We start from the raw sequence: 71,750 nt of genomic DNA on the forward strand, positions 1-71,750 counted from the left end.
GTGGGTTATAATCTTCCTGGAGAATCCACTTTAAAGGAAGAAAAAGTTTGTATTGGTTAAAAATTAGTGGAGAAATATACCCAATTATTTCTAGGATTTTAATTTTAATGTTTACTTTCATTTAAATCTATCACAGTTTTTCTCATTATAAAACATAATACACATCAGGAAGTTTCAACTAAAAACACCCAGAATTTCAGGTCATAAGTAAATGCAAAAATGAAAGATTTTTTAAAAACCCATAGGCCCACCCTGCAGTTATAACTACTACCTACAATTCAGAACATTTCAGCTGTTTTCCTTTGCAAATGAAATTGTGTAAATATTTATTTTTAATTTAAAACATAGAATCTTACTTCACACTCAATGCCAATGTGTTTTTACCACTTAAATATTATCTGGGAAAAATTTTACATCTGTTCAAATGAATTTGCCTCATAAATTTGTATGACCATATATATATATATATCTTGAGGAATTTATATAACACTTTTGTATAAATTCCTACAAGTGGAATCTCTCTCTCTCTCTCTCTCTCTCTCTCTCTCTCTCTCTCTCTATATATATATATATACATGCATTTTTCAAGTTTTAATGGGTTTTTCCCAATTGCCCATGCTAGAAACTGTTGTACCACTTTATCCTCTTACTGACAATGTTAAAAAGTATATTTGACAGCCAATATTCTCATTACTAGTGGTTTTAAGAATTTTTTCAATTTTTCCAAATTGAATGAGGGAATATTTTCTTTTTTGTTTTAATATATTAAAAAAAATTGTTTCTGAGGTTGAACATTTTGAAAAATGTTTTTTGGTTATTTTTATCTCTTACACTTTACCCATTTTTCTATTCATCTTTCCTTGCTGACTTCTCAGAATACCATGTATATTTAAGGTCACTAATCCTATATTATATGTATTGCAAAAATTGTTTCTGGCTTGCTTTTGGCTGTGTGCTTGCTCATCTAATAGATGGAATTTATAGCTACCCTTAGAGATTACATTTGGTTTTCTTCAAAGATATTTATTAGTATGTTTATCTACTTCTGTCTGTACTCCTGGTTAGTTTCATCCTTAATTCTTTCAGTCCTGGAATGGAGGCTCTTCTGAAAACCTATGACAGACAAGTCCCCAGCAGTGACCTGAGAACTGTTGCTTGCACCATCCAGCACTATAAATTTCCTGAGCCCACAGACGTGCCCTCACTCCCACATGTCTCATATGGAAGTCTGATGTCTGAGTTCACATCTCTGTCTTCTTAGGAAACCTAGTCTTGCACGGAAGAGAAACAAGCTCATACATGATTGGAAGGAATTGAAAATGATCAGGGCCACCCGGGTGAGCCAAGTACAGCAGGGAGGCCGTCAGGGGGAGGACGGGGGAACACATGTTATACACGCATCAGAGCACCTAAACCACACAGCCTGCCTGGCACCTACCTAGTCCTGGTCAGAGACAGTTCTGTTCCTTCTGCTCTTCTGTTTGTCTCTGCCGGAGGCAGCACTAAGTGATCTGAGCTGTTAGTAAAACACAGCTCCTTGAGTTCAAGATAATCATATCTCCCTCTGTAGTCTCTTTCAGAGAGCATGGCTATACTCACTGATTCTCTATTACCAAATAACTTTTAAATTATTCCATCAAGTTAAACACAATGTTATTGCTTCATTGAAATTACAGGTTTTACTAAAGAAAAAAAATGATATGTGGGTGATTGAGTCTAAGAACTAGATTTCCCTTTAGATGTTTTTGCCTCCTCTTAGTACAACCTTTTGTACTAAGAAACTTACCTTCAGTAAGTTTCTTTCTGGGTCCTTCAGAGTGTTTTTGTAACTTGGCTCCTAGATATTTCATGGTTTTTCTTTTTGAGCCACATTCTTCTTTCATTACATTTTATAACTGCTACTGTCTGCATAAGAAAAGCTCTGGATCTGGGATAATAATGCATCACTAGCCCACAAGTTGAACTCTTATTCATTTAGATTTTTTGTGGTTACTTCTCAGTGGTTTTGCAGTTCTAAAATTATAGGTCTCTAAGAATTATCATTAACCTCCTGGGTTCTGAAGTGTAGGATTCTTCCTTTCTGCTCTCAATGAAAGACATTGACTCACAATGCCTGGAACTGTCAGAGATCCTCAAAGCCAACTTCCTTACTTCACAGAAGAAGAAATTGTGGCCAAACAAGGTCAAAATCATGTCTAGGGGTTATCCTCTGGTAAATGTCTTTTATGCTGCAAACTCTTTCTCAGTTATGACAATGCAAACATTAACTTGTTTTTATCCATTTCCCCTGTTTTCCTGTTTCTTTTATCCCTTCTTTCTCCTGTCAAAGATCAACTTCCTCAATCTCCAAAAATGAAACAAGGTTTTTCAAAAACAGTTTCTAAAGACAGTTGCTGTTTTTTAAATAGATGCTTCCACCTTTTTTTCTTTATGTGTAATTTCTTCTGTAAAAACCATTGATTTTTATTCCAGGGCTTGATGAAGAATTTCAACTCATGCATGAAACACAAGTTGTAGTTTCAGCCAAGATGTCCTTGGGTGGTCAGAAATGACTGTGTCCAGTGAAGAAATGGAGGGAGTTTTAATGACAACACCAACACCCAGTGCTTCTGCCACCCTGGGATTAAGTCTACCACTCTTGCAGGGTCAAAATGGAGATGATTGAGTTCATGTCAAGATTTCTGTTTGAAAAGTTAGAGCGAGATAAACATCCACATTGGGTCTAGTAATGTGGGCTAATTCTGATTATGGGCCCTGAGTGAAATCTCTGGAGGATGTATGGGCTGTGAGAGAAATTGTTCAAGGCAAGGATGGTTGCTACTTCAAAGGAGAGAAAATAGAAATGGACGGAAGAAGGGAGGGAGAGAGAGCAGTCACAAGAATCTCATAAAATTCTTCTTCAGTTTTGGGGCCATAAAAGGCCCCAGTCTGCTCCCCACGTGCTCCTCCAGCAGAGCAGGCCAGGGAGAATGTGGCCCTGGATTAGCACCTCTTTTCTCTGTCGGGTGCTGGCAGCTCTGTTCCCACCCGGCTCTGCTCTGAGGAGCTTGCTGGCTCCACTCTGACAGGACAGGTCTCACTCTGAACTCTCGTTCTCTCCCTAGAGAAACAGAATGACGTCCTTGAGTCATGAACGAGTTGGGAGTCCTGTTACGTGTCGACCTTGTTTCACCTACAAGACTCCGAGGTCTTGAAAACCCAAGACTGAGTCTCCTCAGCGTTGAGCTGAGGTGTGAACCAGACGAAGAAAAACTCGAGCATGGAAACAGGAAGCACCTTTGACAAAACCATAGGAACGTGGGATTCTTCTTCTTCTTCGTCTGTGCCCAGCCTTCTCCCATCAGAGCCTGGGCTCCCACGCCTTCTGCACTGAACCTCGAGGGGCCTCACTCATCGCTCCTGACTCAGGGGCTCAGGAACCCGGGCCCCCGGCCTGCCCGCTTCTGCACACACTCCAGTCTCGGGGTCCTGCTTCCAGTGAGAATAAGAATGGGCCCTTCAAGCCCCCGACGCCTCAGGTCGGTCTGGGGGAGGCACCATCTCACGTGCGCACGGGTGGCTTTGGGTCTTGGGCCGCCATGAGCGTCGGTTGTGCCCGGAAGTGTGTTGGGTGCTGGGCAGCACCTCACCGGCTTCGCGCAGAGCGCCCCAGGACCCTCTCCCTGCGGAGCGCCCGGGACCCTCCCTGCGGCCTCCCGGGGACGACCTCGAGCGGCCGTTCCCTCCGCGGGGAGCAGGACCACACCGAGGTCAGGAGGACTAAGCCTCGGGTGGACGCAGAGTCGGGCCCGCCACCGCACATGTCCGGTCCCGCAGCCCCTTTCCTCCCTCAGAAGCAGCCTCAGACACCTCTGGGATGTCTTGTGGAAAGATGACGCTGGACGGAGGCTTCGGACCCCAGGCTCTGGTCCCGGCTCTGCCTCCGACTACAGGTCACATCCCTTTGTGGCGCCTCCATGCCCTCATCAGCAAGATGCCAGAGCTGGGTGAGCTGAGGCATGATTCTGAGGCGCGTGGCTCCAGGTGCTTCCGAGAGGCATTGGGGCCTGATGCAGAGCAGGGATCACGGGAGGATGGCCGCTTGCCTGGTCCTTGGGCTCCCGCCTGGGGTCCCCCGAGCCGAGACCCGGTCCATCCGGGCCCTCAGCTTCGCTTACCCACCTCCTCTCCCTGCTGTGGGCAGCGAGGCCTGAGGAGCCTCTCCTTCGTCCTCCAGGGCCTGTTCCTGGAGGTGCCCTGACGGCCCGCTGTGTTCCCATCACCGGGCGTTAGTGAACCAGAGAAATCACTAAATGGGCATCTGAGGAGGCGCAGTGCCTCCTGGCAGGGACACAAGGGCCAGCGCCTGGCGCTCAGGGACTCTGTACCCAGGCCTGGCTCATCGGCAGAGACTGGAGGGGACGCGAGGCTGCAAAACGCGGGGGGCTAGTCACTGCCCCTGCCTCAGCAAGCTCAGGGAGCCAGTCACCGCCGATCCCCGAGAGCTGAGCTGCTGGGCAAGTGGAGGGTGTCAGAGGGTCCAAGCGCTGCTCCAGCACCAGGAACACTGAGGACGGGAGGAGATAGAAGGAGGAGAACAGCCCTCTGTGACACCGTGTCATGGCCTTAGGGCTCAGATGGTCAGATTCCCCTGCAGAAGGGAGGAAATCAAGAGGAAATAGGGCGGCATGCCAGCAAGAAAAAGAGAGAAAACCTGTCTGGGGAGACAACGCAGTAAATCATACCTAGATGTGCACTTTAACCATTGCATCAGCAGGGAAGTAGGGGGCAGGGGCGGGGAAGCAAGGAACTCAGCTGAGAAGAGGCAGGAGTCTTGGGGTCTTCAGTACCTTAGTCTGTGGAGGGTGCTTCATCAGGTGCATTTGAAATAGGGAGACAAAAAAATGGTTTAGGTTGAAAATGACAAAAATACTTTGGCAATAATATTAAAAAGTGTCCATAAAAGGAAATAGAACAACATTGCTTAATTTCACCTTTTAATCTTCTTTTATTTTCTGATTTCTCTTCTGATTATTATTCAGAAATCTAGACATTTCCTCCATGAAAGAGTGTCATTAATGAGTCTTAGGATTAACTGAGAAAACACCAGTTTTAAAGTCAGGAAACCGGGGCTGTGGCTCCAGAGATGCCACTTGCCTCTGGACCCCTGGGAAGTACCCTCTCTTTCCTGGAGTACCCTTACTTTTCTCATCTGGAAAATGCTATGATCACTTAGGTCCCTCCAACTCGGAGATGCTACAGCATCGGAGCCCAGGGCTCCCACCTGCTGACACTAGGCTCCAATGAATGGTTTCTTAGCAAAAAGATACTTCCTGCACTACGTTAAAGCCAAATCATCTGCCTCTGGGGAAAATATGTTTGTCCCTCCTGCTTAATAAAAGGAAGTAAGTTATTTAGAATGTAGGCTTATCCACCTGCTTCATGTTACACGAGTATAGTAATCTAACATCCTTGAAGTTTCTGGGCAAAGCACTCAAGTGAGAGAAACTACACAAAGATAGGAAACAGTCAGATGGGTCCCTTCGGGCATCACCTGGTTCTCTGTTTCTAGCACTCTGCTGGCCCTCATTCCAGGCACAGGGCAGCTTGGCTCAGCACCATTCTTCCTGAGACCCATTTCCTCTGCTCCCACGATTTCCGGTTCCTAGGCAGAATCGTGTACAAAATGAACAAAATGTGCTCCCAGAATGCAGGGGCTTTCAGCTGGATCAAACAGATCCACACTGTAACAGTTCATCACTATTCACTGCAGTGAGGAGGAGGGGTCTTAAAGGAAGGAATGGCTGTTCCTGTACCTATGGTGTGGGGGTGAGAGCAGAGGGAGAGGTTGAGAAAACTTTGCTGTGAGGTCAGTTTTTGATTTATGGTCTAAGGGATGAGTCAGTATTTATGAGGCAGACACACACACAGTGGTGAAGCCAGTCCTGGAAAAAGGAAGATCATAGGCAAAGATAGAAAGGAGTAGATTTCAATGTGAATTTGGGAAGTCATGTGTCCTTTGGCTAAAGAAAAAGGAAACACTGTAGGATATGTAGACTCAGGTTTGGATATTTGAATTTGTTTTATAAGCAAAGAGAAGAAACTGAAGGACTTTAAATGAGAAAATAACACTGTCAAGTTTGTAATCTGGAAATAACTCAGTAGCTATATATAGACTGGACTCAGGAAGTGAAGGTAAAGGACTGTTATAAACCCACCATATATAAAACAGCTAGCTAGTGGGAAGCTGCTGTATAGCACAGGAAGCTCAGCCTCAGGAAGGAGAAGAGATGTGCTGACTTGACCATCACATGAGGGACCACACTGGTAGGAAGCAGTCTGCTTAGGAGGCAGCAGTTGTGAATCTGGTTATGAGAATGGGGATGGTCCATTTGTGTTATTCTCATTGGTTACCCATTGAAAGAAGGTATTCATAGTAACAATCATGCATCATAGGGAGAAATACCTGTAGCCTGAAACCCAATTCTGTTTACCCCCTACAAAACCTTTTTAAAGTGGATTGTACAGGGACAGCCCTGGTGGTCCATTGTTTAAGACTCTGAGCTCCCAATGCTGGACAACAGGCTCAATCCCGGGTCAGGGAACTAGATCCCACATGCTACAACTAAGAGTTCACGTGTCACAACTAAAGATTGTGCATGCAACAGCTAAGAGCCAGCACAAATTAAAAAACAAACAAAAAAGAATCAGTATAAAGCAAGCAGTTAAATACAATAAATAAAGAAAAATAGCACAGGAATATTTCACCTGGACAAAGAGCAGTCATCATCAAACAGAAACCACTCAGAATCTCTCAAAGATGCTGAAAGAAAAAGGAGGTGGTGTGGACCGGGAAAGGGGGGCAGGGAGAAGAGACAGGAAGGTGTGCAGGGAGCTTGGAGAGAATCACACGCCACACGTGGGCACAGACGTAGACACACCCGGGCCCACAACTGGGGAAATTCACTTCTGGTTGCTTTGATTTTCTTTGAAAACCTGGCATGACGTCTCGCAGCTGAGAGTGGGCGTGGGGAGCTGACAGGAGCTTTGGAGGAGAAGATGCCACGTGAAGCAGTCGTGGGGAATGAAGGCAAGGGGAGGGGAAGGAGGCATCCAAGCAGGGCCAGTGGGGAGACAGGACCCGCTGTGCATCAGGCGTCCTGAAAACAGGCTGAATCCGGGGGCGTGGGAGGGGGCTTAGCAGCATCAGGTCAAGGATTCTAGGTTCTTCATCTACAAAGGGTTGAGACAATAAGACAGGAGGTGGAAGTTGAGAGCAGTTGCTTAAAATTGAGATTACAGAGGGTTCGCAGGTCCTGGCTGAGAGGGTTTTGTTTGTGTGTTTTCCCTTCTTGACACCAACTGTGTGTCCAGGGCTTCAGCTCAGTTCTGATACTAACCACCCCAGAAGGAGGGCCAGCCTCACAGGTATGATCCCAGTTCCACAAGACTGTCCCCACTTCAGATGCCAACTCTTGGGTCCCCAGCTCCCCCACACTTCTGCCCGACTTGGCTGCAAACTCAGGAATCCCAGTGCCTCCCCCTTCAGGTTGTATGATTTGCTAGACTGACTCACAGAACTCCAGAAAACGCCAGAGGAAGGGCCAGGCCACGGCCCCCTCCCCAGGCTCCTTTGTTTTAGAAACCTTGGTTGATTTCTGTAACTGGCCATTTGGGTCACTTGTTTGTTGGTTTCTCTTCCTACACTTTAAATTCTCCCTCGTTTGTTTTAAATTCACCAATAGTGCAACCTTGAATGGAGAAGGCACTGGCAACCCACTCTAGTATACTCGCCTGGAAAATCCCAGGGACGGGGGAGCCTGGTGGGCTGCCTTCTATGGGGTCACACAGAGTTGGACATGATTGATGCAACTTAGCAGCAGCAGCAGCAGCAGCATCCTTGAAAACCGAGACCCCCAACCCTATACCTGAACAAAAGAAAAGCCTAGGCACCCCATGGATTCTCTCCCTACCTGACACCATGGTAGGGAGAGTGTGCTGTTAAGTTTTAGGTCTCCTAAGCAAAAAGCCTCTATTTTTTTCTTTTTTCAGAGCTTCCTGAGTGCATCAGACCCACAGGGGGCAGTCTGACCACAACACTGGTGATTCACAGGCTGAGAATAGCAGAAAATAGTGCAGGACACCCTGGGCTCCCTTTGCCACCCCAGTGATGCCTCCAGCTCCCTTTTGCAGAGGCCACATGCATAATCTGAGCCCAGTAAATGACCAAGCCCTCCTCGGTTCTCAGTGTTGGCTCCAGAGTCACTGAGGAAACAGACTTCATGCAGTACCTGTCAGGAGCCAAACACAGACAAGTTCCTGGTCCCTTCCCCCTCCCAGAGTTCACTGTTGTTGTTCTTGTTATTGTTCAGTTGCTTTCCCAGTCATGTCTAACTCTGTGACCCCACGGGATTGTAGCACTCCAGGTTCCTCTGTCCTTCACGATCTCCTGGAGTTTGCTCAAATTCATGTCCATGAGACTGTGATGCCATCCAACCATCTCATCCTCTGCCACCTTCTTCTCATGCCCTCAGTCTTTCCAAGCATCACGGTCTTTTCCAATGTCTTGGCTCTTTGCATCAGGTGGGCAAAGCATCAGAGCTTCAGTATTAGGCTTCCAATGAATATTCTGGTTTGATTTCCCTTAGGATTGACTGGTTGGATCTCCTTGTAGTCTAAGGGACTAATGCCCAACATTCAGTGAAGATGAGGGTAAATGTTATTTAAAGGTAAACTACAATGAAAAACCATGTGAGTTGAGAACTACTGGCATTAAACTATGGGAACTTATCAGAACTACTGGAATACAAAGCCAGAGGTCCTTGCACTGCTGAGAATGTGTCCTGACCCCACCACCCAGATTCCCCAGAGTTCTGCAGGCGGGATGAGCAGGAGAGGGTCAGAGAGGAGGAGGGGAGGGGGCCAAGGTCACTTGGGGCTAGATGGGGCCGTCCCATAGTTTGACAGGGATGCGGGTTCCAGCTGGACACTCAGGATCTGTGCTCCTCAGTCTATGCAAGCTCTGCTTCAATTGAAAATTGGCAAAGACAAAATGCAGGGTTTGTAATAAAATGATCTCTTTAGGTATCATTTTAAAATGGGTAAATGGGCCGGACAGGAAGGACAGAGGACCACCCCCAGGTGTCCTCTCACCTCTAAGGGACCACAAATGCTGTCCGTCTCAAAGCTCCTATTGGCTGGAAACCCACACTGTGAGGGAAAGGGAGACAAGAAGAGAAGAGAAGAGCAAACCTGAGAACCTCCCTGTGGTGCTTCATCTCACGTACAGACGTGGCTGGGCCTCGCTGCCTGGATATTTGGCCAAACGTCATTCCGGGTGTTCCTGTGAGGATGTTTGGAAATGAGACCTACATTTAAATCAGTGGACTTTGGTAAAGCAGGTTATTATTACCCCTGTGTGACATGGGTGGGCCTCATCCAATCAGTTGAAGGCCTGAACAAAGACTGACTTCCCCCCAAAGGGAAGGAATTCTGCCAGCAGCCAGCTTCAGGTTTGAACTCCAGCATCAGCTCCTCCCTGAGTCCTGCTGGTCTACCGAACTGGCACTGGATCTGTTTGTTTGTTTGTTTGGGGACTTGCCAAAACATTTGTTTGTTTTGAGACTTACTTTCATAATGGTGTGAGATGATTCCTTAAAGAAATGGGTTGTTTCTGTGGAGAACCCTGACTGACTCACAACCAAATGTGGACAAGTGAAGAGGAAAAAATGGGAGGCACCCCCAGAAAGCCCCTCAGGGATGGGCTGTGGGTGTCTACACTCTGAAGTAACTTTTCCTGGGTTGCAGAACCTTTGAGAACACACTTGAGGAAACAGACACAAGACAGTCTTGGAAAATTTCAGTTTCTTCACCAAAACTTGGCCACAGACTTCAGCTGAGGTTGTGTTAGCATGATGTGGACAACGTGTTTTTGCAACCCTGCAATAACTGACACAGAGACACAGCTGGTGGGAGAAATGAACAGAAGCTAAGAAACACAGAGCAAGAAGGGTGGCCCCAAATGCCAGAGCCGGGAAGCCGGGAGTGAGGGTTGGGAGTGGGCAGAGGACTGGGGAGCCGGGGAGGCTCAGGAGGCAGCCACTCCCGGGGAGCACAGGGCTCAGGGAAGAGCTTCTGCAGAGACCCTGGGTGATGATGGCGGGTCTCTGGGAAGCCCGGCCAACCGGCGGCCACTTGGTTTCCATTGCTTCCTTCCTCCCATGGTCCATCAGAAGAGACCTCCACCCCCGAGCCCCTCTGAGCAGAGTGGACAGAGCTCCCGTTTCTAAGGTCTTACCTCCAGCCTGAAGATGCTGGGTAAAATAAATGAGGTGGTACAGGTAGCTCACTGGAACCACCGTCTACACAAGCTTGGAGCTGGGTTACCTCTCCTTTAGCAGTTTTCCCTCCACAAGATGAGACAGGCTGAGGATATAGAAAGAGGGTGAGAAAGAGGAGGGGAGGGAAAGGGAGGGAAGCAAAAGGAGCCAGAGTGATGGAAACCTGCTCATAGAACCTGCATCACTGCCCCTGAAACATGCAGGAAAATTACAGGAAAGCTCAAAGGGGCTGGGATCTTCAGCAGCAACTAAAGCAAGGGGCATCATTCAGGAACATGTAGCTCCAGGAGAGAACAGGAATCTTGCCGAGGTGAGGGGAGTTGTTTACCTGAGTATATTCAGGGTTACAATATTATCTACATTTGACATATGGGGGGACAACTTTTATTTTTGTATTACAAGCTTCAAGAAAGATTGGACCAACTCCTAGCTGATGAAAATATGTAGCAAGTTGAATGAATTCTTGGCAAGCATCCCCAGGAATCTTTGGGTGGAAAAGGGGAGGACTGTAAGTGTGGGGCTTTCTTGTTTATCAAAAGGAATGGAATCTAAGAAAGAGTACAAATGAACTAATTTAGAAAACGGAAAGAGTCACAGATGTGGAAGATAGCCTTATGGTTACCAGGCTGTTGTGGGGGTGAGGGAGGGAAGGTCTAGGAGATTGGGACTAACATATACACACTACACACTACATATACAAACTACACACTACATGCACAAGCTACCCACTACATATACATACTACATATACACACTGCACACTACATATACAAACTGCATACTACATATGCAAGCTACACAGTACGTATACATACTACACACTACATATACATACTACATATACACACTGCACAGTACATATACAAACTGCATACTACATATACAAGCTACACAGTACGTATACATACTACACACTACATATACAAGCTACATATACACACTGCACACTACGTATACACACTACTTTATGGAAAATAGATAACGAATAAGAACCTGCTGCGCTGCACAGGGAACTCTATAGGCCAACTCTCCTCAGTACTCTATGATGGCCTATAGAGGAAGGAATCTAAAAGAGAGTGGATATACGTATATGTATAACCGATTCACTTTGCTGTACTCCTGAGGCTAACACAACATTATAAATCAAGTATACCCCAAAAATAATTTAAAAACTAAAAACGTAAAAAAAAAAAAAAAAAAAGAACATTGTAAAATGAAGGGGGGCAGGCAGGAGTTTTCTTAGGAGAAAGGCTAACTCCGGGAGGTGGAGTGTTTCTGTCCGACCACTAGAGGGCGGCAGCTCGCCCCACCCTGCGCCTGGACTCCAGGCCTGGCAGCTCCTGGGCTTGTGCAAGTGGTCCTTCTAGGCACCCTGCCAGGGATCCCAGGTTGTTTTTGCTTTTGTTTTCTTAACCACTACACTCTTTTAAAAGAGAAAGTCGTTTCAGAGAAAACAAATAAATCTAAACCCCAGAAAGAAACCCAAGTTGGTCAAAATATGCACACGGAGCTGGCAACTCTCACCCCATCTCCCTTGTGGCCAGAACTGGGGTTCTGCCCATCACCTCCCCTCCCCTCCACCCCCCCCCCCCCGACACACACACAACCACATCCTTCAGAGCAACGCTTCCCAAATGTTTCCTGGTGAAAACTTTTATTATGTTTGTGTACGCCAGCCTGTGCATTTTTAAAAGATGTACAAATTATTAGACCTATTTTTTATTAGATTCAACAAACATAACATTTCATTTCAATAAACATAGTCGGAACAAACCACACAGAATAAAAAGGGAAATGAACTGCATGCATTGTCCACTGGAAGTGCGCTTACAGGCACTGAACACAGACAAACGCTGTTCTGTTTGGTCTTTCTGTCCTTCCTTAATAACAGAAATTACATGCGTAACATGATTACCCCATAGGAGAGGCCTGTGACCATGCTGAGAGGACACGTCTCCTGAAGTTAGTTTGCCATTCGCTTGTTACCACCAAACCAGGGTGGTGACGCTGCCACCTGCAGGCAGTACTGTGTATAACATCTAAACTATTTCTGCGCTTTGCTTCAGTGACTCTTAATGAGGCAAAACAGTCTCACCTGGATAGCCACAGAAAGGAAAGAAGGAATGTTAAAAACAAACTCTTCAACTAACTCAGAATCTGTTCTTATCTTTTATTCAAAATGAAGGAAATGAGTCTATGTTTTTAGATTTTGTCTTCATCCCTTCCTCAGTTCCAACAAGCAATGGTTGCATGCAGATTATTCTTCCATGAAAGAAACAGACTCTGGGTCTGCACTTCGTACATATGGACTTTCTTTGAAGGAACTTAGGATGTGAGCATTCTACCTCCGTCAGAAGCTGTTTATTGATCCCTGTTTGCTGCTGGGCAGGTAACTTGTGGCACATGCCGTCAGGGTCTGCAGATCTCTGTCCTGCAAGTGTGTAACTTTCCTCTCTGCCCTTTGGTCTCATGACTTTATCACCTGAAAGTGTTAAGGTCGTTGAGAACATTGCCTGAACCAGGAAGAAGCAGTTCTGGCTGGTCAATGGGCAGTTGTAAAATACTGTGACTAAAATTGCTTTTTAACTCAGAGAAAAGTGAAGTGTCGCTGATTAAACGTTTCCAACAGCACTTTTCCTGTGATTCACATGCAGTGACAGCTGTTCATGATCTTTGAGATTCTCAAACTGTAAAAATCATCATCTCAAATTTACCACACTGGTCTTGATGAGGCTGCATCTCTAGTAAAATAATGCAGATTTTCCTGAAGGGAGAGGGGACCCCACCTCCTTTCAGAGAGGAGGAAGGAGTGGGTCCTTCTGCCACTTCGGACAGGCCAGCGTCACCTCTCAGGGAGCTGAAGGGGAGAGTGCAACTCTTGGCCATTGAGGACAGAGGAATCGTTCATTTAACGTAAGAAAAATGCCATTATTAACTCTGGAAAGTGATGTCAGGCTGACTTGTTTCTCTGATCTGAGGACCATACACATAAGCACACATACATGATTCCAGAGCACAAGGCAGGTTTCTTCACTAAATAACCTGTCTTGAGAGTTTCTAGGCTTCTGCTCTTTTTACCTTCTTTAAAAAGAAAATTTCAAACTATGTCATCATTTTGCTTTTCCACCTGCCTGCAAAAAATCCGTAAGATGTGTTTTCTGGATTTGGCTTCTGTTGTTGTTGTTGTTGTTGTTGTTGTTGTTTTTTGGGTAAACAAAGTTTTCTAAATCACTTAGTTTATTTGAGCTTGATGTGGCCTTTTAAGCCATCAGCAAACCTGAGGTCTGCTGGCAAGTCCTTCACCTGAAGACGGAGAAGTAGCAGAGCTGTTTCTGAAACCGTGTTCCTGCTCCTGAGACACTTTCGTTCAGTGACCAACTCTCAGGCGCACCACGGGAGCTCAGAAAACACTGGCTGAATTGTACCAGAAAGAGTCAAGGGATAACAGTCTGGACAATTTTATTTCTACCTCTTGTAAAATGTGTGGTGCATGTCTGTGTGGTGTGTGTGTGCGTGTGCATGTGCAGGCATGTGTGTGCACCTGTGTGTAACTCCCCGGGGGAGCGCATGCCTCACTGGGAACTAGTAACCAGAGGACTCTTGCCCCCAGGTGCACACAGAGCTGCTGCCTCATCCTGTGCAGGCCTCAGGCTCCCTCCTCAGACACTTTCCCCCACCCGCCCTCTGAACTACCCCCTTCATCCTTTCTGCTGCCTCCTTTTCCTCATGAGCTGATTCATTCATACAAACACTCACACACGTGTGTGTACTGTTTGTATTTCTTGTCCATCTCCCCCTCATCCACTGAAGTAAAAGTTCTAGCATCAAGGACCCAGCAGTCCTTGAATTGTCTGAGTCGAATCAGAGAGACAGAGTCAGCACCTGTCCAAACAGCAGGCCCTGCAGGGGTGTCCCCGGCTGGGCTGTAACCCACGACCCCAGCCTCAGCTCCTTTGCAAGCCTGGACTTGGGGGTGTGAGAGGCCTCATTCATGGGAGTCTGAGAAGGTCCCCCATCTTCCTAGAGTCACAGTCTCCAGAGTTCCAGCCCCAAGTCTCACACTAGCTCTCTAAGGTGGCAAGCTGACCTAGGCCCACGTGTGAAGGGACAGGGTGATGGTGCCCTTGGAGAGACCAGCACGTCTACCATGGCCGACCCCAGAGCAAGAGGGTCCCAGACACACAGCAGACAAGCAGTCACCCTGTGGGAGGAACGGAGCACCCCATAAGGGACCGGTGATATTTAGATCCAAGTGCACTGGGAAACTGAAACCTCCAACAACTCAAAATGGTGTTGGCTATTTAAGAGCAATTTAGGGCACATTTATTCTTAACAGAAAGCTTCTTGTGCCTGCCCTGGAGTGCCTCCCCCTGGGATTGCTTGTGAAACTGGTGATGACTCAGAACTTCGGAGCAGAGCAGGGCATCCCCGGCCCGTATCTCGCTCGATCCTGCGCAGACCCTGTTTCTCCCGCTCACCGCCCACGGGTGTCAGAGGGCAGGGCTGGATCACCGCACGGCCCCGCCCGGGACTAGAGGCTCTGCAGTTGTTGCCTGATGAGTAACCCGAGCGTGGGCCGCTCTCCTGCCAATTATCTTTGATAAGATCAAGCCCACAGCATACCAGTTTTTCCCACTGATTTCACAATAAATACTCATTCCTGGAACCCAGGCCCACAGCAGGTGTTTTGGTCATAGCAACAACAGGAGCAGGATGATAAGCAGTAGGGCAGAAAGGTCTGACCATCTCTCACCTAGGTTCTCAGCCTCGGCACCGCGGGACCTTTGGGAGGACAGTCCTTGGTCCAGAGGGCTGTTTCCTGTGCCGGATGATACTCAGATACTTAGCCATCCTCTCACCCTCCATGTACCAGATGCCATGGCCACCTCACCTTGGTTAGGAAAAACACCAGGAATTTCCCCAGACATTTCTGAACATCCCCCTGGTCAGGAATGGGGTGGTGGCAGGGGGATGCCAGGTCCAACCAGCCCATCGAGCTTTTCTGGAAACACAAGCTCTGAGGGGGGAGAGGAAACATCAGGGCTGCCTGGAGGAAAACCTCAGTGGACTCAGAATGCCGTGGTGCATCCACCCCAAGGGCGAGGCTTCAGAAGGCAGTTTTGGGTGCTCCCAATTATAATCCCAGGCCTCCAACTGATACCATCATCAGTTTGCCCACAAAAATGCAGCTCTGGCTTAAATTTAACCTTTACAAGGCTGTTTGTTTCATCTTGTGAGTTTTTTTCTGGACCCTGGGGGGTGGACAGATCTCCAGGGGCTTGAGAAAATTCCAAGACCCACTCCCTTTCTTAGTCAACGTGCTTCTTGACTTGCTGATGACAACTGGTGTGTTTGCGAGCAGGCACGTAGTCCAGGCAGACCAGACATCAGTCGGAGGCCTGCTCTCCTGCTTCTGAAGCCCGAACAAGACTCTGTTTTCATTTCCCTAAAACAGCAGTGATTCCGTTTTAAATGCTTGTGTGTGGGTGCACTGTGTGTGCTCACTCAGTCGTGTCCAACTCGGTGACCCCATGGACTGTGGCCCGCCAGGCTCCTCTGTCTGTGGGGTTCTCCAGGCGAGAGTACTGGAGTTGGTGGCTATTTCCTCCTCCAGGGGATTGTCCCGACCCAGGGATGGAAATGAGCTCTCCTGGGGCTATATTAGCAGGTGGATTCTTTACCACTGTGCCACCTGGGAAGCCCCATATGCACATGTGTGTATATATTCTTTTTCAGATTCTTTTCCATTATAGGTTATTATAAGATATTGAACATAGTTTTCTGTGCTATACAGAAAGGCCTTGTTTGTCTTATAAACCCATTCTTTTATTATCCTAAATAAATTCCTTTATTTATTTCAAAATGTTTATTGAAATATAGTTGATTGACAGTGTTGTGGTAGTTCCAGGTGAACAGTAAAGTGATTCAATTATATTTACATATGTAATTATATATAATCATTTTCTGGAGAAGGCAATGGCACCCCACTCCAGTACTCTTGCCTGGAAAATCCCATGGATGGAGCAGCCTGGTAGGCTGCAGTCCATGGGGTCGGTAGGAGTCAGACAGGACTGAGCGACTTCACTTTCACTTTTCACTTTCATGCATTGGAGAAGGAAATGGCAACGCACTGCAATGTTCTTGCCTGGAGAATCCCAGGGATGGGGGAGCCCGATGGGCTGCCATCTCTGGGGTCACACAGAGTCGGACACGACTGAAGCAACTTAGCAGCAGCAGCAGCAGCAACAGCAACAGCATAATCATTTTTTACATTCTCATAGCTTATTATATAATATTAAGTATAGTTCCTTGTACTGTACAGTAGGTCCTTGATGGTTATCTATTATATATAGTAGTTTCTATATGCTAATTTCAAACTCTTAATTTATTCTTCCCTCCTTCCTCTTTGGTAACCATAAATTTGTTTTCTATTTTATAAACTCATTCTTAATAAGCAAGAAACCAAGGCCCAGGAAGGGACTTGCTGAGGACTCCTGTTGGGCCCCTGTTGTAGAGGCCTCTTGGTTTTCTAGAATGGCAGTGAGCACACAGCAGCATCTGTCTGGAGAAAATACAAGCAGTTTCCCGTGATGAGAAAGTTCCTGGGTAACAAGCAGGTGGTGCACGAGGAATCTGGACATATATGTTCAAATAACAAGAATTTGGTCGTTTTTCCATCTCTGTCTACGGATGAGCAACACATAATATGAGGGCTGTCAGGACCAGCAAGGTGTTCCTTATGCTCAGGCATAACGTCTGGCACAGGCAGATATTGTGATATTTGTTAAATAAGGAGGGAAAAAAAAAATTTGGCTCAGAGCCAGGGCACTGACTGTGGGCATGTAATGATTTACACAGGACCCAGCACCCAGGGTTAATACCCACCCTGGCCTTCCATGGGCTCGATAAATGGGGAGGCGGGTGTGTGGGGATGGGGTGCTGGGGGGCAGTGCACCCCCTTTTCTCCTGCTAAGACAGCTGCTCCATTACCTTTCTGACACATTCATTGTTGATGCTGTTAAAAAATAAAACCTGCTTTAGTTCTGTGTACTTTGCAAGGAAGCCGGATGGTGACGTCTGCAGGTGGATCCTGGGTGGGGGTGGGGGGTGTGTGGGGGGGCCAGGCGACCCCCCTCCCATCCTGATGCCTGCACAGGGCCCTCACCTGTCCAGTAGCCAAACTGGAGGCCTGGTGAGTCCACAACTTTAGAGCAAATGCTGCCTTCACGCTGCCAGCCCGGCGGGAACTCTGGAGGCCATGAGACCTGCAGGAAGCTCTGCCTTCTGTGCACAGAGCCACGGCGTCACCTGAGTCTTTTTCGTGTTGAAAAGGCAGATTCCAGGGAATTCCTTGGCATCCAGTGGTTAGGACTCGGTGCTTTCATTGCCAAGGCAAGTGTTCCGCCCCTGGTCAGGGAATTATGATCCTTCAAAGCTGTGCAGCACAGCCCAAAATAAAAGACAGATTCTAGAGTTTCACTGCAGGCAATTTTCAAGCAGGAGATTTTCGTGAAGGTGTCCCTGGTGATTCTGATGGGCTGCCTCTTTTGGAAACTGGCCACTAAAAAAACCCCATAGAATTCACCGCCTTCTTTTGCTGGATGGGAACGTGAGGGTGGCAGGTGGCCTGGGACACCTGAAGTCATCTGCACCCAGCGGCACCTGAGCCCTGATTCAGGAGGGAGGTGTGATCAACACCTGATGCAAACAACTCCTGCCTCTGGGAAGCGGCTGGCCACGCAGCCCGTGAGGCAGACGTGCCCTGGAGACCAGCAGACGAGGACAGGACCCAGCCAGCTGCAGCCAAGGTCAGGCACCAGGGAGAGAACAGGAGCAAGTGCAGGGAGTTCCGGGGCATGTGCCACCCCTGACCACCATGTGAGCTCCACTAACCGAATAATCAGGATGCAGACCTGCCGAGGGAACACAGAGGGTCTCTCCCCAGCCTGTCCCTCCAAACCCCTGCCCCTTCTCAGAAGCAAATACTGCTTCCACTCGGTGACTTTCTGTTAGTCTCCAGGCTTTCCCCTGTGTCTCCATATGTGGATGTGCACGCACGTAGATTTTCTTTTTCTTTTACCCCACACAAATGTGCTTAAATCTGAAGTTTCTCCCTGAAAAGACCCTGACCCGAGCTTTCTCAGGCAAAGAGTGTTAATGATATCCACCGTCTCAAAAGCAGTGAGGGATGCAGGCCCTCCTGACGTGGCCCCAAACTATAAACAAGGCCTTGAGTCTGCTTTCAGACACAGCAGAGCGGAGTGGAAATAGCTACCGTGGACCACGTGAAGAGGTAAACTGAGGCGAGCGCAAAATTGCCGAAAAGATGAGTTTATTCAGGAACAGCAGTAATTGCATCAGGGCACACAAACTGTAGAAGCCATAAGTGAGTCAGTCAAAGGTGTGGAGTAGGCTATGTTTATGGCCAGGAAATGTAAAGAAGGGAGAGTCCAGTTAGTCTATTAAATTAAAAATCAGTTTAAAAAAGTACAAAGACCAGGCCTGAAAGTTCCCTGAGCAGACAAAACCAGCCCAGGCAGGCAAACAAAGCTCAGATGAGCCTAACCCAGGTCATTTCTTTTTCTCACCTCTGGAACCATAAGCAAACCTTCCAAGGCTAATATGAGGCAACCTATGACCAAGGCCCTCTCATTTAAGAAAACTGTAATATTATCACTTTTCTGTGAACCAAGCATTTACAGAAATTCTGTTTCTAGTCCTGAAGTTTTATTTTTCTGAGGGCACATGCATAAGATTTTCCATTTTATATCTTCTGGTTCCATTTCAGATTGAAATCCTTTCACAAACGTGGGCTGTGGCATTTAGAGAAGGGCCATCGCTGGGGTGTCAAGAGTTTGGGGAGCTCTCAGGAGTGGAGTCCAGGGAGTTCTGGGGTCCTAGGAGATGGAGAGTTAACCGAGGTGCAGACACGTGTGTTAGTGGGGATGGCTGCTGTAACGAAACACACAGGCTGGGAGCCTGAAGGGCAGAAGCTCCTGTCTCGTGGTTCTGGAAGTGGCCTTCTCATCGTGTGCTCATGTGGCAAAGAGAGCAATGAATCTCTTCCTCTGCTTATAACACTACCCGTTCTACAGGGATGGGGCCTTGTGACTTCTTTCAGCCTTAATTACCTCCTTAAAGGCCCCACCTCCAAACACAGGGCTTCAACATGGGCAACTGGTGGACACCATTCAGTCCATGGCAGCACTCATTTCATTCATTTCCTCCAGCGACTGGTCATCCATACACGACAGCAGACTCTCCTGGGAGGGGAGATGATGGGGGTCTCCATTCGGCCCCTCCCTCAGACCTCACTGATGTCAGGGGAAGCAGCCAGCATGCCAAGAACATGACAGGAAGGAGGCTGTAAAAGGGGCAGCCCAGAAGTACCAGCCACTTTTAGGACAAGGGGAGGTCAGGGAGGACTTCTCAGAGGAGGTGGCTGGCAAACAAGAGAGAGGTTCACCCACAGGAGCCGCCAGCCCCCAGGAGCAGGGCGCCTTCTTCCCTCCTGCGGCACTCAGCACATGGTGGTTATGTCATAAATATCATTGAAATGCAGTTGAGTCCATCTCTCTGCTGCAGAGTGCTCCATGCTCAGTAGTCACGCAGGGCACGTGGGCTGGCCGGGGGCCCGTGAGCTGTCAGTGAAAGTGGCTGTTCTTACTCTCAGGAGCAGCGCACACAGGTGCACTGCCAGTCCCTCCCCTGATCTGTGTAAACACCACACATGCCAGCTGTGCCAACCTGATGGGCTCTGTCTGAATCTCCCGGGTTCACAGATGGGGCAAGTCCAGCCAAGAGGTTGTCCCGGCCGTGGTGCCAGGCCCCGCAGCTCCGCAGAGAAAGTGGGAGCCTGGAGCCCTGCCGCTGATGAGGAAGGGAACCGCAGGCTGGAGGCACACGTCTCTGTCCTCTTCCTTCTCGTCCAGTTGCCTTCCCCCCTCTACTCTCTCAGCACTCCACCTTCAGTCACATTCTGGGCTCCCATTCTGCATCTCAGGAAACCCAAACCAGGACACTCCTTCTGCAGAAATGTTTATGCAACTCACCACCACTTCCCCGAATCACCTCCTCCTCCTGGTTATGCTACCTTGGTCCGGGGCATCACCTTTTACCTAGACAGAGCCAGGAATCGAGCTCACTCTGTCGCCAGTGTCTGCGAGACTTTTCCTTCTTAACATCCCTGAATCCATGTCTCCTTCCTTCCCCCCTTCACGACCTTAGTTAAGACCCTCATTGGTCCACCAACTCCTCCCTTGGCCTCCCAAGTCCAGTCTTGCCTTTCTCCACCCACACTTCCCTGAGACGGTTTCTAAAATGGCAACTGGCTTGTGTATTTCTCCTGATTCAAATCTTCCCAGACCTCCCTATTGCCTAAGGAGGAAACCAAAGCCAAACTCACACACACTTCCTCAGATCCCGGCCTTGTTCCGTGGTCCTCACTTGCTGCCAATCAGAGCGCCTATCCAGTGCCATGGCAACGGCCCGTCTGCTCGTCCATCTCAACTAGACTTTTGCAGGAAACCAACATAAATCTTGGTCCTCAGTGCGCGCCAAGACCCTAAACATCACCTAACACATAACAGGAACCATATATACACACTTGAGTCAGTGAGTGAAAGGATAAATGTTTGAATACGACGAACTCTGTCCCTTCCCCTAAATTTTGCTGTGCACTTAAAACTGCTCCAAAAAATTTGTCGTGACCAAAAAAAAAAAAAAAAAAAAAGTTTAAGTGACCGAAGAAGCTCATAGATTATAAAAGATTTGAGAGATATTTTGATTTAAAAAAAGCAACACCAGCCAAAAACTAGAAGAAAATTCCATCCCTAAAGGTTGGAGGAAAGGCAACAGCCCGGCTTTTGTGAGGGACGAGGGTGAAGTCTGGGGCACCGCGTGGAGAGCGCAGCTCCCCTAGAGGCCTGATGCGTGAGCTGCCAGCTGGGCAGCTGCCTGGCTCAGTGCCCCCCGGGGCCACCTCTCCACTCCCTGAGCCTCTGGCAGCTGGGGTTCGAGCGTGCACTCCTGTCCTGGGAACTCCATCTGAGCGGTTCTGCGGGGACCCAGAGCAGAGCAGCTGGGAGGAGCTGCCTCCAGGCCTGCAAGCCGAGCTCGGGATCCAGCTGTGGCAGCCGAGGGAGACGCGCGTCCACGTGACTCCCCGACAACTCAGGGCTTGCGGTGAAGGGTTATTTATTAGAATCTCTCCCTGGCCTTGGACGCCGCCCTTCACGTCGTTGGTGTGTGCGGTTGTGCAATCCTCCAGCCCTATAAAAGCGGTGACCCTGCCGCCACTGGAGCCTCTGGAGCTTCTGGAGCCCGGCCTCCCCTGAGCCTCCCTCCCCAGGCCTCCGGCCACCGGCGGCCACCATGAGGGTCTTCCACCTGCTGCTGCTGGCCCTCGGCTTGCTTCTCTCCCAGCTGGGCCCAGGTGAGCCGGGACCCTGCAGCGCCCGGGGCTGGAACTCGGGGACATGTCTGAGGTTGACTTTCTCTGCAACCCAAGCCCAAGGCAGCAGGAAGGCCTCTCCGGGCTAAGCTGCCTGTCGGGGGCAGACGGCACGGGGTGGTCCGACCGAGGGGTCCAGGCCATCCTGAGTGCAAGGAGTGCACCTGCCTGCCTAGAGCCTCCCTGGGCTAGTTCTCCCAGGAGCCTGAGGGCAGCTGAGCGGCAGGAGGGCCCTCCTGTCTCTCTCTCATCTTTCCCTCAGGGCTCCCTTCCCTCTGCCCTTGGCGGGGATGTCAGGTGCCAGGCAGCCCCCACACCCCAAGCCCTGTCTCTGTCTTGGGATTCCAGAAAGTATCCTCTGTGAAGGGGACCCCTACTCCATCTGCAAGATGCCCCCTTACCCCCGAGAGGCTCAGCATCCCAGCCAGCCCAGAGGTTGCACCTCATCTCTTGCCAGGGCCCGGGGTGGGCCCTCCCAGGTGTTCTCCTGCAAGCAGGTGCCACCTGCCCTGCCCACAAGACCAGTTCCACCGGAGTCTTTGACTTACCCGTGTGCAGACCCTCAGGGATCCACCTTCCTTGAGAAATCCGCTCACATCCTCCAGGGTGGCCCATTCCGCAGGGGAGCTCTGTGTCAGGCCAGGGGATGCCAGTTCCTCAGGTTCAAAGCAGCAATGCCCCTGGTGTAAGAGAAGGCGAGCCCCTGCCTGCCAGAAGAATCAAGAACACAGTTTATCCCATCCCTGCCACTCACTCCCAGGTCATCTCCAGCCAGTCACCTCTTCTGGCTGTTAGTTTCCTCGTTGGCAGAGTGAGTGGGCTGCGGCAGAGGGCTCTAAGGGCATTAAGCTCTGGAATTCCCTGCAAGCCCTGCTGCGCTTTCCTCCAGGCCAGCACGTCGTTGTGCAGTTGTGCCTCCCTTACTCCAGGGGTTCCTCAGGGCTCCCCTCAGACAGCTGGGTTCCAAAGTATTCCAATGCAGAACTTTAATGTTTCCAGTCGGGACCCTTAAGAGACTCAGAGAAATCCATGCAGTGTCCTGCTGTTATCACACTCATCTCACAGCACGTGTGTTCATGAGCAGCCGTGCAAAGTCTCTTACCGCAGCTCAGTTCACACTCAAAATGTTTGAAAGCCACGATATTAACTTGAAGAGTTGTTTCCAGTCTGTGACATCTAAGTAGGATCTCAAGCATCTCATCCAAAGCCTCAAAAACGAGTGTTCCCAGGGACTCACAGGAGGAACTGAACTTACTAATCACTCCTTCCAGAAATGGCAGCTGATATGATGGAGCGCCCAGCATAAACTGGACTGGCTTAGATACTGCCCTTGGACGACAGGCAAGCCCTGTCGCACAGAAGCAGCAGCAAAGAGGGCCTCAGGATGGGAACCCTCAGGACTGCTCCCCGAGCCCAACTCCTCTTCTAGAAGGGGCGGAGTGAGGTCCTCCCCACCTCTGGGCTGGAGCTGGGGGGCCTGAGCGGTGGGGTCCCTGCAGGTGGAGCACCCCCTCTGAGACCTGAAATGCTCACACCAGGAAAGGGGTTGCAGGGAAGGGCAAGCTCGACACCACGTTTTCTGGGGGATGTCGAAACGTCTGGAGGGGAGGAAGACCCCAGATGTTTTCTGTATCAGAACACACCAGGGTCCCCAACCTGTGTCCCAGGGTTGAGGTGCCCCGTGCTCAGCTGCCAGCTGGGGTGTTTCCCCTCCTTGTGGTTGCGTGTTCGTTGCTGTGTGCTGGTTGTTGCAGCTGCTGCAGCCGCCCCTGCAATACCCGCCCTGCCAGCAGGCTGCCCCAATGCCAGAGGCCTGGGGCTAGTGCAGGGAGGGAGGTGGCACTGCTCAGCCACCCCGAACCCCTACAGGGTCGGTTCACTCCTTTTCTGGAAGAGCCCTCAGACCGGGTCGTTTCACAGGTGGGGAATCGAGGCCCGTGAGGCCCCGGGGAACCAGCGCTTTGTGGTCACTGCAGGAGACCCTAAGACTTGGTGTTCTCTTGATCAGTCTTCCTCCCGGTCAGAGAAAAAGGCCCGTGTCGCCCACTGTTAGCTTACACGGGTGGTCTTTGTGTGAACATGGAATAATGTCACAGTGGCAAGGCCACCCAGGTCCCTGCAGAAGCTGGACAGGAGCCCAGCAGAGGTGCTGAGAAAAGCTGAGGCTGTGTCCTCGCTGTTCAAGGAGTATTGGGCGAAGAGCTGCTGCAGGCAGGCATTGCCCTGGGATGAGGGGACGCGTCAGGGAACAGCCCCGAAATCCATGGCCGCACATTTGAGAAGCAGAGCACAAGCAAACAGGTTACAGAATTCCTTAGCTAGTGACAGTTGTGCTGTGAAATGCTGTTAAGGGCACAATGCTAGGGGAACATGTGACGATGAGAGCTGACGGGGCCTCGAGGAGCCAGGAAGGCTTTGTTGAGGATGCTGAGAAGTGAGGGAATGATGAAAGTCATTTTTGAGCTCATGGAATTTTCAAAATAATATTTCTTTTAACTCTCTCCCAATTAAAAGTCAGGATATGTCACACACAAAAAATCAGATTTTTATCTTCTTTTCTTAAAAAAGTTTTAAAATTTTATTTAACTTTTAATTTTATATTGGAGTATACTTGATTAAAAATGTGTTATGTTCAAGTGCACAGCAACATAATTCAGTTGTATGTATACATGTATCTACTCTTTTTTCAAAATCTTTTCCAGTTCAGGTTGTTACATAATACTGAGCAGAGTTCCCTGTGCTATTCGGTAGGTCCTTTTGGTTGCGTTCTCCGTGGCTTCAGTCAAAGTCTGTCTCTGTGACGCCATGGAGTGTAGCTCGCCAGGCTCCTCTGTCCATGGGATTCTCCAGGCAAGAACACTAGAGTGGGTTGCCATGCCCTCCTCAGGAGATCTTCTTGACCCAGGGGTTGAACCCAAGTTTCCTGTGTCTCCTGTATTGCAGGCAGATCCTTTACGTGCTGAGCCACCAGGGAAGCCCTTTGGTTATCCACATCAAATATAGCAGTGTGTACATGTTATCTTCTCCTAAAGACACAACAGATGTGGCAGACTCCTGTATGGCAGCAGTGAGCTGCGGCTAAAGAGTGGCTTTGCCTCCACACAGGATGCACTCCTCAGGACACCGCAGACCCCACCAGTCCCTACTGCCTCACCTCAGCCCATTTCACAGAGCTGTGTTATCTGCCTGGCCAAGGTGGGAATCTGGATTTTCAGCCCGAACTTAACTAAACCAGTGAAAGTGAAACTGTTCAGAGTCATTTTTGCCCGGGGGTGTTTCTGAAGAGCTCTGGTACCAAAGTTCTTTATCTCTTAGCCCAGAAAAGAATTCAATGACAGGCAAAGTGATAGAAGTGATTTATTAGAATACAATATTTATGAGGTTTAAAAGTGGGCAGGCAATGGGGTGCTGCACCCCAAAAACTTACAGCCTTCTTTTATAAGCAATGGAAAAGTGGGGAGGGGGAGAAGATCTTCTTTGACTTTCTTAAGTGGACATCATGCTTCCAACATTGCTCCTCCTCCAAATTGAGCAGGGGCGTTTTCTCGTCCCTTCCTGGTCAAGCTAGGTTGAACAATTAGTTCTACTATGTGTGCAGAGAGCATGTTCTGGGGGTCATTGACTCACTGAGCTCACTGGGCAGACGTGGGTCTCATGCCACCGTTGTTTTACTGTTTTGAGCCATGCCTCTTGCCTCTGCTGCACGGTTTGGTTGCTAAGCAATGTGCTTGGTTTTGAGGTTAAGCAAACCTGCTCTCTCGAGTGATCACTAACTTACAGGGGTCTCCCATATTTTTCTGCTTTCAGTCCCCTAGTGGGATTAACTATTTCATCACCCATTTTGTCTCTCACTCTGCCTCTATCAAAACGAGAGGGGGCAAGGACAAACCACATGGAAGGAGAGCTGGTGTGAGAGCCCAGGAGGTAGGCGAGCCGCTCAGTCGTGTCCGACTCTTTGTGACCCCACGGACTGTAGCCTGCCAGGCTCCTCCATCCATAGGATTTCCCAGGCAAGAATACTGGAGTAGGGTGCCATTTCCTTCTCCAGGGGATCTTCCCCAACCCAGGGATTGAACCCTGGTCTCCTGCATTGCAGGCAGACTCTTTACCATCTGAGCAACCAGGGGATCCCTTTGAAAGCCCAGACATCCAGATAAATTAAAACAAACAAACAAACACAGAGCTCTCACTCTTACTCTAGTCCTCCCAGCTCTGCTATGGGGAAGAAGAATCATTACCCCCATTTTGTGGCTTAATAACTTGGCTAAAGTCACATGATTGGTAACAGACAGAGCAGCAACTCTGTCAAACCCAGGCCATCAGCTCCAACTCTGCAGGGCTGTCAAGGCACAAAGCATGCCAGGACCTGGGTGAGGTGTCAGGAGAGGAGCCAGGGATGTAGGGAAGCACAGGTCAATCAGGCCTGAGGCAGCAGGAGACCCCATCTGTGTTCAGGTGGGCCCCAGAGGCTTTCAAACCAGAGTCACAGAATCAAACATGGCTTCTTCTTCTTTGTAAGGATCTATTTCTTCATTTTGGCTGTGCTGGGTCTTCGTTGATGTGAGGATCTTCTCTAGCTATGCAGCGGGGGCTGCTCTTTGTTGTGTGTACAGGCTTCTTGTTCTAGTGCCTTCTCTTGGGGCTGAGCATGGGCTTTCCGGAACATGGGCTTCAGTAGTTGCGGATCCCACGCTGTAGAGCACAGGCTCAGTAGTGTGGCACGTGGGGCTCAGTTGCTCTGAGGCATGTGGGATCTTCCTGGACCAGGGATCAAACCCATGTCTCTTGCATTGCAAGGCAGATTCTTAACCACTGGACGGCCAGGGGTGCCCCAGACATGGCTCCTTTAAGTGCTTGGTCTCCTGGGTGTGGAGGCTGGACGGAGGAGAGGCCCTGTAATCCGGAGTAGTTTTTTATATATTCTACATAGCAGCCCTGTCAGCTGTAAGCATGACAAATATCTTCCCTCACTTTGTGCCTTAGTTTTTCACTCTCTGAATTTTCCACATTATTTTAAGGTGGTTAAGTGTGTCATATTTTTTCCTTTAGCATTAGTACTTTGATGCCTTAAGAAATCTTTTTCTAGCCCAAAGGCATGAAGAGTGTTCAGTGTTGTCTTCTGAGGGCTTATTGATTTTCCTTTTACATCTAGGTTGATAATCATCTGGCAGTGATTTTTAATGGGCACGTATGGTGTGACTAAGGGTAAAGGGTTTATTTTTTCCATTATGAATATTTAATAGTTCCAGAACCAAGCATGGAGGAGACCATTTTCCTCCACTGTTATGCTGAGGCACTGTTGTTCAACTTTCAGTATCTGCATGGATCTCCTTGGGCATCTTCTGCTATTCTGTTTGTATATTCGTCTGCCCTGTTCAGTTGGTATGTTTGTATCCTCACCATCTGGTCTAATTACAGTGGCTCTATGCTGCTGCTAAGTCACTTCTGTTGTGTCCGACTCTGCACAACCCCATAGACGGCAGCCCACCAGGCTCCCCCATCCCTGGGATTCTCCAGGCAAGAATACTGGAGTGGGTTGCCATTTCCTTCTCCAATGCATGAAAGTGAAAGGTGAAAGTGAAGTCGTTCAGTCGTGCCCGACTCTTAGTGACCCCATGGACTGCAGCCTAACCAGGCTCCTCTGTCCATGGGATTTTCCAGGCAAGAGTACTGGAGTGGGTTGCCATTGCGCTCTATAATTAGTCTCAAAATCCAGTAAAGCAAGTTCTCCTGCCTTCTTTGCTAGGACTGCCTTAGCTATTCTTGGTCCTTTGAATTGCCACAAAAATTTTAGAATCAGCTCGTGAAGTTTCATTGCAAGAATCTCCTGGGATTTTCATGGTTTTGGGGCTAGCACTGCAGTTTAATTGGGGGAAAATTAACATTTAAAAAATAATTAACCTCCAATGCTTAAGCATAGCATTTCTATTTATTTAGGGCATCTTTAAATTACAAAAAAAAAAAAATACTGTATTCTTTACAGATAGAGATATTGCACATTATATTTTAGATTTGTAACAAGGCATGTTTTATGCTCTTCTATAAGGTGTTTTTATTTCTTTCTTTTTTTCCTGTTGATTGCAGAAGTAAAATTCTTTTTTTTCTTTTTGTATATGATCTCATGGACAGCAAATTTGCTAAGCTTTCCTGTTAATTCCTTTTAGACTGCCTACATATAATCATAATATCTGTAAATAGAGACAGTTTTATTTCTTCCTTTCCAACGCTTCTACCTTTTGTTTCTTTCTTTCTTATCTTATTCCCCTAACTAGTGCCTCAAGTACAATGTGGAATGATAATGACTAGCAGTTACGCTCGTCTGATTGCCATCTCACGGAATGTTTCAGCGCTTGACCATTAAGTGTACAGTGTGCTGTAGGCTTCTGTAAGTACTCTTTATCAGGTTAAGGAAGTTTCCTCCAGTTCCTTATTTGGTAGGAGTTCTTTCTTTCTTTTTTTCAATCATGAATCAATGTTGAATTTTTTCCAATATTTTCCTGCATCTTTAACATAATATAACTATTGACTGATTAGATAATGAGAACATTTAATCTCAATTCCTCTGTCAGTTAGTTAGGAAAAAGTGATACATTTCTTGGAGAATTAAATGCAGCCATAATGGGATGGACATGTACACACTGCTATATATAAAATGGTTTATATAAAATGGTATATATAAGTACTATACCTCCAACAAGGACGTATTGTATAGCACATGGAACTCTGCCCAATGTTACACGCCAGCCTGGATGGGAGGAGCATTTGGGGGATAATGGATACATGTATATGCATCGGTGTGTCCCTTTGCTGTCCGCCTGAAATTATCACAACATTGTTAATCAGCTATACTCCAATATAAAATAAAAAGTTTAAATTAAAAAAAAAGTAACCATAAAAGTGCTGTTTCCCGACAGAAAGAAAGATGACCAGCCTCAGAATCTTGAAAATGATTGAGATCACATAATCTAGTCTCCTTAATTTTAAATTTGAGAACTGGGGTTCAGAATGTTTGAGTGCTTTGCTAAAAATCACACAGACTCATTCTAGATAAGGAACGTAACCAAAGCACTCTGATGAGATATGTTGCTATTCCTTTTTGGCCTTATAATGTGCTGAATCTTCAAAGATAATGCCAAAAAATGAGGGCTCACTAAGGGTGGAGACACCATAACCCACCAGCATTGAGGGGGCTCTTCAGATGCCATGTTTCACGAGCAGCTCCACAGGTCATCTTGGGGTGAAGCTCTTACAAGGGAAACCCCTGTGACGTGCTTTGCAAAGGGCTGTCTGTCCTGCTTTCCCCTGAAATCCCTGTGGTCGCAAGCCAGGAGTCTGACATGGTTGCTTTTCCCTCCTCTCAGGTGCCGGCCAGCTTACGGCTCTCGGCCAGCGGTCTGACAGCTACATATGTGCCAGGAAAGGGGGGACCTGCAACCTATCGCCCTGCCCCCTCTACAACAGGGTCGAAGGCACCTGCTACAGGGGCAAAGCCAAGTGCTGCATCCGTTGACTCTGAGCTGGGAGCGACGGCAGAGGGCACTCAGGAGCCACGTGGAGTATTTGTAACCATTGTTTCAATAAAAGGAATTTGTGAGGCAGACGTCCTTGAGACCAGAATGAGTCTTGTGTCTCCTTTTGGAAGGGATTAAGAAAGTTTGAAGTTTGAAAGCGCAGACAGGCCAGGCCGCCTAGCCCACCAAGTATGGGACTGGGGGATGCTGACGAGGCCATGAGCCTTGCCACCTCCACTCTGATCCATCACCAGATCTACAGGTGAGCGATGCAGAGGGTCCAGTGAGACCGAGAGCACATGATAAATGACACAGCCTCAGGCCCCCTCATTCGTAGCAGAAGCTCATCCCAGACCCAGTGATCTCAGCAGCCTGTCCATCTGCTGAGCCCAGAACTGCTGCCCCTGCTCCTCCCTGGGCTGGGACAGTGGGCTGTGGGTTGGTTAACCTTAGCATTTGAGAACTTTCATTAAGACCATAAAACTATCCCGAGTAAGGAGGCCTAATAGCTGGTTCCTGGAGGACCATTTCGAACTCCGGCACAGTCACATGATCTACTTACACATCACTCACAGAAGCATCTCCAGGACCACTGCCCCTGCCTTTTGTCATCTCTGCACCACAAGGCCTGTAGACACCCACTGCTGGGGGAGAGAGGGTTGCCTTCCCTTTACTCCAATAAATTTCTTACAACTCCTGATGATACACACACACACTGTCCTCTACTTCATCTGGCAAGAGTAAGTCCACATTCCACTTCGATCAATCACAAGCACACATAAAAATCAAGCAATGTAAAAACGTGGGGGAATTCCCTGGTGGTCCAGTGGTTAGGGGAGTGAGTAGTATCAACTAAGTCCTTGTGGTTTATGAGACAACAGATGGTGTTTAAAGTTGATAAGTGAAAATAAGAGGGTAAGCATGCCATTCAGAGAAGGACCAGTGGAAGGCAGTGGCTTCCAGTTATAAATACTTTGAAGAATTTCGTTTTCACAAAATACATGTATATTTGTGTAAAATGTACGCAGAGTTTGTATGCAGAACATATATTTTGAAGAAGCCAGACATGACTGTTGTCCAATGGAAAAGCCACAGTCATCTAAACACACCATCATCAGTGCCCCTCCTTAGAGCAGTATCTACGAGATTTGCATCTGTGTGGCATCTGTGTGGCATCTGTGTGGCATCTGTGTGTCAATCTTCAGCACTGACATTTTGCCAGAGAATGGCCTGTTCCTAGGAGGTACGAGCTGAAGTATTTAGGACTGGCTGAAATGGCATCACTGACTCGATGGACGTGAGTCTGAGTGAACTCCGGGAGTTGGTGATGGACAGGGAGGCCTGGCCTGCTAGGATTCATGGGGTTGCACAGAGTCGGACACAACTGAGCAACTGAACTGAACTGAACTGAAATGTGACAAAGCTGGCAACATCCTCTCTAATCACTCAAATCAAATTAAACTTGCAAAGCGATTACAACTAGTGGATCCAGAGGGAGGGTGTATGGATACGCACTGTACTAATCTTGCCTGTGTGTCCATCTGAAGCTTCTCAAGATGAAAGTCAGGTTGGAAGGAGGATGAAAAACATCATCAGAACCAAGATTTTTGATGTAAGAGAAGATTCATATAAAATTAAAAGGTTATATTAAAATCCTATAGCCTTAAATTTGAATTGGATATATTAGTTTAAAATCTGGACTTTTCCCCTCTTAACAAGTGTATATTTCTCAGCCCCACCCCTACAAATGCAGAGACAGTGAAGTAGCAATGAGGACCCCTAGCACACAAGCCATGGGTCATTCATTACCTTTCCCACTAGAAAGAACCAGGATGTCTTACAGAAACAGTAGGTTCCAAGTACGGAGCATGAGATGGACAAGATGAGTCTGGGGTATCTCGTGCTAGAGAGTAGAGAAGCTACCAGAAGCTGGTGAATGTGCAGAGAACACTGGCTCCAATCTGAGGGGAACTCCCTAGGCTAGGATGGAGCATTTTACATCCTGGCAGAGAATTATGACTACAAATGATTAAATATATAAAATATATAAACACATTAAATACACAAAAATATAACAGTAAATTATATCTTAAACACCAAACATAGAAAAAACCATGAGGTCGTACTGATACTTAAAAAACAATATTATTTACACTTGGAGTTTGTTAAGGTGCCAACTTATCACTCTGGAAACTGGTATATAAGAGAAAAGATTAAGCATTTATTCTGCCCTTCTTGTAGAAACTGTATTTTAGGGTAAACAACCATTCAGTTCAGTTCAGTCACTCAGTCGTGTCCGACTCTGTGCAACCCCATGAACCACAGCATGCCAGGCCTCCCTGTCCATCACCAACTCCCAGAGTTTACCCAAACTTATGTCCATTGAGTCAGTGATGTCATCCAACCATCTCATCCTCTGTCGTCCCCTTCTCCTCCTGCCGGCAATCTTTCCCAACATCAGGGTCTTTTCAAATAAGTCAGCTCTTCGCATCAGGTGGCCAAAATACTGAAGTTTCAACTTTAACATCAGTCCTTCCAATGAACACCCAGGACCGATTTCCCTTAGGATGGCCTGGTTGGATCTCCTTGCAGTCTAAGGGACTGTCAAGAGTCCTCCAACACCAGAGTTCTAAAGCATCAATTCTTCTGCGCCTAGCCCTCTTTAGAGTCAAACTCTCACATCCATACATGACCACTGGAAAAAACCTAGCCTTGACTAGACAGACCTTTGTTGACAAAGTAATGTCTCTGCTTCTTAATATGCTGTCTAGGTTGGTCATAGCTTTCCTTCCAAGGAGTAAGCATCTTTTAATTTCATGGCTGTAATCAAAAAAACAACCATTATATGAGTGAAATATTCATAGAAATTTCCAGCTAATAAATGAAGAATGGATAATAGAATTGGAAAATCACCATTTTGCACCCCTGAATGAAATCATAGAACTAAAACAATGTCAATGGATGGCTTTAAAACATCCACTGGAAAGCCTGGCAGGGAATTTGATGATAGAAAATTAAGGCTTAGAGCAACTAAACTCAGTGATCAACCTTGTCCTCACTGTAAGCTTACAAGACTGTGAGTTCATGGACCTCCTACTGTGATTCAGAGAAGCGCACACCACCACCCAAGAAATATTCTGGCCAAAAAGCATGTGCACTGAAAAAAATGCACAACCTACAAGTTGAGAGTTATGTTTATTCGGCCGACAGTTTTAGGGTAGAGCCTCTAGGATAAAACTGTTTAGAAAAGGAAATGGTGAACCCAGCATATATGCCAAGATATATAGGAATTTTTGCAATAACAACACATAGTCAGAACAAAGGGTTACTGGTAATAAAAGAAAAACCGATATCCCCAGTTAAGGAATTTAGCACTTTTCTAGGTATGGGAAGATGCAAGAGTTTGGGCTCACTGAAATCATTCCTCGGCTCTCTGGGGCCAGGATCCTGTGTTTTCTCATCCTGAGTTTCCTCAAGCTGCACCATCAAGGGTGGCTGCAGTCTGATGGCTACTAGATAGTGGGTATTTCTTGTTTCCTTCCTGAGTTCCCTCAGGGTTCACCAGCAGTTGAACCTGAAACTAATCAAGTTTCTACATCTAACAATTTACTGGAAATGCAAAAGTTAGAGAAACAAGTAAAACAACTGCTCAAGGAAGCAGTAAGTCAAAGTCAGAACATGAGATGCTGCACAGGAAAAACAAACTATTTTTTGTTTACAAAAACAATGGCCTGAGGAGAAAGGATTAGAGAGAAAAGAGGCAAAACAACCAATGGGTGGGCCTTGTTTGGATTCTGTATCAAACAGACCAGTTACAAGAAAACATTTTTGAGAGGGCCAGATAAGCTTGAATATGGACTGGGTAATATCAGAGGCTTCTTATTGACTTGATTAGGGTACCAGCAATGTGGCAGTTATGCTGGAAGAGAAAGGGCCTCATCAGCTAAAGAAGCTCACTGAAGGGCTGAGCAGGGAAACGACAGGGTACCCTGGATTTGCTTCAAAACAGTCTAGCACAAAGAAAAAGAAAGGGAAAATGCTCTGTGGTGACCTCAGTAGGAAGGAAATCCAGGAAAGAAGGGATACATGTATTCATGCAGCTGATTCACTTTGCTGTACAGTAGAGACTAACACAACGTTGTAAAGCCACTATAGTCCAATTAAAAAAGAAATGAATACATAAATAAAAATTAAAGAGTACACACTTCCCATTTCAGTCAAAAAAAGAAAAGGAAGAGAGAAATAAAGACATGAAAAGTACAGAGCTGAAAAACGATTTGCAAAATATTGAGAAATACCAAGAAGCGAGGAAATAGGAATATGATGATTCATTATACGTTTGTGTGTATTTGACATTAGTCAGATCTGAGAGTTTTAAAAGAGAAGAAGAAAAGGAAAGAAAGGAGTAGCGAGGAGGGAGAGAAAGAGAAAAGTCATGAGTTAGCGATGCTACAAAGGTTATTCTTTTGTCTTTCAGTAACATCACGACTGGGCATTCGCCATAAGAAAGGAAAGCAGCCAAGGAGGACTTTACAAGCCCCTTCAGCCGCAGGGTCACCTCCGCCCCTCAGCCCTGTCCCTCCGGAGCCGTCCTGTGAGGAGGACGCCCCGAGCCCCAGGCCCCCCAGGTCGGTCCGGGAGCAGGTCCGGGCGCGCCCGTCTCACAGGAGCGGAGCGCAGGTCTGCTCGCGGAGCCTGCTCTCCGGAACCAAGTCGTCCCTGTGGATTTGGGTGTGAGTCTCCGAGTCCTCTCCTGCTCTCTGCTCTTCCCAGTGAACAGCCAGGCTCCACTGTACCAAGAAAAGGACAAGGGGAGCTGAGGGCTGCCGGGAAGAGCGCGGTGTGTCGGCTCCGCGCCCAGGGCGTCCATCCAGCCCCGCGGTGTGTGGGCCCCGCGCCCGGGGCTTCCGTCTCCGCGAGCACCCCGCCCGGCCCCCGGCGTACAGCGCCCGCCTTTCGCACTTTTCAAAGGGCTCAAGTTCCGCCTGGCGCTCACTCAGCCGTGTCAGTGAGCACCTGCGTCTCTCCGTTAACAGTCCGTCTGTCCAGGCTCTTTGCAGACTCGCGTTCAAGAGGAGTCCGGTCCCGCCTGACGCCCGGAACGTGGGCCCGCCCGGGTCCCTTCTCCGGCGCCGCCTCGTGGCGCGCACGGCAGGGCGGGCTCCAGGGCCGCCGGCACCTTCCGGCGCAGGACCTTCTCAGTAGCTCAAAGCCAGCTCTCTGACTGTTCGAGTCTCCGTTTTCCAAATTGCCAACATCTCTTGTAGTTCAGGACCTCGAGGAAACGTATTTCAGACGACTGAGGGACTTGATGGCTTCCCAGAGGTCAGGTCTGAAGGCCACAGACTTGTCTGGACCGCGGTTCCCCCGTCAGGGAGGTCTCGCCGGGTCTGTTCTGCTCCAGCCTCCGGGGGTGTGGTCGTGGGCCGCGTTTTTGTTGAACAAGAGGAGATCCGAGCCTCCCCTCATGGTGGCCCCGCAGGGACTGGTCCCCGGGAACAAGGGCCGAGGGCTGGGGCTGCTCCGGGCGGGACCGCCTGCCTCTCTGGACGGAGCTGAGTGCAGAGATTAGACAGACCAGCAGAAACGCGGTATCCTTGGTGGGGGGGGGGTGTGGGAAGCCCCTCTCCCGCTGGTCCTTGGCAGCCGGTCACAGGGAGAAGGGGTGGGATGCTGTAGGAGAAGCAACAGGGCCTGAGGTTCGCAGCCTTAGGCAGTTGGAGCCCATGGTTTTCTTAGAGCTGCGTCCCAGCATTGATGTTGGCAGGAAGCTGAGTCCCACCCCAGCTGGAGGTGAGTCACGTTCCCTGGAGGAAACCCAGTACCCCAAATATTCCTGCGCTCTGGGAAGAGCACAGACAGAGGCTCCTGTGACAGGTGACTAATACTTACTTTTATAAATTAAACTGCCAAATAAACTAGCTGAATAAACTATGTCCTGTCCTTTCCCTCTACCCGAACAAAGGCACATCCACAGCAACCCGGAGAGCCAGGTGGGACAGAGTCCTAGGACTCCTGAAAGTCCCTCTGGATGGGCCAGGACAGGAGTGCGGGTGTCTTGGCTGGCACCCCCTCCCTTTCGTCATACCCTCCTGACCACGAATCACCCCTGTGGTCCTTCACGGAGACAGTGTGCTTTCTTCTTGGTGATCAGTAACTCTGGGGTCACCAGGACCCAGAGAATGATCGACAGGGAAGAAGGGACACGGGTCTGGCCAGAGAGGAGACCCCATCCCCCACCCCCACAAACACAGGCCCTGGGAAGGAGCCCCCTTGCCTGCACAACTGAGACAGGCAAACTCAATTGAATCTAAAGGTTGAGTCCTGAAAGCTCCCTGGGTTGAGCGGTGGCCCAGAAAGTAGACTAACCCTAATCCAGCTGAGTGGAAACAGATTCCCACGAGAGATGTCTCAGCCCTGCTACTAGCCAACAGAAAAATGTAAGTTCAGGGTGTGTGCATGTGTGTGTGCACACATGTGTGTGTATGTGCATGTGGCTATACAGGCACGGGTATCTGTGTGCCCCAGGTGTGTGTGTGAGTGTGGGTATACATGCACAGATGTCTCTGTGTGCAGGGCTGTGTGTGTGTCAATATGTGTGTGTGTGTGTGTGTGTGTGTGATTTCCCCTCCCAATCCCAGGCTTCTTTCCCCCTGCTGAGTTGTGTGTCACTGGCTGTCTACACTGGCCCAGGGGACACTAGGCACTGACCTCTTCAGTCGGCCTGCGGGCTGGTTCTGTGTGAGGCCTCGATCACGGCCACCTGCAGACTCTTAAAACAAGAGGTTGACAGACATTTCTGTCCATTTTCTGGACCCTGCTGTCTGCAGTCTCTAGAGCAAGTTGAAAAACCTGTTAAACTGGATCTAGGGGCCTGCAGCAGCCTAGGTCTGTTATTTGAGTCTTTTTTTTTTTTTTATCCTATAGGAGGACTTTACAAAGGATTTTCGCCCCTCACTTTTCCTGGTTTAATTTCCAAACCACACTAGTGTCCAGATGCTTTCACCCAACGTGGGAGGGGAGGCCTCGGAGCACAGAGATCCAGGGCAGGCCCAGGGCCCGACCTAGCCCACCCTCAGACATGCCCCGCTGTGGTCCACACATCAGTTAATGCTTTGCTGCTTAGAGGAAACTTATCTACAAATCTACATGCTTACTAAGAGACTTTCTAGCAGATTCCAGAGAGCCAGAGGCATGAACGCAGACATACCCAGACCTCTCCCTCCTGCACTGACCGTTCCCCTCACAGAGGTGAGCCGCTTTTCTCTGGACCCAGAGCACCTGCTTCCTCGCATGTGGAGACGCCTGACCCGAGCCAGGTGAGGCCCCACAGACCTGCCCAAATGAAGTGTCTTGGGCACTTTGCCTGAAGCAGCAGTTTTGAGCTGCTCCTCTTAGTGGGGAAAAGTGGCCCCATTCTTGCTGGGGTAGAGACTTCAGGGCAGAAACCCCAGGTGTGAGGATGACTGTCATTCCATACAGCAAGCCTGCGACCTTATTATATGAAATGCGAAATTGCAAAGAACGTAAAAATCGTGCCCTTGCCTTCGGTGACCTTGCTCTGCCCTTCACAGTATAATCCTCCTCTGTGAGCCTGGACTGAGATCACTTTTCACTTCACTTTAAAATTTGTGCTACCATAATTACCCACCCAAGAAACACACCTTTCGTTCACACATGGTCAAAGGGGAAAAAATACAGTTGCTGGTATTCCTGGAGGCTGTTTAACGATGAATGTAATACAGAGCTCACCTTCCTCCAGCTCTTTGGAGCTAATAGGTCTGTTTGGCTACTTGACTGTGGGAAAACCCGACTGTCAGCTGGAAGACCATGACAAACATGGGGCAGTCTCCTCTGTCCCTGTACCTGTGCGTCCTGGGACACGAGTTCTGGGAAGGAGAGGCCAGTGAGAACCAGATCGTTCTGGGTCAGAGAAATGGAAAATATATCCTGGGGGGTTTGATGTGAAACTGCACCTTCCCCCAGGCTGAATTTAGAGGTGCACGCTCTAGTTTGATCCTTGGGTTCGGAAGATCCCCTGGAGGAGGGCACGGCAGCCCACTCCAGTGTTCTTGCCTGGAGAATCCCCATGGACAGAGGAGCCTGGCAGGCTACAGTCCATGGGGTCCAAAAGAGTCGGACGTGACTGAAGCGACTTAGCAGGTAGCATGAAAAAGTTTCCAACTGCTGCCAGAGGCTCGGTCCTGGAGGCAGGAAGTTTCTAGATGAAGGTGTAGGTGGGTTTGTTTACTCCTGAGGCCGCCATCCTTAGAGTGTGGACACCACTCACCTACTGCGTCCTTCTTGGCCTGCCCCTCCTCAGGCTCTGGGGTCTCCTGCTTTTCTTCTAAGGGCACCAGTCTGCTGGGATGTGGGACCCACCTTCAGGGGATGACTTTAACCTAATCAGTGTTTTATCTGCTCCTTCCCCATAGACAGCCCCATTCTGGTCTCTTCAATCTTTATTTATTTATTTTTAATTTTTGGCCACACCCTGCAGCATGTGAGATCTTAGTTCCCTGACCAAGGATCAAACCTGCTGTCTCTGTATAGGAAAGTGAAGTCTTAACCACTAGATCCACCATCAGGGATGTCGCATTCTGGTCTCTTCAATGTGAGGGATTCAACATATGAATTTGGGGAAGGGGACACAATCCAGTTTATAAAGTTCATTCATTTTTTTTTTTTTGGTTTGTTTTTAAACCTCTTATTTTTTTACTGATTTTTTAAAAAGTAGAAGTACAATTGACCTACACTATATCACTTTCAGGTGTGCAATTTAGTACTTTGATATTTGGATGATGATAATGGGTCATGTTGTTGTTCAGTTGCCCAGTCATGTCCGACACTTTGTGACCCCATAGACTGCAGCACACCAGGCCTCTCTGTCCCTCACCATCTCCCCAAGTTGCTCAAGTTCAGGTCCATTGCATTGGTGATGCCATCCAGCCATTCCATCCTCTGACACCCTCTTTTCCTCCTGTCTTCAATCTTTCCCAACATCAGGGACTTTTCCAATGAGTCAGCTGTTTAAATCCGGAGAAGGCAATGGCAACCCACTCCAGTACTCTTGCCTGGAAAATCCCTTGGACGGAGGGGCCTGGTGCGCTGCAGTTCATGGGGTCGCTAGGAGTTGGACACGACTGAGGACTTCCCTTTATTTTTTCACTTTCATGCATTGGAGAAGGAAATGGCAACCCACTCCAGTGTTCTTGCCTGGAGAATCCCAGGGATGGGGGAGCCTGGTGGGCTGCCATCTACGGGGTCCCACAGAGTCAGACAAGACTGAAGTGACTTAGCAGCAGCAACAGCAGCTGTTCGAATCAGATGACCAGAATACTGGAGTTGCACCTTCAGCATCAGTCCTTCCAACAAGTATTCAGGGTGATTTCCCTTGAATTTGACTGGTTTGATTTCCTTGCTATTCAAGGTACTCTGAGAGGTCCATAGTGGATCATACTCCATTTCTTCTAGGTCCTTGTTAAACCTTTCTTGCATCTTGTCAATCCTTGTCTCCAGGCTATTTATCTGTGATTCCACTTTAATTTCAAGATTTTGGATCAATTTCACTATCATTATTCGGAATTCTTTATCAGGTAGATTCCCTATCTCGTAGGCTTTTGTTTGGTTTGGTGGGCATTTATCCTGTTCCTTTACCTGCTGGGTATTCCTCTGTCTCTTCATCTTGTTTACATTGCTGAGCTTGGGGTGTCCTTTCTGTATTCTGGCAGTTTGTGGAATTCTCTTTATTGTGGAATTTCCTCACTGTGGGTGGGGTTGTACAGGTGGCTTGTCAAGGTTTCTTGGTTAGGGAAGCTTGTGTTGGTGTTCTGGTGGGTGGAGCTGGATTTCTTCTCTCTGGAGTGCAATGAAGTGTCCAGTAGTGAGTTATCAGATGTCTATGGTTTTGGGGTGACTTTGGGCAGCCTTTGTCTTGGAGCTCAGGGCTGTGTTCCTGTGTTGCTGGAGAATTTGCTTGGTATGTCTTGCCCTGGAACTTGTTGGCTCTTGTGTGGTGCTTGGTTTCAGTGTATGTATGGAGGCGTTTGATGAGCTCCTGTCAGTTAATGATCCCTGGAGTGAGGAGTTCCCTGGAGTCAGGGTTTGGACTTAAGCCTCCTGCTTCCAGTTATCAGTCTTATATTTACAGTAGTTTCAAAACTTCTCCTTCTATACAGCACCATTGATAAAACATCTACGTTAAAGATGAAAAGTTTCTCCACCGTGAGGGTCACCCAGAGAGGTTCACAGTGTTACATGGAGAAGAGGGAGGAGGGAGTTAGAGGTGACCCGAATGAGATGAGGTAGAATCAATCGAGGAGAGAGTGGGCTAGCCAGTAATCACTTCCTTATGTGCACTCCACAACTGGACCACTCAGAGATGTTCACGGAGTTATACAGAGAAGAGAAGAAGGAGGAAGGAGACAGAGGTGGCCAGGAGGATAAAAGGGGGAAATGAAAAAGAGGGAGACAGATCCAGCCAGTAATCAGTTCCCTAAGTGTTCTCCACCGTCTGGAAAACACAGAAATTCACAGAGTTGGGTAGAGTAGAGAGGGATTAGGGAGGAGACACAGGCGACCTGGTGGAGAAAAAGGAGAGTCCAAAGGGAGTGAGAGCAGTCAAACCAGTAATCTCACTCCCTAGTGAAAAATGGGTACTGAAGATTGGGTTCTTAAAGGTACAAAATTGGTAACAAATATATAAAGGCAAAAGTTAAAAATCTAGAGTAGAGTTTGGAATTTCAAAAATACAATGTTAAAGAAAAGAAGAAGGAAAAGAAAGAGAGAAAACAAACAAACAAAACAAAGTCACAAAACTTATAAAGAAAATATAGGTACAAAATTAATAACAAATACCAAAAAGCTAAAATTAAAAATCTAGAGTAGAGATTGGAATTTCAAAAATACAATGTTAAAGAAAAGAAGAAAATAAAAAAAAACAAGGTCACAAAAATTATAAAAAATATATATATGAAGTTTGCTTTAAAAAAATAGGGTCTTTTTTTTTGCAAAGTAATAGTAGGTTATAAAAGTGAAAATTAAAGGAATAATAGAGGACTTAAATTTTTTTAATTAAAAAAAAAGAAAGAAAGAATGATCGTAAAAATAGTAAAAATGTATCTAGGACTTTCTCTGGTTTTGTTGTGAGTATTGTGGGGTCAGTTCACTTTCGGCTAGTTCCTTGGTCCGACTTATATTTCTCAAGATCTATAGGCCCCTTCCTATGTAGTCGGTACTAACCACAGGGTTTAATCTATGGCCTGTAACTTGCAAGGCGGTTCCCTCTGTTATAGCTTCTTCTGTTTGCTGGTCTCTTCAGTGTCTGGTTTCCACCCAGACACAAAGGGAACGGTGGTGGACACTTTTATTTTTTTAGGCTCACTTGTTCAGTCGAGCTGTGGGGAGGGAGGGACACTGCAAACAAATAACACTGGCATGTGCTCGCAGTGCCTCGGCCACACTGGGTCTGCCCCCACTCATGGCGCGTGTAGCCTCCCTGCCCACACTGATCAGGCTCTAGGTTGCTCTGCCGGAACCATCCGTGGCTGGCCCTGGGCTGCTTGCACCTCCCGTCTCCAAGCCGCTCAGGTTCAGGCACTCGGGTAGTCTTCAGAGGCGCAGACTCGGTTGGGCCTGCGTTTTGTGCCCTTCCCAGGCCCGAGCAGCTCAGGTGATGAGGTATTTGGCGAGTGCGATTGCTGCAACTTATCGCCTCCCCGCCGCTCGGTTATCTAGGTGTACAACCGGCGCACCTTCCCAGGCAGATGTTGACCGTCCAGACCCCCAGGAAGTTTTAGTTAGCAAAAAAGCCTGCTTACAGTTTTATAGATAATGTCTCTCTGGGGCTGCGATTGCCCCCTTCCGGCTCTGGCTGCCTGTCACCGGAGGGGGATGGTCTGCAGCCGGCTATCTCTGTTTAGTTCTTTGTTCCGTGTGCGGGCCTGGCAGTATCTTCAGTTAGGGCTGGCTTTTCGCATGGTAGATATCCCACAGTCTGGTTTGCTAGCCTAAATTATTTCGCTCAGATAGCTCTCTGGGTATTCAGGCCAGATCCTTACTCTCATCGATGCAGCCCACGCCACGCCTCCCTGCCCAGCCCCCGCTTTCATATCTTTATTGGTACTTAGTCTCAACATTCAGAACAGGACTGGGGATTCAATGGACATTTTAATGCATAAATAAAAGGATCACATATTTAAAATAATAATAATTCTGTTTGAATCACTCCATGAAGACTTACCGCCAGAGTCCTGTATATGACATAATTTCGATTTTTCCTGTAAGGTGAATCACACTACTGGATCCTGTTTGACAGGAATATTCAGCCCACTGTAGAGTCTTTTGATCTTTCCCATTTGGAAAAAAATGAGGATTCTGTGGCCTCTCTCTGAACTGGTGCACGGGCATCAGCCTTAGACAGCCTCACTGTTTTTGCTGCTGCTCTGGGTTTCCTCCTGGTCTGCTGAAGGACCTTCACTGTTCTGTCCAGTGAAGATGTTACCTGCACCGACCTTCAATTATCTCTTTATTGTCTTCACTACCTTACCCATGACTTGAGCACAGCAAAGGGTAATTAGTCCACACTCAAAATCCACATTTTTTTTTAATCAAACAGGATATCAAATTAGCAAATCAGATGTGATTTCATAGCTGAAACAAGGAACAGAGCTGTGGACTGAAGGAGCAGGAGGCCTCCAAGGTCAGAGTCCAGGTGAGCGTCAGGGGCCTGGGCTTCAGGGCAAAACAGTTTCAGCCGGTGTGTTAAGTACTTAGAGATACCAGATGAAAGTCTGATGAAGGCAGGGATATATTCCAAAGTGGAAGTGAGGACATTGGGGCATATTCCTCGTGTTGTCATCATTCTGGGCCCCTATCATCACAATTCATATTACTTCCTGCCATTTTCTCATATTTAAGGAAGAGGTTTCTTATGGAGTTATTGCACTTAAATTTTCACATAGTGATTCTTGTCTTGAACCTGCCATTTCATGTTTTTTCCACCATTTTCTGACCCAATGTCACCTGCCCACATTACATTGTTATATTTTCATTCTGTTTTTCTTTTCTAATAGATAATGACTTTTAAAATATTTCTTTCAAATACTACATTGAGTAATTCCTTGCTATATACAGTTTCTCCAACTGAGTGCCAATATTTGAAACATACTCAATGATCTTGGTGGTTGTCTACATTTTATTTCCCTAATGCCATTCTAAAATCTATATTTTTTCCATTCTTTAGGCAGTGAACGATCCCTTAAACAACAAGAAATTATATTTATGTGAAGTGTCTACAGAAAGCACATATCCTCTACTATGTCAGTAGTAAGTTTCAGGGGTGGGAACCTCAGTCATCCAAATGAAAGACCCAGCAGTGTGACAAGTTGGTAATTGAGCACAGTTGCCTATGTGTAAGTTGAGATAAAGCTCTTTCAGAGCAAATTTTTGGATAGTCTGAAATTGGTTAACTGATTATGAGCTTAAAACTAATGTAAGGAAAAAAGTCAATAGCATGAACATTGTTCATCTCCTAGTCTTTAGAACACACTGAAGTTTTCAAAATTAATCTGATATCTGGGGTTTGGAAACTATAAAAGAGAATGTTTGTGCCTGAAGGGGAGTATCACAACATGTTTGCAACTAACACGGGAGACATTTTACCAGGAGACTATTCCTGGTTGATGCTCTAGGGTGAACATGTAGAAGAATAAGTGTCTGCCTAGACATGGGCAAACCAGCAACAGCCTCATATCTCCTTTCCCAAAACATGTTTCTCACCAGCAAGGGGATCCTGCTGCATGAACTAATTTGAGAGATGAATTAGCTTCTAGATCTTCACTTCAACATTCATCAATTCACTTAAGAAGGTAACATGTCAGCAAACAGTGTGGAAAATCATGTAGTCAAGGATCATTTCTTAATGCATAGGGTCCTATTCACACTAGAGGAAAATCATGTGAATGTCCTCTATGTAGAAAAGTCTTTAATAATTACTTTAACCTCAGATGACACAGGATGATTCACACGGGAGAGAAACCAAACAAATGCAGTCTCTGTGGAAACGGCTATTTTCTGAGAAACCACAACCGGGTCCAGATTGGAGAGAAATGATTCGAAGGCCACTTGTGTGGGAAACTCTTCAAAGTTCCTACCTGAAACATGAGAAAACACACAGGAGAGAAGCCCTATAAATGTCACCTGTGTGAGAAAACTTTTCATCAAATCTCTTACCTTAGAAAACATGAGACAAACAATCCCAAAGAGAAGCACTATGAATGTTGTCTGTGTGGGAGTCTTTAGCCAAAGCTCTGGCCTTAGTCAGCACAAGAGAATCCACGCTGGAGAGAAACCTCACGTGTGTCTTGTGTGTGGGAAGGCCTTCAGTCAGTGTTCTGGATTGACTCGGCACAAAATAACCCACACAGGAGAGAAACCCTATACATGTCAGCGGTGTGGGAGCACCTTCAGTCAATATGCAAACCTGAGAAGGCATAAGAGAACACACACGGGTGAGCAACCCTATGAGTGTCAGCTCTGTGGGAAACCCTTTAGTCATGGCTCTTTCCTTAGACAACATGAGGGAACCCAGCACCAGAGAGAAAACCAGGAAGGCTCTCAGTAGACTTTCTCACCTGAGGTGACATGCTGTTCCTTCCACATTCCACACATGAGGAATGTGGGAGGAACAGCAGCCATAGCATTAGCATTTAAACTCACCAAGTTCACCCTCACTAAAGTACTTGTCTGTAATCAATATGGAGGCTCCTTCAGGCATCATACTCCCCGGTCCAGACAGGAATCAACTGTGGACATGGATCCACATGTGCGCTATCTCTGTGGCAAAGCCTTTAGTCATTGGCCTGACCTCAGGTAACTTAGCAGCTGCTGCTGCTGCTACTAAGTCACTTCAGTCCTGTCTGACTCTGTGCGACCCCATGGGCTGCAGCCTACCAGCCTCCTCCATCCATGAGATTTTCCAGGCAAGAGTACTGGAGTGGGGTGCCATTGCCTTCTCCAACTTAGCAGAACTCCCTCTAAATACAACATGGGTGTTTTCAGCAACAACTCCCAACTCTTAAAGACCCTAGAGGATGTGAGCAGAGGATAAGAATGCCTAGTTTTTCTTTCATAATTATTGTTCAACGTGAGCTAACTCCATGTGGAGAACCCCTAGGACTTTGAAAACTGTCAACAAACATTCAGCCAAGCCCAGGCTTCATGTGCACAAGAAATTCTGTGAAAAAAATAAGCACTAAAACAAGGACAAAGATGAAGACCTTTGAGAAATACTAAGGTGTGTTGAGCAGCACCAAGGCATACTTCTGAACAATTTATCCTAGAGAAGTGATTTCACAGAAGGTTCTGAGAAATTCTGTCTCCATAGAGCAACCCCTCTGGTCCACATGTACTCAGACTATACAACATACTGTCAGTATCATGAAGGAAGGGAAGTCTTCGGTGATCACTTATTTCTCAGTCAACACAAACTTATCACACTGAGGATGCAGCAATCCTAAAATCACAGTGGAGTTACAGCTGGATTTCATATCAGAAAAAAAAAATTCTGTGTAGGAGGTGTAGTGTTAGTCACTCAGTCGTGTCAGACTCTTTGTGACCCCACGGACTGTAGCCCACCAGGTTCCTCTGTCCAAGGAATTCTGCAGGCAAGAATAGTGGAGTGGGTTGCCATTCCCTTCTTCAGAGATTCTTCCTAACCCAGGGATAGAACCCAGGTCTCCTGCATTACAAGCAGATTCTTTGTGTGGCAGGGAAAACCCCTGAAAGATCCTTTGTGCAAGCCCCTAAAAAATAATGTAACATACAATCAGGTCTCCCTGGTGGCTCAGTGGTAAAAAATCCACCTGCAATGCAGGAGACATGGGTTTTATCCCTGGGTCCAGATCCCTTGGAGAAGGAAATGGCAACCCACTCCAGCATTCTTGCCTAGAGAACCCCATGGAAAAAAGAGCCTGGGGGTACAGTCCATGGGGTTGCAGAGTTAGTCACAACCTAGCAGTTGAACAACAACAACAGCAAACAGTAGACTGTGATTTGGGGAGAGATCTATTCATGAAAACGTGGCATGACATGGAGAATGAAGAAACCTGGCAACGTGGATGTAAAGTTTTGTAAGAAGTTAAAATTTGTGTGTACAATAAATAATGTAAACATTCAAACAATCGTTTGTGGCTAAAGGAGCTTAATATTGCTGTCTGGTTGCTTTGCCTGTGTTCATGCTAGTTGCTTCAGTCGTGTCCAGCTCTTTTTGATCCCATGGACCAGAGCCTGCCAGGCTCTTCTGTCCATAGGATTCTCTAGGCAAGAATACTGGATGGGTTCCCATGCCTTCCGTCAGGGGATCTTCCCAACTCAGGGATCAAATTCATGTCTGTTTATGTCTCCTGAACTGGCAGGTGTGTTCTTTATCGGTTGTGCCACCTGGGAAGTCTGGTTTCTTTGGGCCCCTGTAAACACAGGGACGCAGGTCTGCACTCTGGGAAAGTGGACAGAGACTCAGCCCCACTCTCTGAGTCCCCCTATCTCCACTGCTCTTTCCACACAACTCAGCTCCACTCATTTCAACATTTCCCCACCCTATCTACCCCTTCAGGCCCTGGGGGTGACACAGCTCTGATCTTCAGCTCCACTGGCAAGGTTTCCCAGAATGTCACGACCTGCTCAAGCAAGGACCTGGGGGGAGTCTCAGAGACATCTGGTCTTATATTATTTGAGGCCCTTCAACCTATGTCTGCAGATGGAAACCACCTGGGGCTCAAGAGACAGACATCTGATCTCTACCCTCCAAGACCTCAGAAATCTTCGTTATTTTGTCCCAAATCTCTGAACTGAGCCAAGTGGATGAAGAGTTCCTTCCATGATTGTACTCTTTATCTTACTCAGCTGATTCCTGAATTATGCACACAGCAGTCTCGACAGAAACCCAGTCTTGTTACCCTCACATAAGCTCATGGGGTAAATCTGCAAGAATATAAAGAATATAAAATACCTAAAACTATCAGCCATCACAGAAGCAAGGTTTTAAAAGAATTAGTGCAATGTCCTTTTCCAAAGAAAGAAATGAATGTCATCACAAAGCAAATCTCCCCTCTTGTCTGTAGGACTTGGAAAGTTATCCTTTGACACACATCCATACTGAACCCGTATCTCCAGGGAGAGTCTTCCTGGGATCCACTCGGATGAGGTGTGTTCCTGCCAAAGCAGCACAATTCCCCAAGAAGGCCCGAGTCCACTCACAGAAACACACAAAAGGATGGTACTTACTACTTTTCTTTTTTTTTTTTTTCTTGCTTATTTATTTAATTTTAGCCATTACGGGTATTTTTGCTATGAGGGCTTTTTCTCTAGTTGCAGTGAGCCAAGGCTACTCTCTGGTTGCACTATGCAGGCTTCTGCTTGTAATCGCTTCTCTTACTGCAGAGCACAGGCTCTATGGTGCATGGACTCAGTAGTTGTGTCTCCCGGGTGCTAGAACACAGGCTCAATAGTGGCACATGGGCTTAGTTGCTCTGTAGCATGTGTGATCTCCCCAGACCAGGGATCGAACCCATGTCTCCTGCACTTGCAGGTGGAGTCTTATCCACTAAACTACCAGGGAAACTCCATCATTAGCTTTCAAAATCTTCACGAGGAATTCTGGGGACAGTCAGGTGGTAAAACTGAGCAAGGGTAAGGGGCAACCAATTGTCTTGTCTGTCTATTGTCATGCATTTCATTCCTTTGGTACAAATGGCTCAACAAGGTCATATGACCTTGGAGTAGCATGAAGGTCAGTTTGCAAAGACAACTTTCCCCATGGACACATCCTCAGCCTCCTGAGTAGCTTCATGTCATCCAGTGAAGTTTGTCCAGCACCCATTTTTCTGAGATTCTACTGACAGATAGGAGGAGTGCAGCTGGATTTCAGGTTGGCTTGAAATATATGTGGTGTTTAGCTACACGCCCAGAGAAATGGAACAGCAATCAAAATATGTAGTGATGTGGCTTTAGACAATGGGGTGAAGATTCTTTAATTTTTTTAAATTTAAATTTTTATTTTTCTGTGGTATTCTCTTATAATATTAGATGAGTTTTAGGTTTACAACAATATATTTCAGCTCCTGCATACTGTGCACCTGCTCAGCACCAACACGTTATCTTTCTTCCTTTACTCTCCCTGACTGTGTTACCCTTGGGCCCTCCCTCCTGCCAATTCCCCGCTGCATGCACCACTCAGTTCCGAGTATCTGTGTATGTGTTCTTGTGTCATTTGTTTTGTTCCTTGATTTTTTTTTTTCCACTTGATTTCTTTTTGTTTCTTGGTTTCTTCCTGCTTCACACATGAGTAGAGTCAATAGGTGTTTCTCTTCTCTTAATCTGTCTTCAGACATGTAAAGAACAAAGCTGATATATGACTTGGATTGGTCAGGAAAGTCTTAACAAGGTCACATGACCTTGGAGCAGTAACAAGTCAGCTAAGAAAGGGAAATTCCACCACGGACCCTCAGCCACCTCCGAGGCTGCATCTCCTCCAGTGGACAGAGTCCAGCTCCCACCATTATGAGCATCTACGGACAGATGGGAGGTACCCAGTTGGATTTCAGGATGTTTGTTCTTATTTGGCGTTCAGTGTACCCCCCAGAGAAACAAGACATAGATAAAATATGTACACAGGTGGCTTTATGCACTGTGAAAGTTGTTCAGTCTTTCCAGACTCTTTGCTATCACATGGACTGTATAGTCCATGGAATTCTCCAGGCCAGAAGATTGGAGTGGGTAGCCTTTCTCTTCTCCAGGTAATCTTCCCAACCCAGGGATCAAACCCAGGTCTCCAGCATTGCAGGCAGATTCTTTACCCGCTGAGTCACAAGGGATGCACTGAGGCATGGATAATGTAATTTTTAGGTATTTCTTTTTCTAGGGTACCTTTGGGTTACAATAGTACCTGTTTTATTTGCATAAAAATAGATTTCAATTCTGGCATGCCATAAAACTGACCAGCACCAAAAGCTAGGTTTCTCTTTTGCCGTCCTGTGGGCCTCTTTTACTGCCACCCCCTGACACCCACTGCTCTGTTCTGTGAATGTGTGTTTATTCTTGTGTCGTTTGCTGTCTCTTAATAATGTTTTGTAGTTATTCCCTTTTTCTTTGTATTTAGTGTTCCATATATGAGTGAATTTATAAGGTATTTCTCTTTTGGGAAAGTGTCTGCAAGATGTTGTTAGATCAAAGGTGATACTTAACCTTGATTGGATTAATACAACCTCGTCAAAGTCAGAAGTGTGAACAGACTCAAGGGGCAGCAGGAAAGAGAAATGACCCCTCTGCCCATCCTTAGCCACCTTCAAAGGTGCACAGAGTGTCCATCACCAACATTCTGAGCATTTACTGACAGGTAAGAGGTATGCAGCTGGGATTAAGGCTGATTTAAATTCGGTGGTGTGTGTCCATCAGAGAAATGGGACAGTAGACAAAAGAGGTACCGATGTGGTCTAGGCGATGGGGTATGGATACTTTAATGTTTACATTTCATGATTTTTCTAGGGTGATTTTCTTGAAGAGATCTCTAGTCTTTCCCATTCTCTTGTTTTCCTCTCTTTCTTTGCATTGATCGCTGAGGAAGACTTTCTTATCTCTCCTTGCTATTCTCTGGAACTCTGCATTCAGATGCTTATATCTTTCCTTTTCTCCTTTGCTTTTGGCTTCTCTTCTTTTCACAGCTATTCGGAAGGCCTCCTCCGACAGCCGTTTTGCTTTTCTGCATTTCTTTTCCATGGGAATGGTCTTGATCCCTGTCTCCTGTACAGTGTCACAAACCTCTGTGCATAGTTCCTCAGGCACTCTGCCTATCAGATCTAGTCCCTGAAGTCTATTTCTCCCTTCCACTGTATAATCATAAGGGATTTTATTGAGGTCATACCTGAATGGTCTAGTGGTTTTGCCCTCTTTCTTCACCTTAAGTCTGAATTTGGCAATAAGAAGTTCATGATCTGAGCCACAGTCTGCTCCTGGTATTCTTTTGGCTGACTATAAAGAGCGTCTCCATCTTTGGCTGCAAAGAATACCAATCTGATTTTGGTGTTGACCAACTGGTGATGTCCATGTGTAGAGTCTTCTCTTGTGTTGTTGGAAGAGAGTGTTTGCTATGACCAGTGTGTTCTCTTTGCAAAACTCTATCAGCCTTTGCCCTGGTTTATTCCAAGGTCAAATTTGCCTGTTACTCCAGGTGTTTGTTGACTTCCTACTTTTCCTTCACGTTCCCCTATAAAGAAAAGGACATGTTTTCTGGGTGTTAGTTCTAAAAGGTCTTGTAGGTCTTCATAGAACCGTTCAACTTCAGCTTCCTCAGCATTACTGGTTGGGGCATAGGCTTGGATTACCATGATATTGAATGGTTTGCCTTGGAAATGAGCAGAGATCATTCTATGGTTTTTGAGATTGCATCCAAGTACTGCATCTCAGACGCTTTTGTTGACCATGATGGCTACTCCATTTCTTCTAAGGGATTCCTGCCCACAAGAGTAGATATAATGGTCATCTGAGTTAAATTCACCCATTCCAGTGCATTTTAGTTTGCTGATTCCTGGAATGTCAACGTTCACTCTTGCCATCTCCTGTTGGACCACTTCCTATTTGCCTTGATTCATGGACCTGACATTCCAGGCTCCTATGCAATATTGCTCTTTACAGCATTGGACCTTACTTCTATCACCAGTCATGTCCACAACAGGGTATTATTTTTTGCTTTGGCTCCATCCCTTCCCTCTTTCTGGAGATATTTCTCCACGGATCTCCAGTAGCATATTGGGCACCTACCAGCCTGGGGAGTTCCCCTTTCAGTATCCTATCATTTTGCCTTTTCATACTGTTCACAGGTTCTCAAGGCAAGAATACTGAAGTAGTTTGCCATTCCCTTCTACAGTGGACCAAATTCTGTCAGACCTCTCCACCATGACCCTCCAGTCTTGAGCGGCCCCACATGGCATGGATTAGTTTCATTGAGTTAGACAAGTCTGTGGTCCGTGTGATCAGATTGGCTAGTTTTCTGTGATTGTGGTTTCCATGTGTCTGCCCTCTGATACCCTCTCGCAACACCTACCATCTTGCTTAGATTTCTCTTACCTTGGACGAGGGGTGTGTCTCCATGGCTGCTCCAGAAAGCGCAGCTGCTGCTCCTTACCTTGGATGAGGGCTATCTCCTCACAGTTGCCCCTCCTGACCTTGAAGGTGGAGTAGCTCCTCTCAGCCCTCCTGCACCCAAGCAGCCACCACTCCTTCAATTTGGGCTGGCTCCTCTGGACCACTGATGGTGTGAACACTCACCTAGAGCCAGACATCCTGGAATGTGAAGTCAAGTGGGCCTTAGAAAGCATCACTACAAACAAAGCTAGTGGAAGTAATGGATTTCCAGTTGAGCTGTTTCAAATCCCGAAAGATGATGCTGTGAAAGTGCTGCACTCAATATGCCAGCACATTTGGAAAACTCAGCAGTGGCCACAGGACTGGAAAAGGTCAGTTTTCATTCCAATCCCAAAGAAAGGCAATGCCAAAGAATGCTTAAACACAATTGCACTCATCCCACATGCCAGTAAAGTAATGCTCAAAATTCTCCAAGCCAGGCTTCAGCAGTACATGAACCGTCAACTTCCAGATGTTCAAGCTGGTTTTAGAAAAGGCAGAGGAACCAGAGATCAAATTGCCAACATCTGCTGGATCATAGCAAAAGCAAGAGAGTTCCAGAAAAACATCTATTTTGGCTTTATTGACTATGCCAAAGCCTTTGACTGTGTGGGTCACAATAAACTGTGGAAAATTCTGAAAGAGATGGGAATTCCTGACCACTTGACCTGCCTCTTGAGAAACCTATATGCAGGTCACGGAGCAACAGTTAGAACTGGACATGGATCAACAGACTGGTTCCAAATAGGAAATGGAGTATGTCAAGGCTGGCTGTTTTCACCCTGCTTATTTAAGTTATATGCAGAGTACATCATGAGAGAAATGCTGGGCTGGAAGAAGTACAGGCTGGAGTCAAGATTGCCGGGAGAAATATCAATAACCTCAGATGTGCAGATGATACCAGCCTTATGGCAGAAAGTGAAGAGGAACTAAAAAGCCTCTTGATGAAAGTGAAAGCGGAGAGTGAAAAAGTTGGCTTAAACCTCTACATTCAGAAAACGAAGATCATGGCATCTGGTCCCATCACTTCATGGCAAATAGGTGGGGAAACAGTGGAAACAGTGGCAGACTTTAATTTTGAGGGCTCCAAAATCACTGCAGATGGTGACTGCAGACATGAAATTAAAAGATCCTTACTCCTTGGAAGGAAAGTTAAGACCCACCTAGATAGCGTATTGAAAAGCAGAGATATTACTTTGCCAAACAATGTCCATCTAGTCAAGGCTAGGTTTTTTCCAGTGGTCATGTCTGGATGTGAGAGTTGGACTGTGAAGAAAGCTGAGTGCTGAAGAATTGATGCTTTTGAACTTTGGTGTTGGAGAAGATTCCTGAGAGTCCCTTGAACTGCAAGGAGATCCAACCAGTCCATCCTAAAGGAGATCATTCCTGGGTGTTCATTGAAAGGACTGATGCTGAGGCTGAAACTCCAATCATTTAGCCACGTCATGGGAAGAGTTGACTCATTGGAAAAGACCCTGATGCTGGGAGGGATTGGGGGTAGGAGGAGTAGGGTACGACAGAGAATGAGATGGCTGGATGGCTATCCCAACTCAATGGACATGAGCTTCAGTGAACTCCAAGGGTTGGTGATGGACAGGGAGGCCTGGCATGGTGCTGTGATTCATGGGGTTGCAAAGAGTCAGACACCACTGTGTGACTGAACTGAACTGATTCAGTGAATTTGTTAGATTAAACGTTATGTGTACAAAAAATATATTTCAATTCCAGTAGATTATAAAATTGGTGAGCACCAACAACTTGGGTGTTTTTGTAACCATCCTGTGGACCCGTTTCACTCCTCAGCCATCCCCTTGCCACTATCCTCTGACATGCCCTGCTCTGTTCTGTGAGAATGTTTGCTTTTGTGTCATTTGCTTTCCTTTCTTTTTGTTTTGACTTATTTGCTTTTGAAATTTGTGTTTAGTGTTCCAAATCGAAGTGAATTCACAACATATTTCTCTTTTCTAAATGGGTCTTCAAGACACTGAGAGATACAGGGTGAGTTTTGCTGTTCAGTCGTTCAGTTGTGTCTGACTCCTTGTGACCCCCTGGACTGTAGACTACGTAACGTTGATTGGTTAAGAAAACCTCATCAAAAAAAAAAAAAAAGGAAAGAGAACCTCATCAAGGTCATGTGAGCTTAGCAGAGTATCAAGTCAGAGGGAAAGGGAGATTTCCCCTCTGACCCTCCTCAGCCAACCTGGAAGCTGCATCTCCTCAGCTGCGGTGTCTAGCACTCATGATTCTGAGCATCTTCTGACAGACTAGAGGTTCACAGCTGAATTTCAGGTTGTGTGGTTTAAATTTGGTGTTTGGCTAGTCCCTCAGGGAAATGGGACAAGAGTAAAATCATGTAGTAATGTGGCTTTAGGCAGCTGGGGATGGATTCTCGAATTTCTTTAGAATTTTATTTTAATTGTTTTAAGTTTTGGTATTATCACAATATAATTTTAGTGAAGTTTTATGTGCATCACCATACATTTCAGCTTCTGTGAACCACACACCTTCTCAGCACCAAAAACTGCAGTCTTCCTCTGTTACTATTTGCTGCCTCATCTTCTTTGAGGCTCCGCTTCTGATTTCCTTTACTCAGATCTGTGTATCTTTGTATTTGCTATTACGTCCACGTTGTCTGCTTTAAAATTCTTTTTCCTTGTTTTGTTTTTGTTTGTCTTTTGTGTTCCACACATGAGGGAAATTGTGAATTATTTCTTTCTCTTCACATGTCTTCAGATGTGGTTAGACCAAAGGGAATAGATGATGTCACTTGGCTCAGAAATTCTCGACAAGCTGATGCGACCTTGGAGCAGCCTCAGGTCAGGTGGGAAAGGGACATTCCTTCTTGACTGGTCCTCAGCCACCATCAAAGCTGCATTTCCCTCAGTGAGGGCATCCTCCCCACCTCTCTGATCATCTCCTACAGAGAGGAGGAGCACAGCTGGATTTTAGGATGGTTTGCTTTTTAAAGCTGATGTTCAGGATATCGCTTGAAAAAAAGTCCATAGTAAACTTATGTAGTGGTGTGGCCTGGCAATAGGAGAAGTTGTCTTGAACTTTATAATTTCATTTTTTAAATAGAGTAAACATTGATGTTAATATTAGATGTCTCATTTGTACTTTTTTTTTTTGCAATTACAAAGCCAATTTTAAAACTTTGGGGTGAATAAAAAAGACACAGGAATAAAAGACTGGGAAAGGATAACCCCCTCACCCTCTGAGAGTGGCCGAAAGGGAGAGAGGCTACCCGAGGGGAAGGAAGCACAAAAGGGACCCGCTGCAGACTCAGGGCAAAGCAAACGCCATCGGTCCTGGGGCCCGGGAGCCCTGTGGCAGGAAACCCCAGCATGGGGGCACTGGCTTCAGGGACACAGGCCAAGGGCAAGAGGGTTGCACACGAATCCCCAAAGCTACTTGGCTTCCCCCTTCCCTTTTGCCTTTCTCAGCTTCTGCTGCGTGATCTATATGTCCCTCTGCTTGGGGGACAATTGCCACAGCAGCTCAGTGCATTTCCTTAACCGAGCTGCTCTGCCTTTTCTTATTCTTCTGGCGGGCAAGCTCCTGCTGGCTACCTCACGTCATGCTGACTGCAACGACTCTGCCCTTTTGTACATTATCACATTTCAGCTGTTTGAACCTTATTCATGCTCACCACCCAGATTTTCCTTTCTCACTGGCACTACACATTTGGCCACCAGTACCACCCTGCCTTCTCCCCTGAAGCTTCCTCCCTCAGTTCAGTTCAGTCACTCAGTCATGTCTGACTCTCTGCAACCCCATGGACTACAGCATGGCAGGCTTCCCAGTCCATCACCAACTCCTAGAGTTTCCTCAAACTCATGCCCATTGAGTTGGTGATGCCATCCAACCATTTCATCCTCTGTCGTCCCCTTTTCCTCCTACTTCAATCTTGCCCAGCATCGGGGTCTTTTCCAATGAGTCAACTCTTCACATGAGGTGGCTAGAGGATTGGAGTTTTAGCTTCAGCATCAGTCCTTCCAATGAAAACCCAGGACTGATCTCCTTTAGGATGGACTGGTTGGATCTCCTTGCAGTCCAAGGGTCTCTCAAGAGTCTTCTCCAACACCACAGTTCAAAAGCATCAATTCTTCAGCGCTTAGCTTTCTTCAGTCCAACTCTCACATCCATACTTGACCACTGGAAAAACCATAGCCTCGACTAGTCAGACTTTTGCTGGGAAAATAATCTCTCTGCTTTTCAATATGCTATCTAGGTTGGTCCTAACTTTCCTTCCAAGGAGTAAGCATCTTTTAATTTCATGGCTACAACCACCATCTGCAGTGATTTTGGAGCCCCCCAAAAATAACATCTGGCACTGTTTCCACTGTTTCCCCATCTATTTGCCATGAAGTGATAGGACCAGATGCCATGATCTTCGTTTTCTGAATGTTGAGTTTTAAGCCAACTTTTTCATTCTTCTCTTTCACATTCATTAAGAGGCTCTTTAGTTCATCACTTTCTGCCATGAGGCTTGTGTCATCTGCATATCTGAGGTTATTAATATTTCTCCTGGCAATCTTCATTCCAGCTTGTTCTTTATCCAGCCCAGCGTTTCTCATGATGCACTCTGCATGTAAGTTAAATAAGCAGAGTGACAATAAACAGCCTTGAGGTACTCCTTTTCCTACTTGAAACCAGTCTGTTGTTCCATCTCCAGTTCTAACTGTTGCTCCCTGATCTGCATATAGATTTCTCAGGAGGCAGGACAGGTGTCCTGGTATTCCCATCTCTTTAAGAATTTTCCAGAGTTTGTTGTGATCCACACAGTCAAAGGCTTTGGCATAGTCAATAAAGCAAAAGTGGATGTTTTTCTGCAACCCTCTTGCTTTTATGGTGATCTAGTGGATGCTGGCAGCATCCTCCCTACTGTGGGCTCTTGTTCTCACATCTGTGTGTTACCTTTGTCTCTGCTGTGTTTGTCACTGTTCTGGTTTGTTCCTTCTGTTTTTGCTCTCACTCTTCTACCCAAGAGGGAAGTCCTCTTGTCTTTGCTTTCAGCCTCTGACTTAATTCATCAGCATCATAGCACTAAGGTCTCTCCATGTTCTGGAGAATAATAACATCTCAACTGTTTTTCTGTGTTTTTTTTTTTTTTTTTTTTCTCTCTGGCTGATTCGATTTCCATTGAATGTGCATACTATTGAAAGCCAAAAACATTATTTGTTCATCCTTAGTTGAAACATGTATTTCACATGAGCTAGCTACAAATGAGACGCTGAGGATGAAAGTTCCAGAAAACTGACCCTCAGCCGTGAATCATCTGAGCTAGTAGAGAGGAAGATAATTTGAAGTGAATTTGTACTTGAAAATTGCCTTCCCTGATGTCGAATGAGAGACTCCAGTTTTCAAAATTAATCACACTTATTTTTGATTTTCAAATGCCAATTCCTCAATATTAAGTGTAGCTTCCCCCTAGCACAAATGTTTGTGTACATGTGGGGAGATCTTTTATCTCCTAGACTGTAATACATGTAACTCAAGTCTCTAAATTTAGTCTTCTGAGGATGCAAATCCAAATGAATGTTAGTCTGGGTCCTAATCTGTGTTTTGGAAATCAGGGGAGAATATAGAAATGTCTGGGCAGTTCAGTTCAGTCTCTCAGTCATGTCTGAGTCTTTGGGACCCCATGGACTGCAGCACACCAGGCTTCCCTGTCCATCTTCACCTCTGGGAGCTTACTCAAACTCATGTCCATCGAGTCGGTGATGCCATCCAACCATCTCATCCTCTGTCATCCCCTTCTTTTCCTGCCTTCCATCTTTCCCAGCATCAAGTCTTTTCCTATGAGTCAGTTCTTAACATCAGATGGCCAAAGTATGGGAGTTTCAGCTTCAGCATCAGTCCTTCCAGTGAATATTCAGGACTGATTTCCTTTAGGATGGACTGGTTGGATCTCCTGACAGCCCAAGGGACTCTCTAGAGTCTTCTCAAACATCACAGTTCAAAAGCATCAGTCCTTCGGCATTCACTTTTTTTACAGTCCAAATCTCACGTCCATACAAGACTACTGGAAAAATCATAGCCTTAACTAGATGGACCTTTGTCAGCAAAGGAATGTCTCTGCTTTTTAATATGCTGTCTAGATGGGTCATAGCTTTTCTTCCAAGGAACAAGCGTCTTTTCATTTAATGGCTGCCATCACCATCTGTAGTGATTTTGGAGCCCCCAAAAATAAAGTCTGTCACTGCTTCCCTATCCATTTACCATGATCTTAGTTTTTTGAATGTTGAGTTTTAAGCCAACTTTTTCACTCTCTTCTTCCACTTTCATCAAGAGGCTCTTTAGTTCTTCTTTACTTTCTGTGAAGAGAAAGATCTGGTCAGGAGAAGTCAAATTGTCAGAAACCTGGTCCCGATGTCATGATCCCCATTTAGGGTCAATAGGGCAGGGATGTCTCTGTGTCTCTGCATCAATATGACAGTTTTTCCTTTCTTTTCACAGAGGAGATCCAAAAATTAAGGTTGACAAAAATCTCCAGTAGGTGTGGGAAATGGCTGGTCATTACGGATGGCTGAGAGCCTGCTGACTCTTTCAAGACCAGAAAATGAGCAAGCAAAGCCTGGGACTGGGAGGCAGATGGCTCCCCTACCACAGGAGAAAGAATCCATGGTGAGTGGAGGCTTGGACCCGCAGGGAATCTGTGAGTGGCATGGACTGCAGAGACAGGGTTTAGACCTGGAATATTCTGGGTCTATAACTCACTAGCACATTTGCATCCAAAGATAGCTGCCTTGACCTCCCTCCCCAGCAGATCTGGCCACTCAGAGCCTGGGAGGGACCATCGGGGCTCCTCGGGGTTATGTCTGCCCTGGCTTCATCCAGATCTTTCAATGGGACTCTTACAGTTCACCTTAGACCAACAGCCCCTCCTCCTCTGATCCTCCTGACGAGGGCTTTGGGAACCACAAGATTGAAACTACCCTGGCACCTGAGGGACCGTGTCCTTTCTCCAGAACCAGCATGCAATGCTCTCCATCTGTCCTTCCATTCCCTTTGGCCTTGTGCCTGTGGCTTCTGATGACTCACTGACTTGGTTCTCCTCCACCCACAGGTGAAGTGTAAGGACTGTGGAGCCTGTGGGCACACAGCAAGGAGCCTCAGGTGCCCCATGAAGCACTGGCAAGGGGCGCTGGTCCCCCTGCCCTTGGGGTCCAGATTCGGTAAGGAGAACCTGGCGTGGAAGCTGCAGGACACACCGACCCCAGGGACCCCTAACACGGCTGAGAGAGAGGAGGAGGAAAGGCAGAGGTGTGCGGCGGGGAGGTGGGACCCAAGGTCTGGGCTGCAATCTGGAGACTGTTCCTCTCCTTGTCGACACCATGCTGAGCCATCTCTAGAAAGGACAGGGGAACTAAGAAGACAGACAAGAGCCAGTGCTCAGGGACCACACTCAGGGGCTCACACTAGGCCCTGAAATCACTAAGGAGAGTGGGGAACACTCACAACTTTGCAGCTAACTAACCCTGAAGCCCTGGAGGGGTTTCTGGAGTCAGGGAAGGACATGGGGGTTCTGCACAAAGGCAGAGGGGTTCAGGTCTGGTGTCACTCCAAAACTAGGAAAGGGGCTGGGCCTCAGCACCGTTGGTCCCAACTGTGAGAAGGACACTGGGTTTCTGACAATTGACATGTTTGTATTGCAGGAAAGAGGAGCAGCAGAGGAAGCTCCTGCAGCGATTTCCCAGGAGGCCCTGCAGTCGGCAGCCACAGAGCTGGAATGAGGAGCCAGAGCCCAGCCTCTGCCTGAGGGTCAGTCTCTGCTGGGCCCACTCTTTAATCCGCTGGTCTCAGTCCTGTCTGTGGTAGGAAATGGTCATGTTCTTTCCTGACCAAAGTCATCATTTATTTTTCAGATGCCATTTTTTGCGGTGCCTTTGATTTTGCATTCTTACTCACATGTCTGGCGAGAAGCTGGCAGGGACATGGGAGTGATTTTATCAGCAGCTTCTATAGTTGAATCCTTTAAATTAGACCAGGAATCTGTAAATTGTGATTTGTCCTCCAAAACTGGACATGAAAACTCATTTCGCCATCAAGGCACTGCAAATCACCAATCTGTGTACAGTCTCGAGAAGAAGGTCTACCAAAAGCTTGCTTCCCCTTACTTAACAAGAGACATTATTAGAACATTTCCATCTGCCATTATCAAGGTCACATGAGCACCCTGATGTTGAGGATCTTATCATGTAAAATTAATGCCTGTGAGGTGTTTTACTGGATGGAGAGAAGATTCTCATACCTGGCCTCTCTATATGGTCTTCTCTTACAGCACCCAAACATGCCCATGCTTATCCACACATCCAAGAGGAAATCCTTCCAGGATCCAGATCACCCAAGAGGGTCACCCATGAGGAGAGATGATGTGAAATCCAGCCTCCCCGCATTGCCTCTCATCGGCAGGAATTTGGCCCCGGCCTCCAAGGGCCGCATCGAGGCTCCAGGCAAGAGATGTGCGCAGACCCCCAGCCTGACATGTGTGAACCCCCCAAAGAAACCTAGACTCAGCCCCGTCCAGACCCCCCAGCAGAGCACTTCGACAGCAGATCTGGGGGCCTTCCTGAATCTGCATCCTCCACCCAGCACAGCTGGACGTGGACCGAGAGTGGCTGCCCAGGTATCCAGGGAGACACCTGTCCAGGGGCAGCGCTTTGACCTCCAGCCTCCAGCGGACAGATCTCCCTCCAGGAGCATGGGCGCAGTCTCTGCAGCCCACCCCCCGCCCATCATCCTCGTCCCAGCCAAGCCTCTGAGGATGCTCTTCCTGAGAGACAGCGAAGGCTGCTGGAGCTGCCGGTACATGGCACCCCCACCTCTGCGGCCTGCAGACGGCCAGCCCCTTCTGCTCAGAGGCCGTCCGTCGATCAGGAGCCTGAGGGACACGCTGTCCCCGGGCCCTGGAGCATCCTCTACGATGACCTCCAGATGTCTTCTTCCTCCGAAGAGAGTGACTGGGACGAAGACACCAGTGGCAACTGAGACTCATCCTCCAGGGCCCGGTGCCCTGACGTGACTGTGACTCTGGCGGGTGGGCTGGATGTTAGAGGGAGCAGCTGTTCCTGGTGAAGCAGGACTCCCCACCCTGTTGGGTGAGACAGCAGTGGGACCGGACCACCCTGGGGACACACAGCTGCACACACTGCCCTGTCTCCTCATGGAATCCGAGTCTGTCCCATGGCATTCATCCAACCGAATGTCAAGCTGTCAACCTAAATCTATTATCAGTAATTGAGGAAAATATAGCAGTGACTTTTAACTATTGTGTAGATAGGAAGTGATGGTAAGTATCGGTAGTTGATGATGGTAGTGTCTGTGTTGGATGGTAGTATCTGTATCTGAACATTTGGAACCTGCCTAAAGTGCCTGACTCTGCTCTGCAGAAGGTCAGCCATGCCCTGTCCTGAGAGAAGTCTAGTGGACTGTTTGGAGTCTTGCACTATAAATCACAGTGGGGAAAATTCCCATGGCCGTGCTTATCAAATGTCATTAAATGTTACTACAAAGCTTTGTTTCAGAAAATTTATTTCTGAATTTTCAGAATAAAAAATAAAAATTACACAGTCACCTCAAGAGATGTATAAAGATCATTTGGTCACATTCAACATCCTGGTCAGGCAGGCCCTGCACCCAGCCCCTGCAGGGCATTCCTTCTGCCCTAAATCAAATCAGCAATAGGTCAAGATCCATTTCATATGCATATATAATTACATACTGTTGAATGTAATATGCTAATAGTTTATTAAGATCTTTTGTATTTATGCTTATCAGGAAATTTTTGATTTTGTTATTATGTATCATTTGATTTTGTTATCATGGAATGCTAGGCTTAATTGCTCAGTCATGTGTAACTCTTCTGGACCCCATGGACTGCAGTCAGCCAGGCTCCTCTGTCCATGGGGATTCTTCAGGCAAGCATCCTGGAGTGGGTTGTCATGCCCTCCTCCAGGGGATCTTCCCAACCCAGGGATTGAACCCAGGTCTCCTGCACTGCAGGCAAATTCTTTACAGACTGAGCCACTAGGGAAGCCCTATTATGTCATCCTGGTATGAAAAACTAGTTGGAATCAGTTGCCGCCTTGCTTTTGAATGATACTTTTGGTAGGATTGATATAGTGTCTCCCACAAATTTTATAAAGTTTACCAGTGAAAAAGTTTGAATTTTAATAAAGTTTTACCATAGAAAACATTTTGTGTGTGGTTTTTATCTCTAAGCCTTGACGATCATCTTAATACTATTTTGACTTAAGATAGATCTTGTAATGGAGGGTGAAGAGGAAATTGGGAGGACTTTATGAAAAACACAGAATCAGGGCCTCCTAGATCCCCGGGGCCACTTATGTACATTAACAATGCCCCCGTGTCAGTCCCCTGTTTGGAGAATGTGGTCAGCCTGTGGAGTGCCTACAGCCACAGGAAGCCCCAGAATCAGCTCAGCCCTCATCCTCAGGTGCCCTGCGCCAGCTTTTCCTCCAGAACCCTGGGAGTCCAGAGAGCAGGCTTCTGAGTATCTCAGCAGGGGGCTACAGGCAAGTGTCAGGGACTGTTGCTCCTGGACCAAGAAGGGCCAGCAGAGGGCAGCACAAGTGGTTCAAGAACTCCCTGACCAACCAGGCACTTATCTACCCTCGCTCAGGCTGAGGGTCACCACCCCCTTGTCTCTCAGTGCAGTGAGCGAAAGTTGCTCAGTTGTGTCCAACTCTTTGCGACCCCATGGACTGTATAGTCCGTGGAATTCTCCAACCCAGAATATTGGAGTGGGAGGCCTTTCCCTTCTCCAGGGGATCATCCCAACCCAGGGATGGAACCCAGGTCTCCCTCATTGCAGACAGATTCTTTACCTGCTGAGTCACAAGGGATGCACTGAGGCATGGATAATGTAATTTTTAAGTACTTATTTTTCTAGGGTATCTTTGGGTTGCAATAGTACATGTTTTATTTGTATAAAAATAGATTTCAACTCTGGCAAGCCATAAAACTGACCACCACCAAGAACTGGGTTTTTCTTTTACTGTCCTGTGGGCCTCTTTTACTGCTACCCTCAGAAACCCGCTGCTCTGTTCTTCGAATGTGTGTTTATTCCTGTGTCGTTTGCTGTCTCTTAATAATCTTTTGTAGTTATTCCCTCTTTTTCTTTGTATTTAGTGTTCCATATATGAGTTAATTTATAAGGTATTTCTCTTTTCAGAAAGTGTCTTCAAGATGGGATTAATGCAACCTCGTCAAGGTCAGGTGATGTGGGAGCAGACTCAAAGGCAGCAGGAAAGGAAAATGACTCCTCTGACCCTCCTTAGCCACTTTCAAAGGTGCACAGAGTGTCCTTCACCCACACTCTGAGCCTTTACTGACAGGTAAGAGGTATGTGGCTGGGATTAAGGCTGATTTAAATTTGATGGTGTGTGTCCATCAGAGAAATGGGACAGTAGACAAAAGAGGTACCGATGTGGTCTAGGCGATGGGGTATGCATACTTTAATGTTTACAGTTCATGATTTTTGTAGGGTGATTTTCTTGAAGAGATCTCTAGTCTTTCCCATTCTCTTGTTTTCCTCTCTTTCTTTGCACTGATAGCTGAGGAAGGCTTTCTTATCTCTCCTTGCTATTCTCTGGAACTCTGCATTCAGATGCTTATATCTTTCCTTTTCTCCTTTGCTTTTGGCTTCTCTTCTTTTCACAGATATTTGGAAGGCCTCCTCCGACAGCCATTTTTTTGCATTTCTTTTCCATGGGGATGGTCTTGATCCCTGTCTGCTGTACAATGTCACGAACCTCCATCCATAGTTCCTCAGGCACTCTGCCTGTCAGATCTAGTCCCTTAAATCTATTTCTCCCTTCCACTGTATAATCATAACGGATTTGATTGAGGTCATACCTGAGTGGTCTAGTGGTTTTCCCCACTTTCTTCACTTTAAGTCTGAATTTGGCAAGAAGGAGTTCATGATCTGAGCCACAGTCAGCTCCCATTTTTGTTTTTGCTGACTGTAAAGAGTGTCTCCATCTTTGGCTTCAAAGAATAGAATCAGTCTTATTTTGGTGTTGACCATCTGGTGATGTCTATGTGTAGAGTCTTCTCTTGTGTTGTTGGAAGAGGGTGTCTGCTATGACCAGTGCGTTCTCTTGGCAAAACTCCATCAGCCATTGCCCTGCTTCATTCCGTACACCAAGTCCAAATTTGCCTGTTACTTCAGGTGTTTGTTGACTTCCTACTTTTGGATTACAGTTCCCTATAATTAAAAGGACATGTTTTTTGGGTGTTAGTTCTAAGAGGTCTTGTAGGTCTTCATAGAACCATTCAACTTCACCTTCCTCAACCTTACTGGTTGGGGCATAGGCTTGGATTACCATGGTATTGAATGGTTTGCCTTGGAAACGAGCAGAGATCATGCTGTCGTTTTCGATATTGCATCCAAGTACTGCATTTCAGACTCTTTTGTTGACCATGGTGGCGACTCCATTTCTTCTAAGGGATTCCTGCCAACAGTGGTAGATATAATGGTCATCTGAGTTAAATTCACCCATTCCAGTCCATTTTAGTTCGCTGATTCCTAGAATGTCAATGTTCACTCTTGCCATCTCCTGTTGGACCACTTCCTATTTGCCTTGATTCATGGACCTGACATTCCAGGTTCCTATGCAATATTGCTCTTTACAGCATCGGAGCTTGCTTCTATCACTGGTAACATCCACAACTGGGTATTTTTTTGCTTTGGCTCCATCCCTTCCCTCTTTCTGGAGTTATTTCTCCAAGGATCTCCAGGAGCATATTGGGCACCTACCAGCCTGGGGAGTTCCCCTTTCAATATCCTATCATTTTGCCTTTTCACACTGTTCATGGGGTTCTCAAGTCAAGAATACTGAAGTCGTTTTCCATTCCCTTCTCCAGTGGACCGCATTCTGTCAGACCTCTCCACCATGACCCTCACGTCTTAGGCAGCCCCACATGGCATGGCTTAGTTTCATTGACTTAGATGAGGTGTGGTCCGTGTGATCAGATTGGCTAGTTTTCTGTGGTTGTGGTTTCCATGTGTCTGCCTCTGATGCCCTTTTGCAACACCTACCGTCTTCCTTGGGTTTCTCTTACCTTGGACGTGGGGTATGTCTTCACAGCTGCTCCAGAAAGTGCAGCCGCTTCTCCTTACCTTGGATGAGGGCTATCTCATCATGGCTGCCCCTCCTGATCTTGAAGATGGAGTAGCTCCTCTCAGCCCTCCTGCACCAGTGCATCTGCCACTCCTTGAATGTGGGGAAGCTCCTCTCAGCCACCGATGGTGTGATCACTCACGTAGAGCCAGACATCTTGGAATGTGAAGTCAAGTGGACCTTAGAAAGCATCACTACGAACAAAGGTAGTGAAGGTGATGGAATTCCAGTGGAGCTATTTCAAGTCCTGAAAGATGATGCTGTGAAAGTGCTGCACTCAATATGCCAGCAAATTTGGAAAACTCAGCAGTGGCCACAGGACTGGAAAAGGTCAGTTTTCATTTCAATCCCAAAGAAAGGCAATGCCAAAGAATGCTTAAACTAATGCACGATTGCACTCATCTCACATGCTAGTAAAGTAATGCTCAAAATTCTCCAATCTAGGCTTCAGCAATACATGAACCATGAACTTACAGTTGTTCAAGCTGGTTTTAGAAAAGGCAGAGGAACCTGAGACCAAATTGCCAACATCTGCTGAATCATAGCAAAAGCAAGAGAGTTCCAGAAAAACATCTATTTCTGCTTTATTGACTATGCCAAAGCCTTTGACTGTGTGGATCACAATAAACTGTGGAAAATTCTTCAAGAGATGAGAATACCAGACCACCTTACCTGCCTCTTGAGAAATTTGTATGCAGATCAGGAAGCAAAAGTTAGAACTGGACACGGAACAACAGACTGTTTCCAAATAGGAAAAGCAGTACATCAAGGCTGTATATTGTCACCCTGCTTATTTAACTTATATGCAGAGTACATCACGAGAAATGCTGGGCTGGAAGAAGCACAAGCTGGAATCAAGATTGCCAGGAGAAATATCAATAGCCTCAGACATGCAGATGACACCATCCTTATGGCAGAAAGTGAAGAAGAACTAAAAAGCCTCTTGATGAAAGTGAAAGAGGAGAGTGAAAAAGTTGGCTTAAAGCTCAACATTCAGAAAACTAAGATCATGGCATCTGGTCCCATCACTTCATGGCAAATAGATGGGGAAATAGTGGAAACAGTGTCAGACTTTATTTTGGGGGGGGGGGGGGCTTCCAAATCACTGTAGATGGTGACTTCAGCCTAGAAATTAAAAGACACTTACTCCTTGGAAGAAAAGTTATGACCAACCTAGATTGCATATTGAAAAGCAGAGACATTACTTTGCCAACAAAGGTCCGTCTAGTCAAGGCTATGGTTTTTCCTGTGGTCATGTATGGACTGTGAAGAAAGCTGAGCACCGAAGAATTGATGATTTTGAACTGTCATGTTGGAGAAGACTCTTGAGAGTCCCTTGAACTGCAAGGAGATCCAACCAGTCCATTCTGAAGGAGATCAGCCCTGGGATTTCTTTGGAAGGAATGATGCTAAAGTTGAAACTCCAGTACTTTGGCCACCTCATGGGAAGAGTTGACTCCGTGGAAAAGACTCTAATTATGGGAGGCATTGAGGTCAGGAGGAGAAGGGGACGACAGGATGAGACGGCTGGATGGCATCACTGACTCAAAGGACGTGAGTCTGAGTTAACTCCGGGAGTTGGTGATGGACAGGGAGGCCTGGCATGCTGTGATTTATGAGGCCGCAAAGAGTCGGACACAACTGAGCGACTGAAATGAACTTAACTGAACTGATAATGAGTGATGTTGATCATCTTTTCATGTGTTTGTTAGCCATCTGTATGTCTTCTTTGGAGAAATGTCTATTTAGTTCTTTGGCCCATTTTTTTATTGGGTCATTCATTTTTCTGGAATTGAGCAGCAGATTTGTTTGTATATTTTTGGTATTAGTTGTTTGTCAATTGCTTCATTTGCTATTATTTTCTTCCATTCTGAAGGCTGTCTTCAGATGAAGCAACTTGACCTTCCCTACTCTAGGCTCCAAAGTCATCCTCCATATCACCCGACCAGTTGCATCTGCCACTTACCTGATCTTGTCTGGATAAGACACACAAGTAAGAGGAAGAGAAGGGACAGTAGCTTCATGATGGGACAGGAGTTTTCGGAATTCCAAGTAGAACCTGTGTCTGGTGGCACACCTGAATCAGGGCAGGCAATCTGGGAGAGAGTTTGAAAACTTCAGCTGGAAAGAAAGTCTTTGTATTCCTACCAGAGATGTTCAGCTGGGCCTGGGCCTAATTTGAGGATGTTTCATCTATGGACACATGGTCCAAGTGTTTTCCTGTTGTAAAGGAAGAGGTTTGCAGGAAGTCAGGGTTACCACATTGATTCTCACTTCTGCTTATGGATCTGAGGTTTGGTGCATTTTTTGAAGAAAAATCATGAAACACTGAATTCTGTTATAAAATTATTCATTTCTTTTTTTCAACTTTATTTCATGTCTCTGCATCTGTCCCTTTCTCTTTTCAGAATAAACACCTTCAATCCATGGGTCGCTAAGAGCTGGACACAACTGATTGACTGAACAACAACAACCCAACACACATACACCTTTTACAATTGAAAAATGAGAAGCAATTTTGGAAATTAAAATGATCTTTTTTCACTCTCAACATTTTTTTTTTTTTGCTACCATTTACAGAGAGAATTGATCCAACCTAAGCAAACTATTGCACAGACCACAAGCAGGTGAGGCTTCATGGGCTAGAGTATTTCTTAATACAGGTAATTCATGAATGTATTCTTGAGTGCAAAGCACCAAAGGATACCAGATAAGGGGCTTTGCAGGTGACCCTAGTGACAAAGAGCCCATCTGCCAATGCAGGAGATGCAGTTTTGATCCATGGGTTGGGAAGAACTCCTGGAGAAGGGAATGGCAACCCATTCTGGTATACTTGCCTGGAGAATCCCATGGACATAGGAGCCTGGTGGGCAACAGTCCATGGGGTCACAAACAGTGGGCCACAACTGAGTTACTAAACAACTGGACCTGCTTGGTTAATGAATTCTGAGGGGAACTGACGTTTCCCTTCAGGGCTGGGGCCCTTAATTGCCAGCACGAGATTCCTGAGAGTGCTTTGCTCAACAGAGGACCAGCAGCACCCATGGTAGTGGCTGCTCTTCGGGGGTGGGGGGGTCTGATCAAAGGACCCGGTTCCTCCCGGGTTGGCGTCATTTAAGCGAGAATTAACTTTGACCCTTTGAAGATGCTAAGATCTGGAGGCACTGTCACCACAGCACAGCCTGGAGCATGCTGTCACCTGAGAAGGGCTGCAGGGAAAATACAGGACACCCAGTTTAGCTTGGATTGCAGGTGAGCAACATATAACCTTGTAGGATAGGTATGTCCTGAGTGATGCACAGATCACACTTGAGCTAAAGTATTTGTTGATTTTATGTAATTCAGTAGACACATTAGTTTTCTGGGATTTTTGAATATTTAATAAATCAAGGTCTTTGGTGTCAAACCCACTTGGGCTTGAGTTCAAGTGCTCCCTACATTCAATCTGCACTCCTTTGAACAAATTACTTCATTTCTTAATCCCATCTTGTAAAATGGCCTACCCCCATATATTGCTATGAGGGATATATTTGGGATAAGACATCAAGTTTCATTGTTTTAGTTAAGGAGGAAGTTCAGTTCAGTTCAGTTCAGTTCAGGCGCTCAATGGTGTCTGACTCTTTGTGACCCCATGAATCATAGCAGGCCAGCCCTCCTTGTCCATCACCAACTCCCAGAGTTCACTCAAACTCATGTCCATCGAGTCAGTGATGCCATCCAGCCATCTCATCCTCTCTCGTCGCCTTCTCCTCCTGCCCCCAATCTGTCCAAGCTCAAGGTCTTTTCCTCTTTTTTTTAAATTTTATTTTATTTTTTAACTTTACAATATTGTATTGGTTTTGCCATATATCAAAATGAATCTGCCACAGGTATATATGTGTTCACCATCCTGAACCCTCCTCCATCTTCCCTCCCCATATCATCCCTCAGGGTCGTCCCAGTGCACCAGCCCCAAACATCCAGTTTCATGCATCGAACCTGGACTGGTGACTCGTTTCATATATAATATTATACATGTTTCAATGCCATTCTCCTAAATCATCCCACCCTCTCCCTCTCCCACGAAGTCCAAAAGACTGTTCTATACATCAGTGTCTCTTTTGTTGTCTCGTATACAGGGTTATTGTTACCATCTTTCTAAATTCCATATATATGTGTTAGTAAACTGTGTTGGTGTTTTTCTTTCTGGCTTACTTCACTCTGTATAGTAGGCTCCAGTTTCATCTACCTCATTAGAACGGATTCAAATGTATTCTTTTTAATGGCTGAGTAATACTCCATTGTGTACATGTACCACAGCTTTCTTATCCATTCATCTGCTGATGGACATCTAGGTTGCTTCCGTGTACTGGCTATTATAAACAGTGCTGCGATGAACATTGGGGTACACGTGTCTCTTTCAATTCTGGTTTCCTCAGTGTGCATGCCCAGCAGTGGAATTGCTGGATCATAAGGCAGTTCTATTTCCAGTTTTTAAAGGAATCTCCACACTGTTCTCCATAGTGGCTGTACTAGTTTCCATTCCCACCAACAGTGTAAGAGGGTTCCATTTTCTCCACACCCTCTCCAGCATTTATTGCTTGTAGACTTTTGGATTGCAGCCATTGTGACTGGTGTGAAATGGTACCTCGTAGTGGTTTTGATTTGCATTTCTCTGATAATGAGTGATGTTGAGCATGTTTTCATGTGTTTGTTAGCCTTCGGTATGTCTTCTTTGCAGAAATGTCTATTTAGTTCTTTGGCCTATTTTTTGATTGGGTCATTTATTTTTCTGGAGTTGAGCTGCAGGAGTTGCTTGTATATTTTTGAGATTAGTTGTTTGTCCGTTGCTCCATTTGCTATTATTTTCTCCCATTCTGAAGGCTGTCTTTTCACCTTGCTTATAGTTTCCTTTGTTGTGCAGAAGCTTTTAAGTTTAATTAGGTCCCATTTGTTTATTTTTGCTTTTATTTCCAATATTCTGGGAGGTGGATCATAGAGTATCCTGCTGTGATGTATGTCGGAGAGTGTTTTGCCTATGTTCTCCTCTAGGAGTTTTATAGTCTCTGGTCTTACATTTAGATCTTTAATCCATTTTGAGTTTATTTTTGTGTATGGTGTTAGAAACTGCTCTAGTTTCATTCTTTTACAAGTGGTTGACCAGTTTTCCCAGCACCACTTGTTAAAGAGATTGTCTTTAATCCATTGTATATTCTTGCCTCCTTTGTCAAAGATAAGGTGTCCATATGTGTGTGGATTTATCTCTGAGCTTTCTATTTTGTTCCATTGATCTATATTTCTGTGTTTGTGCCAGTACCATACTGTCTTGATGACTTTGGCTTTGTAGTAGAGCCTCAAGTCAGGCAGGTTGATTCCGCCAGTTCCATTCTTCTTTCTCAAGATTGCTTTGGCTATTCGAGGTTTTTTGTATTTCCATACAAATTGTGAAATTATTTGTTCTAGCTCTGTGAAGAATACCATTGGTAGCTTGATAGGGATTGCATTGAATCTATAGATTACTTTGAGTAGTATACTCATTTTCACTATATTCATTCTTCCAATCCATGTATATGGTATATTTCTCCATCTATTAGTGTCCTCTTTGATTTCTTTCACCAGTGTTTTATAGTTTTCTATATATAGGTCTTTAGTTTCTTTAGGTAGATATATTCCTAAGTATTTTATTCTTTTCGTTGCAATGGTGAATGGAATTGTTTCCTTAATTTCTCTTTCTGTTTTCTCATTATTAGTGTATAGGAATGCAAGGGATTTCTGTGTGTTGATTTTATATCCTGCAACTTTACTATATTCATTGATTAGTTCTAGTACTTTTCTGGTTGAGTCTTTAGGGTTTTCTATGTAGAGGATCATGTCATCTGCAAACAGGGAGAGTTTTACTTCTTTTCCAATTTGGATTCCTTTTATTTTTTTTTTCTTCTCTGATCGCTGTGGCCAAAACTTCCAAAACTATGTTGAATAGTAATGGTGAAAGTGGGCACCCTTGTCTTGTTCCTGACTTTAGAGGAAATGCTTTCAATTTTTCACCATTGAGGATAATGTTTGCTGTGTGTTTGTGATATATTGTTTTATTATATTGAGGTATGTTCCTTCTATTCCTGATTTCTGGAGAGTTTTTATCATAAATGGATATTGAATTTTGTCAAAGGCTTTCTCTGCATCTATTGAGATAATCATATGGTTTTTATTTTTCAATTTGTTAATGTGGTGTATTACATTGATTGATTTACGGATATTGAAGAATCCTTGCATCCCTGGGATAAAGCCCACTTGGTCATGGTGTATGATCTTTTTAATGTGTTGTTGGATTCTGATTGCTAAAATTTTGTTAAGGATTTTTGTATCTATGTTCATCAGTGATATTGGCCTGTAGTTTTCTTTTTTTGTGGGATCTTTGTGAGGTTTTGGTATTAGGGTGATGGTAGCCTCATAGAATGAGTTTGGAAGTTTACCTTGCTCTGCAATTTTCTGGAAGAGTTTGAGTAGGATAGGTGTTAGCTCTTCTCTAAATTTTTGGTAGAATTCAGCTGTGAAGCCGTGTCGACCTGGGCTTTTGTTTGCTGGAAGATTTCTGATTACAGTTTCAATTTCTGTGCTTGTGATGGGTCTGTTAAGATTTTCTATTTCTTCCTGGTCCAGTTTTGAAAAGTTGTACTTTTCTAAGAATTTGTCCATTTCTTCCACGTTGTCCATTTTATTGGCATATAATTGCTGATAGTAGTCTGTTATGATCCTTTGTATTTCTGTGTTGTCTGTCGTGATCTCTCCATTTTCATTTCTAATTTTATTGATTTGATTTTTCTCCCTATGTTTCTTGATGAGTCTGGCTAATGATTTGTCAATTTTATTTATCCTTTCAAAGAACCAGCTTTTGGCTTTGTTGATTTTTGCTATGGTCTCTTTTGTTTCTTTTGCATTTATTTCTGCCCTACTTTTTAAGATTTCTTTCCTTCTACTAACCCTGGGGTTCTTCATTTCTTCCTTTTCTAGTTGCTTTAGGTGTAGAGTTAGGTTATTTATTTGACTTTTTTCTTGTTTCTTGAGGTATGCCTGTATTGCTATGAACTTTCCCCTTAGGACTGCTTTTACAGTGCCCCACAGGTTTTGGGTTGTTGTGTTTTCATTTTCATTCGTTTCTATGCAAATTTTGATTTCTTTTTTGATTTCTTCTGTGATTTGTTGGTTATTCAGCAGCGTGTTGTTCAACCTCCATATGTTGGAATTTTTAATAGTTTTCCTCCTGGAATTGAGATCTAATCTTACTGCATTGTGGTCAGGAAAGATGCTTGGAATGATTTCAATTTTTTTGAATTTACCAAGGCTAGATTTATGGCCCAGGATGTGATCTATCCTGGAGAAGGTTCCATATGTGCTTGAGAAAAAGGTGAAATTCATTGTTTTGGAATGAAATGTCCTATAGATATCAATTAGGTCTAACTGGTCTATTGTATCATTTAAAGTTTGTGTTCCCTTCTTAATTTTCTGTTTAGTTGATCTATCCATAGGTGTGAGTGGGATATTAAAGTCTCCCACTATTATTGTGTTATTGTTAATTTCTCCCTTCATACATGTTAGCATTTGTCTTACATATTGCAGTGCTCCTATGTTTGGTGCATATATATTTATAATTGTTATATCTTCTTCTTGGATTGATCCTTTGATCATTATGTAGTGACCTTCTTTGTCTCTTTTCACAGCCTTTGTTTTAAAGTCTATTTTATCTGATATGAGTATTGCTACTCCTGCTTTCTTTTGGTCTCTATTTGCATAGAAAATCTTTTTCCAGCCCTTCACTTTCAGTCTGTATGTGTCCCCTGTTTTGAGGTGGGTCTCTTGTAGACAGCATATATAGGGGTCTTGTTTTTGTATCCATTCAGCCAGTCTTTGTCTTTTGGTTGGGGCATTCAACCCATTTACATTTAAGGTAAATATTTATAAGTATGATCCCTTTGCAATTTACTTTATTGTTTGGGTTCGAATTTATACACAGTTTTTGTGTTTCCTGTCTAGAGAATATCCTTTAGTATTTGTTGGAGAGCTGGTTTGGTGGTGCTGAATTCTCTCAGCTTTTGCTTGTCTGTAAAGCTTTTGATTTCTCCTTCATATTTGAATGAGATCCTTGCTGGGTAGAATAATCTGGGCTGTA

The 71,750-nt window shown here is 46.1% G+C and overlaps 1 protein-coding gene and 1 pseudogene across 1 annotated transcript; both read left to right on the top strand.

Moving 5' to 3' along the window:
* The first annotated feature begins 21,545 nt into the window (after positions 1–21,545).
* LOC147343471 (beta-defensin 1-like) lies at positions 21,546–29,388 on the top strand. The gene is made up of 2 exons (XM_086379807.1): positions 21,546–21,753; positions 29,133–29,388. The coding sequence occupies exons 1-2, from the start codon at positions 21,693–21,695 to the stop codon at positions 29,279–29,281; spliced, it is 210 nt and encodes a 69-aa protein (XP_086235933.1). The 5' UTR covers positions 21,546–21,692; the 3' UTR covers positions 29,282–29,388.
* A 5,620-nt stretch (positions 29,389–35,008) lies between these two features.
* LOC147343472 (uncharacterized) lies at positions 35,009–43,905 on the top strand (annotated as a pseudogene).
* Positions 43,906–71,750: the final 27,845 nt, after the last annotated feature.

This window comes from Bos grunniens, chromosome 27 (assembly GCF_055505025.1).
Source record: "Bos grunniens cultivar Pamir isolate PY7600 chromosome 27, Bosgru_T2T1.0, whole genome shotgun sequence".
NCBI lineage: Eukaryota > Metazoa > Chordata > Mammalia > Artiodactyla > Bovidae > Bos > Bos grunniens.

Excerpts from the sequence above, each read along its gene's own strand:
- LOC147343471 (XM_086379807.1), top strand. The coding sequence starts at position 21,693 with ATGAGGGTCTTCCACCTGCTGCTGCTGGCCCTCGGCTTGCTTCTCTCC. Across the intron at positions 21,754-29,132 it reads TCTCTCCCAGCTGGGCCCAG|GTGCCGGCCAGCTTACGGCT; the intron begins GTGAGCCGGGAC and ends CCCTCCTCTCAG.